At 37.5% G+C, this 60948-nt stretch overlaps 4 protein-coding genes across 5 annotated transcripts; all 4 read left to right on the top strand.

The window, feature by feature from the left end:
• Positions 1–32630: 32630 nt before the first annotated feature.
• On the top strand, positions 32631–35918 carry LOC132285511 (protein SIEVE ELEMENT OCCLUSION B-like). Its single transcript, XM_059787702.1, has 7 exons — positions 32631–32912; positions 33054–33161; positions 33281–33729; positions 33890–33987; positions 34115–34257; positions 34351–34824; positions 35043–35918. Exons 1-7 carry the CDS (start codon positions 32694–32696, stop codon positions 35682–35684), a joined length of 2133 nt encoding a protein of 710 aa, XP_059643685.1. The 5' UTR covers positions 32631–32693; the 3' UTR covers positions 35685–35918.
• Positions 35919–38627: 2709 nt separating this feature from the next.
• On the top strand, positions 38628–45409 carry LOC132282585 (protein SIEVE ELEMENT OCCLUSION B-like). The gene is made up of 7 exons (XM_059784312.1): positions 38628–42348; positions 42561–42668; positions 42845–43293; positions 43505–43602; positions 43710–43852; positions 43970–44443; positions 44606–45409. The coding sequence occupies exons 1-7, from the start codon at positions 41833–41835 to the stop codon at positions 45245–45247; spliced, it is 2430 nt and encodes an 809-aa protein (XP_059640295.1). The 5' UTR covers positions 38628–41832; the 3' UTR covers positions 45248–45409.
• Positions 45410–47761: 2352 nt separating this feature from the next.
• On the top strand, positions 47762–53597 carry LOC132283169 (protein SIEVE ELEMENT OCCLUSION B-like). 2 transcript variants are annotated; one of them, XM_059785093.1, is made up of 8 exons: positions 47762–47921; positions 48033–50395; positions 50623–50730; positions 50900–51348; positions 51583–51680; positions 51788–51930; positions 52048–52521; positions 52734–53597. In XM_059785093.1, the coding sequence occupies exons 2-8, from the start codon at positions 49817–49819 to the stop codon at positions 53373–53375; spliced, it is 2493 nt and encodes an 830-aa protein (XP_059641076.1). In that variant the 5' UTR covers positions 47762–47921; positions 48033–49816; the 3' UTR covers positions 53376–53597. The 2 variants fall into 2 exon arrangements, with proteins under 2 accessions (XP_059641076.1, XP_059641075.1); XM_059785092.1 differs by having other exon boundaries at positions 47762–50395.
• Positions 53598–57756: 4159 nt separating this feature from the next.
• LOC132282259 (uncharacterized) lies at positions 57757–59114 on the top strand. Its single transcript, XM_059783866.1, has 3 exons — positions 57757–57992; positions 58091–58354; positions 58457–59114. The coding sequence occupies exons 1-3, from the start codon at positions 57757–57759 to the stop codon at positions 59112–59114; spliced, it is 1158 nt and encodes a 385-aa protein (XP_059639849.1).
• Positions 59115–60948: the final 1834 nt, after the last annotated feature.

The raw sequence follows: 60948 nt of genomic DNA on the forward strand, positions 1-60948 counted from the left end.
AGTTGTCTAGAGTTGTGTGAAAGATTCTAGATATGTGTAGAATATTCTAGAGTTCTCCAGAATTGTGTGGAGTAGTATGGAGAGTTCTAGAATGTTGTAGATACTAGTAGATAAGTATGGAAGTGTGAAGAAAGTGGGAGAAGATTCTAGAGAATTGATCTCCACTGCTGGATAGAATGCATCCTAGCCATCCATTAGGGATGGGGATGCTTGTAAATAAGAGTAGGACTTCATTTTGTAGCCAACAAGTCCTAGAGTGAGTCTTGAGAGCCTTGTAGAGAGCTTGAGTGCTAGCCTTGTACAAAGCATTCTTTGAAGTAATAGAAGTGTTATTTCCTTGCCAACTTAAGTGCCTTAGTGTGTGTGAGTGTGCAAGCCAAGTGAGGAGAGGGCGAGGGCGAGGGCAACTACAACACTAGTAAGCGCACGAGGGGAGTGTGGTGGCTAAGGTGTGCACGGGAGTTAGGCTGACCAAGTACTTGCGAGAGTGGAAGCAACGTCTTGGTGCCGCACGGGAGCAGCTAGAGTGGTGCTGAAACTCTAAACCCGTGACAGTTGGTATCAGAGCCAGATTCGTCAAGGGAGCTTTGTTGGAGTAGACATGGCTAGTGGAGGAGACCACCAAGTCTACGTCTTGGAGCAGAGCTTGAAGGAGAAGCTTGCCACACACTTGGTCTACATGGAAACCAAGTTTAACAGGCTCGAGAAAAGGATGGCGGAGCTCTACGAGCTAATTGATGGCATCGCCAATAAGGCACAAGAGAAGGAAAGGGACTTGCATGATCTGGTGGATGACTTGCGCATGGAGATTGCTGAGTGCAAGAAGGAGTTCTCCCAGGTGCTCAAGGTCGTGGTGAAGCTAAGGAAGAAGAAGGAGCCGGAGCCCAAGGAGTACGATGGGACAAGGAATGCGCGCCAGATTGACAACTTTTTCTGGCACATAGAGTGGTACTTCGAGTGCATGGAGATCGAGGATGATGAGGAGAAGGTGCAGACAGGCACCATGTACCTCACAGACACTGCCACTCTATGGTGGAGGTGGCGCTTCACCGGTAGAGGCACAAGAGCGATTGACACATGGGAGGAGTTCAAAAGGTAGCTCAAGAGGCAGTTCTACACTGAATGCGTCGAGGACCTTGCCATGATCAACCTAAGGCGCCTGAAGCAGAAGGGCAGCATAAGGGAGTATGTGAAGAAGTACTCCAACTTGATGCTGGAGATCCCAGAGATGCCGAAACGGTAACGCGTGTGTTTGTTCATTGATGGGTTGCAGTCTTGGGTAGCCATAGAGCTGGGAAGGAGGGAGCCTAGAGACTTGGCATCCACAATAGCTATAGTAGAACGCCTTGAAGACTTTAGGGGTGATGACAAGAGGGCCACATCTCTCAGGAGCGACCAAGGCAAAGGTGGGGGCGACCGGCGCTTCAAAAAAGGGGGATCGCCCAAGTCCAGTGATGATGAGCACAGTGATGAGGAGAGACACCCACGCCATGATAAGGGCAAAGACCATGAAGAGAGGTCCAAGGCTAGTGGCAAAGGGGAGCGCCGCGATAAGGACAAGTAGGAGCCAAAGTGCTACTTGTGCGAAAGGCCGCACATATTGCGACACTGCCCCAACAAGAAAGCCATGATCACCCTTGTGAAGGATAAGGGCAAGGGCAAGGTGGAAGATGCGGGCAGCGACGAAGACAGGTGTATAGGGGCTATGCAGATGCTGAGTAGCATGGCGCATGACACCAAGAAGAAGGGCAAGGCGAAGAAAGTAGCCGAGGTGCGCTATGTGGATGCGCAGGTTGGTGGCAAAGCCGTGCAAGTGTTGGTGGACACAGGTGCCACACACAACTTCATTACCCCGAAGGAGGCGCAGCGACTTGGCTTAGAGATGCGCAAAACGGAGGGTTGGATCAAGGCTGTCAACTTCGATGAGGCACGCGTGAGCAAAGTGTGTAAGGAGGTAGAGCTATGCATGCAAGAGTGGAATGGTAAGGCCGACTTCCAGGTTGCGGAAATGGACGACCACGACATGGTACTGGGGCTGGAATTCATAGATAGGAACAACGCTGCGCCACTACCATGCCTTGGTGCATTGATGATACTTGGAGGTGAAGAAGGCAAGGCCGCATGCATGGTGCCGCTCGTGGGTGAGAAGGAGAGTCCAGAGGTGGCAGTCAACACGATGGAGCTAGTGAGGACCTCACATCTCCCGAAGGGCGCTCGTACGTTTGGGCCAAGGACATATGCGCAAGTACTAATGACCTGCGAGAGGCTAGGTCAGCTGAAGAAACCGTGATGAGGACGTCATGGAAATGGGTGGGGGAGAATGTCACGCCCTGCCTATGGAGGTTGTGCCACGCAGGTGACCCGTAGACGCTGAGGAGGATGCTGCATGGCAACTGCATGGCGAGTGGAGTTTCTAGAGTCTTCCGGAGTTGTCTAGAGTTATGTGGAAGATTCTAGATATGTGTAGAATATTCTAGAGTTCTCCAGAATTGTGTGGAGTAGTATGGAGAGTTCTAGAATGTTGTAGATACTAGTAGATAAGTATGGAAGTGTGAAGAAGGTGGGAGAAGATTCTAGAGAATCGATCTCCACCGTTGGTTAGAATGCATCATAGCCATCCATTAGGGATGGGGATGCCTATAAATAGGAGCATGACTTCATTTTGTAGCCAACAAGTCCAAGAGTGAGTCTTGAGAGCCTTGTAGAGAGCTTAAGTGCTAGTCTTGTACAAAGCATTCTTGGAAGTAATAAAAGTGTTCTTTCCTTGCCAACTTAAGTGCCTTAGTGTGTGTGAGTGTGCAAGCCAAGTGAGGAGAGGGCGAGGGCGAGGGCGAGGGCAACTACAACACTAGTAAACGCACGAGGGGAGTGTGTTGGCTAAGGTGTGCACGGGAGTTAGGCTGACCAAGTACTTGCGAGAGTGGAAGCAACGTCTTGGTGCCGCACGGGAGCAGCTAGAGTGGTGCTGAAACTCTAAGCCCGTGACATGGAGCTCTAGCCAACATCACTCCTAGTCGGCCTAGGGCCAACTTCCCTGGGCTCCTCACGCCGTGACATTGTGCTATAAAATGAGAAAACGATTCAATAACAAGACACTAAGGTCCACTGTGGACGACTCAACATGAAATGATGCCGTAACGACACTCAGTATGCACAATTATACAAGAAACATTTTAACATAACATTTAAGCACGTAAGCAGTTAAGCATGCTTCTTCAAGTAATAAGCAAGTAGCAGTTAGTCACATAAACAATGCAATCAACATCCCATATAGTCCTATGTAGGCCTCTACCCGTCGTCCTATAGGCTTTCGAACCATGGCTCTAATACCATCTTTGTAATGACCCAAACCTATGGGTCCGGACCGTTACCCGGGTCCTTGTCCTGACCCGAGGTCAACTGAGTCATACCACCTAGTTCCAATGTCCACGCCGGCCATAGGAATCAATCTGAGTTTCCAAAGTACTGCAGAATGCATCCTTACAAAGGTGATCAAACAATGTAGGTCAAAAGGGATGTTCAGCCGGCTGATGGGCCTTCATCGGCCGGTTGTTAAGACATGATCGGCCAGCTGACCTACATGGTCGGTCGGCCGAAACAAGGATGAAGTTTACAAGCTCTCGGAACTTTCACTATAGGCGTTTCGATCGGCTGATGATGGGGGTTCGGTCGGCCGAACCTAGAGTTTCGGTCGGCCAGCTGACCTACATGGTCGGTCGGCCAAAACAAGGATGAAGTTTACAAGCTCTCGGGACTTTCACTATAGGCGTTTCGATCGGCTGATGATGGGGGTTCGGTCGGCCGAACCTAGAGTTTCGGTCGGCTGATGGTGAGGATCAGCTGGCTGAAACATGGCCTTCAAACCTAGAACTCACTGGAATAAACTTTCCTGGCCGTGCTTAAACATTCCCAACCTATACCAAACCTGTTTGCAATCCATTTTCGAATTCACGGCAACAAAATACGATGATTCAAATTTAAAGGGCATCATTAGACAATTATAATACAACATTCATTTCCCATTCATCAAAGAGTATCCACTTAGTCCCAAATCTACCATATTTGCAATCAAGTGTCACGGTCCAAATACATGTCCTTAGTTAACAAAATAGGTACACTTTACTATAATTTGAGATTTTACAAAAATGGGAAATATACAAAAGGTACAAAATGAACTCATAGTCATCCTCACGCTTGTGGAAGATTGGTATCCACTACTTCTTTACCGGTTCCTGAAAAATGTTAAATAATGGGGAGAGCGTAAAGCTCAATAGATGGTGCCTAAGACACACCTCTCGTGTCCCCGTAAATCCAAACAAGGAATAGGACAATGGGAATTGGGATCATACTTTGTCGGGAAAATACAGCATTAAATCCATCTCAGCATGCACAATATGATGCCATGAAATGCAATGCAAGCTAATGTCGCTCCCCATTTTCAACATTCAAATCCATCACTTCCAAACTGTTAATATAACCCGCCCTTTGGTGACCCTGCAGTGACACGAGAGAAGGATTGGCTAGTGTCCCTGACCCTTGGTACCCCCATGGCGTCATTTTGGGCCTAGCTAGCTCAACCACACTAAGGCAATCTCCCTAGTTCCCTCTAGGCTATATTAACACTCTGGCCCTTTGGTGACTCCGCGGCGACCGGGTTTTCTCAAAACCATTTTAATCAAAACTTCTTCCCAAAATTCCCCTTTTTTTCATTTCAAATCACATTGATCCCGTTTCATGCCCAATGCTACTGCATGGATGCTTCATGCCATGTCCAAGTTCATCATTCCATAACTAACTCAAACTTAATTAATATAGCATAATTCACAAGAATTTTCAAGTAAAACTACAACATGCTTTCATACAATCGAGATCTAGCATGATAGGTATATAAAAATCAACATTTAGGCATGCTCTTCACATGTTTCAATTAATACACATAACTACACATCAACATATATACAACAACCAAGTAATTTGCTAGATTTTACAGAACTTAGTCATGCTAGACAACATATATAAAACATGGTCTCATTGCCTTTTTGTATGTTAATGGTGGGTCCCACCTTTTTCTTTTTATTTTTCCTTTTTCTTTTGTCTTTAATTTACACCACATACATATACATATACACAACTATATAAAATGCACATAAGGCACATCAAATAAAATACATGGAGTGCAAATGGACCCAATCAAAATCCCCAGATGCAACAATACCGGCAGCAGGTCCCACACGGGACCGTCCAGCCCGAAAAAACTGAAAAATGGAAAAAAATAATCACCCTTACATTTCAAAGAGTCCTGGACTCAATAAAATGTCCCAAACAACTCTCAGACATAACCGGCACACCCCGTAGTGTCCGATACGCAAAACGGTATAAGACGAAACTTCGACGAAATTCCAGAAAAATGAAAAATGCTGAAAATTGGAAACATCACAGCCATGGCATGGTTTTTATTGGATGGGATTGTTGATTAATTTGATGGGTTATACTTTATCTTGATGGGTTGTGTTACAAATTAGTTTATTTGTCATTAGGTAGACAATCTATGCTTGAATTGATAATCCACACTTATTATCCTTGATTAATCTATACTTGCCATTATCCTTTTGATTAATGTATGATCTCATTAGATGCAATTGTGGTTAATTTGATGGAGTATGCTTAGGCTTGATGAGTTGTTCTACACCCTAGTTTACATGTCATTAGATAGACAATTCATGCTTGCATTTGATAATTCATGCATACTTGATTGCAAGTTGTTTTAGTGATTGAAGTTACATTTAAATTGCAAAAAAATGTTCTCCCCATTAATGGAATGCAAGTGGTTAATTGCATGAACTTAGTGGTGATTCCAATAAATCCTAAGAATTCTCTTTTATCTCCTAAACCCCTAATTCTAACTTAGTTTATTTTCATTACATTTTAATTTAATTGTTCACTAGCTTAATCAACCAATCATCTCTTTTATTCTCTCTCGCTCTCTTATGATAATCACTTGTTAAAACCAATTGTCGAAGTTTAAATCCAAGCCAAAGGTCTCTTGGGTTCGATCCCTTCTCACTTCATACTACATAGTGTAAGTGTCTAGCGGTTTATAAATGTAAACTATGGTGCCCGCTTTGCACTAAGTATTTTCTAAAATCAAAGAGTGTTGCATTATTTTGTGCACACACCTCAAGGAGCATCACTTGCAAGGTGGATTTATAGTTTTTTTTTTATTATTATTATTGTAAACTTTTAAGCGGGCACTCTGATATATGATGACATCGCGTATGTATAAAGTTAATGCAGATAGTTAGATACATTCTAATTGTTCAATTTATTAAATATTGTAAATTAGGTTGGGGTATGTCAACTTAAATCTGGTGTCATGGTTTCTCTATATTTAACAACTTGATTGGAACTATTTTTAAAATAAGTAAAAAGTCTAAATAAATCATTTAACACATAAGAGTAACATACTCTTGTTGAACCCTTATGCCAAATAGGAGGATAAATCCCACATTTTATCGACACCGAGATTTGCCATTCAAAAAGAAATCTTTCCTCCCCAGCAAAAAAAATGCTAATCTTTTGCTGGTTGAAAAAAAGAAAATGCTTTTGAGTTTCATAAAATTTATTAGTCATTGATGTCATCAACCTTACAAATGAATGCTGGAGCAGAATTCAAGATTTTTTTTTGTTTTTTTTGCTTTATTAATTTTTTATGTAAGTTTGAACGAGAATCTTGCTTATGAGATTTAATTACTCTCAAATTTAATAAAATATAATGATAATTAAGATTAAATTTTCTAAAACGAAACGTATCTCTCATTAAAGCTTTCAAACTCCAAAATAACAGGACATATAATTTTTTTTTTAGTGTAAATGTCTCAATTAAATCAAGCAATCTCATTTGCTATCATTTTTTTTTTTTTTTTTAGTTAATTCATTAGCATTTTCTATTCATTATTTTTAGTTTATTATTTAACGATAATTTTTAGTTTATTCTTTAACGACCCTTTTTTCAAACATTTATCATTATAGTATATTAATTTTTAAACAATTTTAAAGTACTTAAATTAAAATAAAAATAAAAATTTATATGTCAAAGGTGTCGGGAGTTTGAAAGCTCTTATGAGAGATAACTGTATCATCTCCTCCCTTTTTCTTTTATTTCTTTTTTACTTCTTTATAAAAAAATAAAAAAATGGAGTGTTAGATTTTTTTGTGATGTGTGAATATCATTTATTTAAATACTAAAAATATTTCATCTATAGGTTTTTTCAATGTTTTGTTTATCATATATAAATGTCTTATAAATAAATTTTTACTTAAATTATAATTTGTATCAAGTCATTTGATTTTATAATGATAAAGTATTTTCTCCTAGTAGAAAAATAAAAATAAATAAATACGTAACAACAAGAATTTTGAGGTTATAATGATAATGTATTAACTACTCTTGATTGTTCAATTTAGTCATTTGATTTTATAATGATAATGTATTAACAAAAATTTAGTCATTTGATTTTGTAATGATAATGTATTTTGTTCAAGGTTTTTATGTATTTGAGGTTAAAATTTTCATATACATATATAGATATATGTATATATAATTATTGCATCATGTATTTGTTAAATAGTTATATCATTGTTCCAGATCCTTTTTACTTTTCAATGACTTGGTCTCAAAATTTATATATCAAATTGTTTGTTTAGAATTACTTTTACAAGACAATTCTTCTACGATATTAAAGCAAATTGAAAACTATGTATTTATTATAATTCATTTATATATTAATTTTAAAAAATAATATAATTAATGTTAGACCTAAATTAATGAATTAAACCATTGTAATCATCTGTTTGCAACTAAATTAAATTATTATCTCTTTTCCTGTCTGTCTATTTGAAAGATAAAAATGACAAGGACATTACATCCAACTTTAAGTGGTAAAGGCCATCCACAAAAAAGATGGTCATTTAATTTAGAGTCACAACAATTGATGCCTGAGAAAGACAACTAAAGAGGTCAACAGTTGAAAGGTGGAGTTTAGCTGAAAGCACAATATCAGATTAGTATAATTTTTTTAAAAAAAATTTTTGTTGAAGGAGAGGCAATGAGTGTAGTACCCACTAATTTTTTTTTTTTTTTTTTTTTAGCAAATTCAGTGTGGAAGGTAACATAGCTGTTGATTCTTGAACCAGTTCAGTATTCCTTAAAACGGTTCAAGATGACCAGTCTTGAATGTTCATAAATCCTTAGATGTTGAACCTGTTCCCTCATATGTTTGAACCTGTTCCCTTAATTCTTGAACCAGTTCAACTTTGACAGAATTAATTTTCTCCGTTAAAAACTTCCTAAGTGTTCTTACTAACTCACAAAACTTCCTAAAACATTGTTCTCATCTTCCCGAAGTATAGTAAACCATTAATACTTGAACTTCTTCAAATTCACATCCGATCTTCAATCTTGAAATTTTGAAATGAAAAATTACAACTCTGTAAATACAAATTTTGTAGTCTGCAAATAAAGAACAACATAGGGAGCAAAAATCACTACAAGAAAAATGGCTTTTAACAAGGGGCGAAAACCAGTTCTACAATAGGCATGGCTTGTTGTGGATTCCCCTGTCGTTATTGACTCAGGGTCTTCTACGACGGTTCCAGCATGTTGTGGAAAGTGAACTTTCAACAATGGGCAATGGCCATTTTAGAAAGTAGATTTTTCTACAACTGGCCCCTATACATAATTTTCTACGAAGGACATAGCCCTTCTTAGAAATATAACTTTCCACAAGGATTTTTGCCTGTTCTACGAGGGACTTTGCCCCTTGTGAAAAGTGATTTTTTTTTCCCACCCACAAAAATTTGTATACCTGTTTTTCCACGAATATTACACAACCAAAACTCCGCCCAAAGCCATATATTTTCACACCAAGCCTTGTGCAAATCAACAACATCAACATATTGGATGCATGCAAAAAAATAGCTCAAGTCATACAAAAAATAAAAAAGGGTAAATCCCACCAATCACAAATAAATAAATTTCTGAAAGTCTTATATTCATTAAAGATTTCAATGTACAATTCTATCATTGTTGACATATATATATACCAGCAAAAATAAAGTAGCAATACCCACACAAAAAATCAAAATATCAAGGCAATTGCTCACTCTTCTGGGCAACCCAATTGGTTAGTATTACACTACTTGTGTTTTTCTTGTCTTGATATCCTCATTGTAGTGCCCGTCATCATATTCTGATACCCTAAAAAGCACACCCAAGTATCTCAAAAGAAGATGATAATCTTGAACCTGTAAATAGAGAAAATAGAATCGGGTACAATTAATTTGTTAGAGATTGACAAACATGATAGTGAAGATAAAATATGATAGTGAAGATTAAATAAAAAGATATCTTACCAAGCATCTCTTAAGTTATTTTATATTTTATTCTCACTTTCTTAACAAACCAAACACATAAATCATAATTTCCTATCAAGTAGCAATGAAAAAGAAGAATACTCTGACCTTTGTTGTAGACTGGAATCATGGAGATTCAAATTCTTCTGCTCCTAATTTGGTTGCTCAGGGGAAAATAAGAAAATAAATAACAAAAAATAAGTTCTTGAAAATCAAATCCTTTTATCATCCGAGATTATTTGGCAGTAACATGCCAGTGTTAAGACCTCTCTTCCATTTTACAGGAAATTCCATCCACTCTTGTGCATATGACTCATACCTAATTGGTGGATCAGATTTGAACGCTAAGAATAACTACTAAAAATTAAGCAAAAAATGCATAAAATATACAACATAAACATAATGAAGCATGTACATTAGACCAAAGTTTAGGACTAGTCTTGGGCCTGTTAGGATTTATATGCCCTGGCATAGCAAATTCCTGTTTGGATTAATTGACATATGTTCTTGACGTTTCTGAAATATTTATGTTTTATACAATTGGTGAATTCAATGTATTATATTTCGATTCACTATGAAATTGATAGTGTCCATGTAATTACAAGAAATATTTATGTATATGTATGTGATGGCAATCAATGCATGATATATAAATTGTAATTATAAATTGTTCATAGTCGGTAATTATGGATGGACTCATAATTAATTAAGACTTGAACTGGATCCGCATTAGGTTGAGATATATTGCGAGAGCAGTCGTATGCAATTACTCTCTATCACCGTCATGGCATTTGACTCTTAAGCATGAGAAAAGTATAGACTCTTTTATTAATTAATAATTACTTTGATTTGTTCGGCGGATTCTTCGGGATCCTTAGACCGACACTTCGGGTAGTTATGTAATTAATAGTTAGAGGGTTATATTTTCAATATTTGCATCATTACTACTTGTATTTATTTTGTATTGATTATGGTTGATCACAAAGTAAATTCGAAGGCCTTCGTATGATTTTAGACAAAATGATTTATTATATATTTATTTATTAAATTATTATTTTTGTCGAACAAATATTTTATTGTGATCGAGCCAGAAATAATCAAATGTACCAAAATAAATATATTAATTAAGTAGTCGGATTGATGGCATTATTTATCCGATAACTAATTATGCATAGAGGGGTCAAAGTGCAACATTGACTTAGAGGTTATTTATTATTTAATTGGAGTTCAATTAATTTCTTTTAGTAGAGTAGAAATTAATTTATGAATTAATTTAATTGGGTCCATGGACCGAGCCAATCATTAATTCATTGTAGCCAATAAAATAATAGGCCCAATGGATTCTCACTCATAGCCCAACTTGATATTGGAATCATATTAGATTTGAGACATGTGAATTAGAGATTGAGAAGGATTAGTTGTTTCATTTTCTTTACCTTTATGTTGCCTATAAATATACATGGTCTATGTATATTTTAGGGGTGATTTTGATGAAAAGAAAATAGGAATAACTTTTCTCTCTCTAGAAAATTAGGGTTTATGTTCTCATCTAATGGAGGCTCCCACAAGCCTAGTTTTCCAAGGTCATTCATGGAGGCTTATGAGTGATTCCTAAAGGCAAGACCATTACCAAGAAGATGGAGATCCATTGAAAAGATGTCTAGCAAAAGGGATCTACAATAAGTGAGAACATTCACTTTAGAGGAGAGATCTGAGGTTTACTCAAATCTTGATGTAAGTATTCAATCTTTTAGTTGAATGATACATCATATTTTATTTTTGCATAAAACTTGTCTCTATGTGATGAATCAAGATCTATGAATTTAAATCCCTCGAAAAGTTTTTAAAACTAGCACGTTTCCCAACAGTGGTATCAGAGCATGGTTTGATTCATTACTAGAGATCATGATTTTATGAAAATCATCATTCATGGATCCAAAATTATATTCATATATATTTTTATTGATGTATGTTGATGTATGATTTAATATGTTGATATATATTGATACATGATGATGTATGAATAATTGTGAATGAATGATGATGTATGGTTGAGCCATGGATGAAGCTTATAGGAATATTAAATGTAATTTTATCTTTGGATGAATGTAATTAAGGCTTTGATTTAGCCGTTTGAAAGTTCAATGATGTAATTTATTTTTCCCATTGTATTTCAAGTTGTAAATATTTTTAAAGCCATGTAATATTCATCAAAGGATACTATGAAGCTTCAAGAAGGTCCAAAAGGGTTAAATTATGCTTCAGTAATTTTCTGGAATTTTTTGGAATTTTTCTGGAATTTTTTGAGGCTTAATTTAATTTTCTGGGAATTTTTCTGATTTTTCTAAAAATTTTCGGCGTTTTTCTGGTGGTCGGAGCATTGCCGGCGGCGAGAAGAGGCGTCGGAGAAGGCTGGGATCAGATGTGGTGCAAGTGGGGTGAGCCTGGCGCGTGAGGAACACGCGCCAGGAGGAGACATATGCTGGCGCGTGCATTGCACGCGCCAGCCAAGGTGGTATGGCCTCCACGCGCGTGCAGGCGCGTCCCACGCGCCCCACGCGCGTGCCAGCGCGTGGGGGCGCGTCCCAAGCGCCCCAGGTGCGTGCCAGCGCATGGGGGGCGTGCCTTCACCTGCAGCATGCCCCAGGCGCGTGTAAGCGCGTGTGGGGCCCTCCAGGCGCGTTCCAAGCGGTGTTTTGCTTCTCCCGGTGCGTACCAGCCTTATGTGGGTGTTTGCAAGCCGATGCGCGCAATACTTAGAGTGGTTAAATGTTAAAAACTGATTCCATTGGCCATTTTATTTGCTTTATCTGTTATTTGTTTATTTATGCGATGTATGAAATGCATGGAATATATAATTGGTAATTAATTATTATTCATGCATTGGATCCATGATATTTATTTAAATGGCTTGATTTATATTAATTAAGTTATGAAAATTAATTGGATTTGATTACTAATTAATTTGAGGGCACTTATTGAGAAACGCAAAATTATTTTTTTTTGTAAATTATTTTTAAAGTGTGCTTCAAATTAAATATTAGTGAATCGTTTAAAGTCCAAATATTTTCTAAATTTAATTGGATTAAAATCAAGACGTTTTGCATGCATTATATCATGTAAATGAATAAAATAAAAACCCTAATTATGAATGATTAAAAATTGAGTGGGAGCGAGGATTTTTATACATTCCCCCATGGCCTTTGTTATTAACACCATTGTAATTAGATCTTCAAAAATAAGGCCCCACGCATGATTTGAAGAGTCTTAATATTACAAGAATGGTTGTCTCATGAAAATACAAATATTAAATGTTCATTGTAATTAGATCTTTAAAAATAAGGCCCTACGCATGATTTAAAGAGTCTAGATTATAATGACAACATATTTAATGTTTAATTTTTCGTTAGAGTTTTAATAACGTTATACACTCAATCTAAAATCAATAGTGTTAGCTTCCCAACGAAGTGGTCTATACTAGGTGATTTTAGAAAGGCTAAATTAAATCGGGAATCATTTCATATGATAGACAAGGCATTGTCTTAAGAGATATGGAAATGATGGGATTTGCCCGCCAATAGCAATAATGAACTTCGCCAACCGAATAAGTTATTGGCGTATTGGTTATTCGATTTTTCATGCAGTGGTTAAGGGACCCACATATTATTATTTTAATGGAAGTGCTCGCTTAATAGCAAATGAATCTCAATAATAGTAATAATGAACTCCTCCAACAGGATAAGTTATTGACATATTGATTAGTTGATTTATTATGCTACAGAGTTGAGGGACCCGCATTAATTAAAAGGGATTGTTCACCAATAATGATAATGATCTCTTGTTCGATTGAGATTTATTGTATTATGTGGTTAACAAGCTCATTTTAATTTTAAATATGCATGATATTATTAATAGTTCACCTTGCATATTGTATGAATGCATTTATATTCAGATTAATTATGTCTAATCCAGTTTATCTGCTTGCTTACATATTCTATGATATTGGACCTTATTTATAATTACTGGAAAATGAACTTAGATATTTTATTCACAACGTAAGGGTACAAAATGTGTTTATTACTCCTATACCTATCTCTTTTACTTTGAGATACCAAATTTGACATTAATGCTTTTAATTAATTAGATAAGGCAAATGATATGACTTGGTGCAATATTCTAGAGTTTAGCTCGAATATACTCCAAAGCTAACATTTGTATTATTTTATTTTCTTCAAGCATCATATTAAATGTCAATGAGATATTTTGGTGAGATTAGATAGAGCATATGCCTAAGTACTGTGTCAAATTTAAATACCATCAAGATAGCCTCATGAACTCCAGTTTGAAATCAAATTTTGGAAAATGATTGTTTATTATTTAAAATTAGCTGGAGATCAATAGGGCTGACTTGGGTGGTAAGTTTCAAGTTGACATGATTATTGTCTTGTTACCAAACTCGTTCGATTCTGTTATAGTGAACTAAATTAGGAATCAGTTTGAGTTCACACTCGCTGATATTCTTTATGTTCTTTTTGGTAGCCGCGGCTTCAACCCATTTAGACACATAATCCACCGCTACAAGGATGTACTCATAGCCATAAGAAGATGGAAATGGTCCCATGAAGTCAATCCCCCACACATCAAAAATTTCAACAATTAAAATGTTGGTGAGGGGCATCATGTCTCTTCAGGACATGGATCCAAGTTTTTGACATCGTTCACACGATTTGCAAAAATTGTATGCATCCCGGAACAAGGTAGGCCAAAAGAATCCGCTTTGAAGGATTTTGTTAGCGGTCTTTTTGGCACTGAAATGGCCTCCACAAGCAAGAGTATGGCAAAAATTTAAAATGCTTGTGGCCTCGGTTTCAGGAATACATCGCCGGATGATTTGGTCCGGGCAATACTTGAATAATTCCGGATCTTCCCAAAAGAAATGCTTGACTTGGGAGAAAAACCGGTCCCTCTCTTGTTTGGACCAATGAGCTGGAATTTTGCCAACCGCAAGATAATTGACAATATCCGCAAACCACGGAAGAGTAGAATGTGAAACTTGAAGAAGTTGCTCATCCGGAAAGGAATCACGGATGGCTGCAAATTCTGAAGATTTCTCAATAAGTAAGCGAGAGAGATGATCAGCGACAACATTGTCGGTCCCTTTTTTGTCCCGGATGTCAATGTCAAACTCTTGAAGTAAGAGGATCCATCGAATTAAGCGGGGTTTTGTCTCTTTTTTCGCTAACAAATGCCTAAGAGCGGCATGATCTGAAAAGACGATGACCTTGGAGCCAAGAAGATAGGAGCGAAATTTATCCAAGGCGTACACCACAACTAGCAATTCTTTTTCAGTGGTGGTGTAGTTCAATTGGGCATCGCAGAGAGTTTTGCTAGCATAATAAATGACATGCGGAAGTTTATCCACACGTTGGCCCAAAACCGCCCCTAATGCATAGTCGGATGCATCACACATGATCTCAAAGGGAAGAGACCAATTAGGGGGTTTCATGATCGGGGCAGAGGAGAGGAGAATGCGAAGTTTGATGAAAGCTTCCATGCAAGCGTCATCAAAATTGAACGGAACATCCTTGGCTAAGAGATTACACAAGGGCCGTGAGATTTTGCTAAAATCTTTGATGAAGCGACGATAGAATCCGGCATGGCCAAGAAAAGAACGGATTTGACGGACGGAAGTCGGAGGAGGAAGATTAGAGATTAACTCAACTTTTGCCTTGTCTACCTCAATTCCCCGCTTAGAAATGACATGTCCTAAAACAATGCCTTCTTGGACCATAAAGTGGCTTTTCTCCCAACTTAGAATGAGATTCGTCTCTTTGCATCTTTGGAGCACAAGAGATAAATTTTTGAGACACGAGTCAAAGGAGGAGCCAAATACGGAAAAGTCATCCATGAAAACTTCCAAGAACCTTTCAATCATATCGGAGAATATGGACATCATGCACCTTTGGAACGTTGCCGGTGCATTGCATAGACCAAAAGGCATGCGTCGATAAGCAAAAGTACCAAAGGGACATGTGAATGTTGTTTTCTCTTGATCTTGGGGGGCGATGGCCACTTGGTTATAGCCGGAATAACCATCAAGAAAACAATAGAAGCTTTGGCCGGCTAACCTTTCCAGGATTTGATCAATAAATGGGAGTGGGAAATGATCCTTCCTAGTTGATGAGTTGAGTTTACGATAGTCAATGCACACACGCCACCCGGTGGTGGTTCGTTGTGGCACGAGCTCGCCCGCTGAATTTTCAACAACGGTGAGCCCGGATTTCTTGGGGACAACTTATGTGGGGCTCACCCACTTGCTATCAGAGATAGGATAGATGATTCCCGCATCTAGCAATTTGATCACCTCTTTCATGACCACTTCCTTCATGTTTGGATTTAACCGGCGCTGGACCTCTCTAGTAGGCTTTGCGTCATCCTCCATATGAATGCGGTGCATACAAATGGAGGGGTCAATTCCTTTCAAATCTGCCACTGTCCAACCAATAGCTTCTTTATGCTCTTGGAGCACCGCTAAAAGGTTGGTCTCTTGGTCTTTTTGAAGGTCCGAGGCAATAATGACCGGAAGGGTTTGCTTTGGACCAAGGAACACATACTTGAGATGGGCCAGGAGCGGCTTAAGCTCAAGTTGTGGCGGAGATAACAATGATGGGACCGGAGGAGTGGTGGAAAGTTGGGGAAGTGGTTCTTTTAGAATTTTCCAAGGAGGTACATCCATGATAGCATTAATATCAAGCAAGGAATTGACTTCTTGAATGGCTTGATCAACATCAAAGTTTGAGAAGTCAAAATGAGACATGCAAGTTTCAAGGGGATCTTTGCTTAGGATGAAGGGGAGAGATTCTTCGACCACTTCATCAATGACATCTACAAGAAAACAATCATCCTCATTGGAGGGATGTTGAGTTGCATGAAAGATGTGGAGTTTGACTTGCATGTTTCCAAAAGCAATGTCCATCACCCCGGTTCGGCAATTAATTGATGCATTAGCCGTAGCTAAAAATGGCCTACCAAGGATCACGGGAATGTGCTTTTTTGGGTCATGGACTGGTTCCGTATCAAGAACCACAAAATCTACCGAGAAGTAGAATTTGTCCACTTTGATGATGACGTCCTCAAGAATACCTCGTGGATGCTTGACCGATCTATCGGCAAGTTGCAAAACCACGGAAGTCGGCTTAAGATCGCCCAAACCAAGTTGTAGGTAAACCGAGTATGGAATTAAATTCACACTAGCTCCTAAGTCAAGGAGGGCCCTCTCGATTTTGCTGTCACCAATGACGCACGAGATTGTGGGGGCACCCGGATCCTTATACTTCGGGGGAGTGCTGTGCTGAATAATAGCACTAACATTTTCAGTCAACCTCACTTTTTTTGGCAAATGATTTTTAGAAGTGCGCTTTTGAGTGCACAAATCTTTGAGAAATTTTGCATAGGGAGGGATTTGCTTGATAGCATCCAACAGGGGCAAGTTAATCTTCACTTGCTTGAAAACTTCCCACATGTCTTGAATTTTACAATTCTTGTTCCCAAAATGTGTCGACTCTTGAAGACGTTGAGGAAACGGAGTTTTTGGCTCATCAGTAGTTTCCACATTTGGGGAGACATGTGTGGGATATCCGTGAATGGTATTGGGACAAGAATTTGGATTAGAAGAGCTTGAATTTGGATTTTTCAACGGCGAAACTTCCTCACTTTTGTCTCCATCGACCTTGTTGTCCACCACTCTACCACTCCGAAGGGTGGTGATAGCTTGAACTTGTTCATGAGTCGGCCCACTCGGAGGAGGGGTTTCGTCAATCACATGCATTCCTCTAGGATTTTCAAAAGGTTGAGAGGGAAGCTTGCCCTTGTCCTTTTGAAGCAATTGATTCACCGAGTTAGCTATTTGGCCCACTTGATTTTCGAGATTAGCTATGGATTGAGTATGAGAGTGAACCATTTGAAGAGTAGGCTGCAAGGATGTCAAGAGTTGCTTGTTGGCATCCATTATTTGCTTATTTAATGATTCCATCATTTGCTTGTTTGCAGCTACTATCTCGTCAGTTGGACACACAGGAGGTTGATTGGAGACATTTGGATTGTAAGGAGGACGGTAGCTTGAAGAGGCTTGGAAAGGTCTACCTTGATATTGAGAAGAGGGCTGATTTTGCCGCCCTTGGTTTTGGAATTGGGAATTCTGTGGGGCTTGTTGCCGCCACGAGAAATTCGGATGATCTCGCCAACCCGGATTGTAGGTGTTGGAATATGGATTGTTCCTGGGCCGCGAGAACATGGCATTAGCTTGCTCTTGGTTGGGACTAGGAAATTGCTCCGGTGTGGGGCAATCTTCCGAGAGATGGAATGGACTAGTACATGAAACACAAACTGAACTTGCCGAATTTTGAGACAATGAAGGAGGAAGATGTGGTGCCATCAATTGATAGAATTTATGAGCGATGGCATCCACTTGAGATGATTCCTCCCTTATTGACTTTGGTTGACAAGGGTTGGTGTTGTTTGGAGTGGTTGCGGTCGGAGCCCTACGAGAATTATGTTGAAGTGAATTTTCACTCAAATTCTCAAGTAAGGTCCAAGCCTCATCCGCATTCTTGGACATGAACATCCCACCACAAGAAGAATCAACCATGAATCTATGGGTTTCGGTCAAGCCAGCATAGAAAGCTTGCACTAATTGCCATTTTGGGATCAAATGATGAGGACACTTCCGAAGAAGATCTTGTAACCTTTCCCAAGTCTCGTGGAGTTGTTCTCCATCAACTTGAGAAAAGCTTAGAATGGAACGCCTCATTTGGTTGGTTTTACTCACCGGATAATACTTCTTAAGAAATTCTTGTTGCAATTGAGCCCAAGAAGTAATAGAGTTGGGAGCGAGGGAGTTCAACCAATATTTTGCCCTATCCTTTAGGGAGAATGGGAAAAGATGGAGATGAAGTGCATTGTCCGGAAAACCTCTCAACCGGATGGTCGAACAGATTTCAAGGAACTCATCAAGATGCTTATATGGATCTTCATTATCAAAGCCATGAAATGATGGAAGCATTTGAATGGTACTAGACTTGATCTCATATTGAGCTGCATCGATGTTTGGCATCACTATGCAAGATGGAGAAGCATAGGTGGTAGGGATGAAATGATCTCTAAGAGTCATTGGCTCGATATTAGGAATTTCAGCCCTTTCATACCCCGGATTTCCTACGTTATCCCCCATTATATTGAATTCAGTTCCAAGGTCCCTTATAAGAGTGGGTTCCCTAAGGTTCCGTCTAAGAGTTCTTTCAAGAGAGTTAATATCAATGGGAGATTCGATTGTGGGTAAGGAAAGTGACCTACGACCGAACATCAACAACAAAGCATATACTCAACAAAGCAATTCATCAACCACAACTCCACATACGATGTTCCCTTTCTCCTCAATTATCAAGACAGAAAATAAATGGCCACGACAAGGACCGATGCTTGGAATTGAAAATACACAATTGAAATAGCCTCGACAAGGGCTTGCAATTTATCTACTTCTAAGCTTAACACATGCACGATATTCACAATTCGAAACTAGATGGTCAAGAGACTTACCTGGGGGCCTCTAGACTTACAATTTGCTAGCAATCCCACGGCGAGCTTCGAGTCCCTAGAATCTTACAACACGAAGATGATCAAAACATACAAGGAATATTCACAAGACACAATATGCACAATCAGACTAAATTTAACCCTAAACTTTGGTTGCTAAACCGTTTGCAGTCCCCGGCAACGGCGCCAAAAATTGATCGGTTGGTCAATTAACATCAACCTTCGCAATAGCACGAATCATTGTAAAATAGGGCTATTGGTCGGGTAAGTCGAACCACAGGGACTGCACTAGTCTAATACAATCTAAATGTCTAGAATCATTCTTAGAATGATGAAGGGTGTATAGAGGTTTTGTTGGATGTCACTTAAGCTAGGAAATTAAAAGTGCATAAAACAATAAATTGCAAGAATTCAAGGGAGTGAAGTACAAGTAAAGAAGGCTAGGGAAATGAATCCACCTCCATCCCTATACACATGCTAGGTTAAGATTAATTTAAGGGGAAAACAACATATATGATAGTCATGATACATAACAATACTAGGTTGCTATAATATCCTTAAGAAGTTCATTTAAATAGAAAGGCAAGAATAAACCATCAAAGGTTCACATGATCAACTACCTAAACTAAAATGTAGCTTAGAACATGCTTACTAAGCCAAGGATTATCAAGCCCTAATATAAATGGTGAATGCACATAAAGCTAAGAATCAAGTATAGCCCATCAAAGGGAAACCCTAAGCCATGAACTATCTAGGTTCTCCAACTCCATGCCATTAAAACCATTCCATGATCTAACTTCCATTGTCACCATGGAAGTGCAAGCAATATGATTAAGAAAAGCAACCATCCAAGACAAGATGAATAACTCACAATAATCATTTAAAACATTCAACATTCATTACAACAAAAATGAGGCTCTTGATCATGGAAAGACTATCAAAAATACATTGTAATCCCCAAAAATAAACTATACTAACACATGCTTACAAGGGAGGGGTTTCATCACCCCCCTAGATGAGGTTTAGTTGCCCATTGGTGAGCTAGAAGAAGGAAGAAGCATCATCCTCATCTCCATTTTCGAGCTCCTACTGTAGCACTCAAGAACACCCTTCTCCTTGCTCTCTTCTCTCTCCTCTATCTTGCTAAAGATCAAGCCCCCTATATGTGGCCTTTGGGTAGCCTTTTATGCTCCAACAATACCCTCTCTCCTCCAAGGAACACCTCCAACCACTTCATAAAGAAGGAAGATGGCATTGAGGAAACCAATGTGCAAGTGGGCTGAAATGAGCCATTTCCGAAGGGCATTCTGCCTGATTTTCGAGCACACGCTTGGTGACCTCGAGCACTCTAACTTAGTGCAATGTGCAACATGCTCCTCTTGCTCAGCGCTGACCTATTTTGGGAAAACGGCTATAACTTTGTGCCCCGAACTCCGAATGACGATCTGTTTGAAGATTTGGAGAGCTGATTCAGTGCTTTAAAAACTTCATGTTTTGATGAAGACCCAATTCTCAAGTCTGGTTGGTCGAAAATGGGGAGAAAGGCAGTACATTAGTGCTGCTAGGCAGTTCTGCGCACCTCTGTTGTGAAGATCATAACTCTCTGCTCCGAACTCCGAATGATGAACCACTTGAAGATTTGGAAAGCTGATTCAGAGCTCTAAATCTTTCATGTTATGAGGAAAGTCCAGTTCTCGAGTTTGGAAGGTCAAAATGGCAAGCAAAGTCTAGGTTCTACTGCTGCCAGAATTCAGCATTGGCACCTTTTGTTGCTCAAGATTCCACAAGGCCTTATTCTTGTTCCATTTTGGCCAATGAACCTGAAAATGCATAAAAACATAGAAATGAAGATAATCTACATAAATTAACATACAACGGACTTTACTAATGCAATTTAGGGCGCTTGAATATATAATATTCGGCGCTTATCATAACTCTAAGGGCTTAATCAGCCAAATGAAATAGACATAAAGAACAATTGGAGTCGGTACACACGTACACGTGTAGTCTTATGAACATCCAATCAAGATTACTCACGTTTTGGATAAATTTACCTGTTGCGACACAAGTCTTATACTTTTGGTATATTCCGAGAGGGTCAAGACTGATATGGAGCACAGATTAGGTAAACTTATCAAGACACTTCGATCTGATCGAGTATTTGAGTATTTCTTGGGATAGTGCAAAGACTATATGGTCAATGAGGGTGTTGTGTACCAGTTTTCCGCAATTGACGCTAAATTAATTTAGGTGTCAAATAGGAATAACAGAATTCCACTTAACATGGTTAGATCTATGATCAGTAATGCCACATTATCTCTTTCATTTAAGAGTTTAGCGTTAATAACATCGATGCGCATTATGAACTGCATTCCATCTTAGTCTGTCTCAAGGATACCGTTGAGTTATGTTTTTGACTAAATATTAGTTTGAATCATATGCACATATGGGGTAGTCTTGCACATGTGCGTTTGATATGGACAAGTAAGTTGGAATCAGATCATAGGCATGCTAGATTTGATAGCTACTCTAAATGTCACTAGGATGGATTATTTTATGATCTCAAAGATAAAAGTTGATTATTTTCACTCACTGTTTATCTATAGGAGAATCATATTATGAATCACATACTTAGTAGCATAATGTTAGAGAATTTGGTATGAGTACCAGATGTACCAAATGTGAACACACTTATTATAGAGATTGAGAATAATATATGAATTCCCTATTGATGTGTTAGCATCATCTACTACACAGATTCTTGCATCGGTACATTGATGTAGTGGGAGGATTATCATCCAATTCGACAGAATCATGTTTTTAGGTGAGACCATTATGGACATCCCTGTTAAACATGAGTTGGACCCAGTAAGCTACACGGAAGCGTGAACCGATGTGGATACAGATCGTTTTGGTGAGTTACTATGAAATCAGAGTTGGAATCTATGTATTCTAATAAATTCTGGGATCTTGTAGAACTTTCTAGTAGGGTGATTCCTATGGAAGGCAAGTTAATCTACAAAAAGATACCAGAAGATTTCTTAGTGAATAAATCATGAGTGTACAAGGGAATGTCATTATTTTTCTTAATTCTATATATTGATGACATCCTACTCATTTATAATGACGTGGAAGTTTTGTCATCAATTAAAAGGTAGTTGTTCAATTACTTGTAAATGAAGAATTTTCAAGATGTAAGCTATATTCCTAGGATCAAGCTTTTGCAAGATCAGGTTAAAAGGAAAATAGGCTTATCTTAATAATCCTACATTGATAAAGTTTTGACCAGGTTTGGTATGCATAACTCAAAGAATGAGTTCTTGCTTTATTGATATGGATCGCTCTCTCTAGTAAGTAGTTTTTTCAAGACTAGCAGAGGAGATTGAGCAAATGAGACTGGAACAATATGTTTCGGCATATGAGAGTCTCATATATGCCATGGTCTATACCAAACAGGACATCCGCTACATAGTAGGGATAGTCAGTAGAGATCAGTCCAATACTGGACTTGACAACTGGTTTATTGTGAAAAATATCATTAAGTACCTAAGGAGAATCAATGATATCATACTCATTTATGGATGTGATGATATGGTTCTAGTCAGGTATGCTAGTTCTGATTTTCAATCAGAAGTAGATATTATGAGGTTCATGACTTAGTGTATGTTCACTTAATGGAAGGGAAATCAGTTGGTAGATTGTCAAGCAGATTTCAACTGTTGACTCAAACCTGCAGGTGGAATATATTGCAACCTTAAAGGTGGCAATATAAGCCTATTGGTTTGATCTCACTGATTTAGAGGTTGTGGAGCATACTAGCCTGCCTATCGAGCTATATTGCGACAATAGTGCAGAAGTAGTCCAAACCAATGACCCAAGGTTCCATAGATGAACAACATACACTGATAGGAAGTATCATGTTCTACATGATATTATCCGGCAAGAAAATGTACTTGTAGCTAGAACATTGCATTGGAACACAACTTTGTTGATCCATTATCAAAGGTGTCATTGATCAATAATTTTGATCATCATCTGGATAACATTGGAGTTAGGTGCAATTTGAATTGGCTATGAGGGCAAGTGGGAGCTGTTGGGATTTATATGCCCTGGCATAGCAAATTCCTGTTTGGATTAATTGACATATGTTCTTGACGTTTCTGAAATATTTATGTTTTATACAATTGGTGAATTCAATGTATTATATTTCGATTCACTATGAAATTGATAGTGTCCATGTAATTACAAGAAATATTTATGTATATGTATGTGATGGCAATCAATGCATGATATATAAATAGTAATTATAAATTGTTCATAGTCGGTAATTATGGATGGACTCATAATTAATTAAGACTTGAACTGGATCCGCGTTAGGTTGAGATATATTGCGAGAGCCGTCGTATGCAATTACTCCCTATCACCGTCATGGCATTTGACTCTTAAGCATGAGAAAAGTATAGACTCTTTTATTAATTAATAATTACTTTGATTTGTTCAGCGGATTCTTCGGGATCCTTAGACCGACACTTCGGGTAGTTATGTAATTAATAGTTAGAGGGTTATATTTTCAATATTTGCATCATTGCTACTTGTATTTATTTTGTATTGATTATGGTTGATCACAAAGTAAATTCGAAGGCCTTCGTATGATTTTAGACAAAATGATTTATTATATATTTATTTATTAAATTATTATTTTTGTCGAACAAATGTTTTATTGTGATCGAGCCAGAAATAATCAAAGGTACCAAAATAAATATATTAATTAAGTAGTCGGATTGATGGCATTATTTATCCGATAACTAATTATGCATAGAGGGGTCAAAGTGTAACATTGACTTAGAGGTTATTTATTATTTAATTGGAGTTCAATAAATTTCTTTTAGTGGAGTAGAAATTAATTTATGAATTAATTTAATTGGGTCCATGGATCGGGCCAATCATTAATTCATTGTAACCAATAAAATAATAGGCCCAATGGATTCTCACTCATAGCCCAACTTGATATTGGAATCATATTAGATTTGAGACATGTGAATTAGAGATTGATAAGGATTAGTTGTTTCATTTTCTTTATCTTTATGTTGCCTATAAATATACATGGTCTATGTATATTTTAGGGGTGATTTTGATGAGAAGAAAATAGGAATAACTTTTCTCTCTCTAGAAAATTAGGGTTTATGTTCTCATCTAATGGAGGCTCCCACAAGCCTAGTTTTCCAAGGTCATTCATGGAGGCTTATGAGTGATTCCTAAAGGCAAGACCATTACCAAGAAGATGGAGATCCATAGAAAAGATGTCTAGCAAAAGGGATCTACAATAAGTGAGAACATTCACTTTAGAGGAGAGATCTGAGGTTTACTCAAACCTTGATGTAAGTATTCAATCTTTTAGTTGAATGATATATCATATTTTATTTTTGCATAAAACTTGTCTCTATGTGATGAATCAAGATCTATGAATTTAAATCCCTCGAAAAGTTTTTAAAACTAGCAAGTTTCCCAACAGGGCCACATGCCAAAATTTTGAACCCAACTGTATTGACCAACATGGAATGCCCAGGCCTAATAACCCATTTACAAAACTTCATCCTAGGTTCCTCAAAATAACAATGCCAACATTGCTAAAATTTAATTTTTTTTGGCATTTTGAAACCAAAACGGAGAAGAGAGAGAGAAAGTAACAACGATGGTTTCTTTATCATCATTCCAGACATATCTCCAATTTATTGTGATTGAACTCAATCACTAGCATCATCAGATGACTCGATCTTACTGATTCCGATATGTTTCACGGCGGCATTCATAAACCTATCAGCAACAGCCTGCTGTATACACGTTCCACTCTGTTGCTGTTCAAGCCCAGCCATGTAGTTCCTTATATCTTAATCAATTCAACAAATTACATCTTAATCAATACAACCCTTTTTTTTTCACTCACCCACCCACTTAGCCCTAGACATGCAGGCTTTCTAACCCTTGCTGAATACACACACGCAGATATATATATATATATATATATATACATATATATCACATAGAAACACATTTTGAAATTAATTAAGATTAATTTCACTTACACTCTCTCGGATTTGACAAAAATATCACATAGAAATACATTTTGAAAATTATTATCACTTATGTTCAATTTACACCGTTAAAATTGTGTGAAAATACTATTTTACCCCTTAATTTTAATACTTTGACTTTAAAATATCAACAATCTAAAATGTCAATTTTGCCCTCATTAGTTACTCTCACCTATACCCACCTCTCTCTCTCTCTCTCTCTCTCTCTCTCTCTCTCTAATGTGGGAACTTCCAATTTGAAGACCTGCAAAATCTTCAATAATTTTGTGTACTTTTTATTTTTGAAAATTTGGAGGAACCAAAGTGGATTTTAAGCATAGATTTTTGACCGATCCAGAGGTACTTTCTTGAAAGCTGACATGCTTTTATATATATATATATATATATATATATATATATATATATTCTCCTAATTTTTCTTGGTGTGACCAATTAGTTGTAATCTAGAATTGCATGAATCAGGAGTGATTCTGGAAAAATTGATATTTATATTCCAAAATCTAAGCATCCCACTCCAAACATCTTTAAAAAATGAACAAAAATCACATGCGTGTCCATGTGTTCGTTCATATATGTATCTGTGTATATATGTATGGATGTATGTATATGTATATGTATATGTATGGTTGCAGAGGTGATGCAAAAGCTATATTGGGTTAGTGTATTGAAAACAAGAATATTTTTAATTTGGGAACTTGGTTTCTTTAATTTCAGAGAAAGAAGACAATAATCAAACTATTTGGTCAGCTTGATTAAAAAATAAATAAATAAATAATTAAATAAAAAACCTATTGGGTGAGTCAAAATTTGCTCTATCAACTGCTCATGGAGTCATGCCTTAATTGGCCTTATTTATGTGCTTTTGTCCGTTGAGCTCGCGAAGTGCCTTGTTGATTTCGAGATAATGAATAAAAAACGCTTGATTGATTGATGCTACATGCTCTCTTTGAACCCTGTAGTGGCCATTCATCCGAAAGGGATTAAGAAAGATACTTTTGGTTGCAACAATCCTCTTTGCTAGATTTAAGCAATCCAGATGTTAATGTCACAGGCTCTTTGCAATAATTGAGAGGGATGAAGAAAAATTCTTTGTTAACACACAATTTGAGCAATATTACAAGCTCTTTGCAGCATATAAGGCAGGGTTGGTGTTAACTATGGTTGTAAATTGGGGCTAGATGGTGATCGCTAATGTGGGTCTCTAGTTCGCCGGGCGGCACTAGTGGTGGCAAGTGAGAGGAGAGGGATATATACATATATAGATATATAAAATTGTAAATTTATAAAATATTTAGAGATATTTTGGTCTTTTAATCTAATTCTTTATAGTTAACGAGTTCTTAATTTTGACAAAGTTAAAGGGTATTTATGTTATTTTACATAGTGTCATAGCCTTAACGCCTTGGAGTGTGAGTGAAAGATGGAACAAATAATTGTAGCTTAACTCATATTAATTTTCGAAAGATATTTCAATGTGATATTAGGCTAAACCTAAGGGGTGTCAATAAAATTAACCATAAAAAATAATAGGTTTTAGTACAGCAACACCCTGAGGTATTCAGAGGAAATTTTGTCTATTTTGGAACAATGACATCCCCTCAAGTTTGATACATCTACCAAAGACACCCCAATAGTAATAAATTGACATTTTTACCCTTTGACTTTTATATTGACCAATTTAAATATTGAAATGACCTTTCTAATCTCGTACCCATAACTTATTCCCTTCTCTCCTCTCTGTTCTGTCTTCCACCGCCCCCACACTAGCACACATATACTGTGTAATTTACAGTATGCCAACCATCAATAGATAGCAGTGTCTCGGCAGATCATAGGGCACACAAAATTAGTGGCCATATGTAAGTAAACTAGTGAAACACAATTTATACACACACATATATTTACACACACACACGCACACACACCCACACACATATATTTATGTATATAAAGATACATATATATACACACACACACACCTACACACATATATTTATGTATATACAGATACATATATATATACACACACACAAGGCAGCGACGATGGAGTTCATCATCACCGCCCACGTGCCCGACACGCTCCGCTGCGAGTAGATCTAACTCGCGCCGAACATGCCCACGCGCTCCTTCTTCAGCCTCCCATGAGCTTCACCGTTCTACCTTGCGAGCTTCAGAAACCCAAAACAGAGAGCAGAACTTCATCTCTATTCAAGACCCAGAAGTTTCAACGTCAAACCCAAACGGCGGCGAATAACGAACAACTAAAAGGCTTCATCAATCGGTTAAGATAGCTAACTTGAGTGCTGGTCAGTGAGCATGAAAAAGATACAGTGATCTTAAGTGTCTCCATCGATGCAAACACAAGGCCGGAACTCCATTGATTCCGACGAACTCCGAGCAGCTAAGCTCCATTGATTCCAGCCAAGCTTCATTCACATCATATACATCCGGCGAGCTTCCCGTTTCAGACTGCAAATAGTTCTTGTGTGCTACGTTCCGATGACAAACAGTTTCGGCACTACAGCCCGCAAACGACAACGAGACCGTCACTTCCACGGTTCCGGCGAGCTTCCCGTTTCAGACTTGTGTGCTATAGTTCAGTTCGATTTGCTATAATCTGCAAGCTTCATCTCTGGTGTACTCTGTCCATGTAAACAAGCTTTATCTCGGCAAGAGGAGGAAGAGAGAGAACGGAGAGAGAGAGAGAGCAGTGGTTTGGGGGTCGGGATGGTGGTGGTTGTGGGGGTGGCGAGTATGTGTGTTGCTGGTTGTGGATTTTGGTGCTGAGGGTAACTTGGTCATTTAAGTATTTTAATATTTTATAATTAAAATTAATAAAATAGTGAAGGGTAAAATGGACTTTTTACATGTTTTAAGGCTCTGTTTGGATGACAAATTTTCTAAGGGGGTGTGGTTGTCCAAAAATGGACAAACTTTCATCTACATGTCCTTATCCCAAACCTCAGGGGATGTCCCTGTACTTTACCCAAAATAATAATTAATGGGTCCACGGGCCAACCCTATACATTTTTGACTCCTTTATTTTTAAGGGAAAATTACATATAAATGGAGTCAAAGTTCCATATTTACTTAGAAGCTGAGTCAAAGATCCATATTTCTCTAAAATGGATTGCTGAGGTGGCACATGGTTTTTTACTGTTTAGAAATTGTGATGCCTAAAATACCCTTCCGCGAAGGTACTACTTTTTCTTCGAAGGTACTACTTTTTGGCGTCCAGGTACCATGTTTTTTAAACACCCGCGAAGGTACTACTTTTTCTCCAAAGGTACTACTTTTTTGAACTGAAGGTACTACTTTTTTGCACTGAAGGTGCTACTTTTTTGTTAGGGAAGGGCATTTTAGGCACCACAATTTTCTAAACAGTAAAAAACCATGTGCCACCTCAGCAATCCATTTTAGAGAAATATGGAACTTTGACTCAGTCTCTAAGTAAATATGGAACTTTGACTCCATTTATATGTAATTTTCCCTATTTTTAACTCATTCTGAATAAGTTGAATATGGGTCTTGATCCATGTTTGACCAGCCCATTTTCAACCCTGTTCAAACCCGGCCCAATCCGCCCATTTGCTACCCCTAAATGCACCAAATCTAAACTTGAATGACGGAATGGGGGCTCAAGTCCCACGCTTGGACTCACACACCTCATTAGTAGATATTCCATATATTTAGTGGTTGACAAAATGAATGTTTAGATTGATCTTAATTTTGTGCGTACCATAATCGTTTCAACCCATTTAATTAATTTAATTAATCACAAGAAGTAGGAACTTGCTACCTCTGGCCCGTTGGTAACATCTTTAATCTTTACCTCAATTAGGACTGCAAATGAACAGAGCCGAGTCGAGCTTTAGGTTACTCGGGCTCGGCTCGCCTTAGTCAAAGGGCTGTTTGGGCTCTGCCAAACTTGGCTTAGGCTCGGTAATTTTTTAACGAGCACGAACTCGGCTCGGGCAAATTTGTGGGTGTATATATATATATATATATATATATATATATATATACAGTTATACACTATATATCAAATAGATCCAGAATTTTGGGGGGAGAGATTGACCTAACCTTAATGTTGTCTTAGGACCTAGGAATAGAAGATACTTGATGAAGAGTAGAAAAGATGATGCACACATGATTTTCGTTGCCGATACGACAGTGGGATTGGAGAAGTTGTTGTAGATAGTGGGATTGGAGAAGCCAAGTTGCAAAACTATTTTTTAGGGTTTTTTTTTTTTATTTTTTTTTTTATCAGATCCTTTTAAGTTCAATCCAATGGTTGAGAGTTGAGAGGAATCTAATAGTCAGTGAGCTATTTAATTAAATGGGCTTCTAAATGCCCAAATACTAATTGGGCTAATAAAGAAATACATGTGAATTTGGACTTGATTTGTACATAAGGGCTAGTTTTAAAATATATTGATTTATATTTTTTATATTTAAATATATATTTATGTAAACGAATCTATTAACGAGTCGAGAGTAACATTATTCAAGTTCGGCTCGTTTATTAAACGAGTCTGAAAAATTGAGTTCGGGCTCAACTCGTTTATTAAACGAACGAGTCCGAGCCGAGCCGAGCCGAGCCCGAACTATTCATGAACGACTCGGTTCATTTGCAGTCCTAACCTCGATGCCTTTTTAATTTTGTTCTCAACACCTCTAATCTTTACCTAAACACCTTTTAATATTGTTCTCAACACATTTTATTCTTTTCCTCAACAACTTTAATCTTTACCTCAACATCTTTTAATCTTTTTATCAAGAACTTTTAATCTTTTTATCAACAACTTTAATCTTGTTATCAATGCATTTTAATCATTACCTCAATACCATTTGATCTTTGTTTTCAACACTATTAATCTTTACCTCAACACATTTAATCTTGTTATCAACACTATAAATCTTTACTTCAACACCTATAATCTTTTTTTTCACACCTTTTTGAAATAAAACTAAAATAAAACATTTAAAAACGTTATTAAAATAAAAATTAAAATAGAAGGTATTGGTCCAATCGGTTTAATTGTGTTGAATTTTAGTTATTTATCATCGGGAGTTAAAAGTGATTGATATCTTCTAATCTTAAAATTTGTTAATGATTTGAACTCTTTTACTGGATTTGTTATTGTTACCTGTTGTTCATAAATTTCTTTTTCATCTTCTTTTCGTGGATTGCATCACCCAAGATCAATATCTGGGATGAGCATTGGTAATGGATATCCTAACAAATTATATGCCAGTACGGGAATGGTTTTCAAAGGTCTAGCCTTTGGATCTAATAGATTCCATGATTCACTGAACAAATGGATGTGGGTGGTTGACAGTTGATAGCATGTACAAGCTCACAATCGGTTTATTTGCTTATGGTAATGAGAACATGGAAGGTTTGAACGAGATGAAGTGGGGACCAAGAGCCAAGAGCTCTCTAATATATAATATATATAAATTTCTAAAAAAAATTATTTTAAAAATCAACCCGTCAATCTGTTCCTCCTCGCACAAAATATTCAGGCAAGGTTATGATCATAACCTATATTAAATACAATTTGAGTTGACCTAATTCAATTCGATTCGAGTTGAGGTTGGGTTGGAACTGAACTGAATTGAGTCAGCCCAACTTACAACTCGAAGTCAAGGGGCAGAACATGCATCCCGTTAAATGGAACCAATGATAATGAGAAGGATAAGACTATTGTGACTCTTCATAGAAAACAATACAATATAACTGATGTCTCTGAAAACTAAACCGATGCTAAGCGATGCTAAGTTTTTCAGCATTAAGTCCAATAAGCAAGGATGATGAGCACAAGAGCATCAAGAGGACGTGTACAATATGTGGGCTAGCAGTCTGGCACACCAAATGGCAATAAAAAAATTGCTGCAGTACCAAGAAGGTCAGCAGAAGTCTTGTGGCTGCCCTGCTTTTCTTTTATTATCCGAAAGCATTCTAATACAGTTAGATTTCAGTGATCGCCGAGCGCTCAAAGCGAAGGAGCGAAGAAAGTGATCGACAGAGGGAGATCGTTGGGAGACCGCATAGGGAGCTTATATATTTTGACTTTAATTTTTTTAATAATTTATAATTAACATAGTTGGTTGCTCCATTTCATTCTTAAATTATCTTTTTAAAAAATATTGTGTTATTTATACTATAACATGGATACATCAGTTCCTGTTCCTTCAAGTATAACTATGGGACGAGTATCGGATTGTAAGCCGATTGATCAAATTCACCCTCTAAAATAGAATTATATTTCCATATGTTATTGAAAGTATGATAAGCTCGTGAATGGAACACTTGCCCATAAACAAATACAATAAAAGCATATAATCAAAAAGTGAATTTCGATGTATAATTACTGTTATAAATGTTTATTAAGAAGTGTAAGGATTATTATTCTTAATGGATAAAATACCTTATAATTACTCTATTCCAATACTCACAACTACCTTAATCCATGTGCAGAACCTTAATTAAAAAATTATCAAGTAAACATAAGAGGTTAGGTTCTACTTCAATTTAAATAGGATAAAGTGCAAAAAAATCCTTGAACTTTGTTTGAATATTTAAATAACCCCCCAAAACTATATTTTGTGCATAATTATCTCTGAACTATCACATTTTGTTGCAAAATATCTCAATTTGATGAAAAAGAAGGAATTTTCATTTAAGTAATATATTAATTTTTTATTAATACATTGTATGAAAAAGAATGTATTTTTGTGTGCTAAAAAAGTTTAACCTGGGTATAATAAATTTTATTATAAATAATAATTTTTAACAATAAGTTAATCATTTTAAAAAATGGTAGTTACAAAATTTATTTATTTTTCATTTTTATGATAAATTGATATTAATATGAAAATAAAGGTAAATAGTATAATTAATATTTAAATAAGAAAAAAAATAATAAAAATAAATTAATAAGAAATGACAAAGGAAATGAAAAAGGGTAAAATAGTCTTTTGCTATAAATTTGTTGTTAATTGCAACAAACCAATAATTCAGGAAGCAATTCTGATTCATGTGAGTTATTTGCAAAAGAATAATAGTTTAAGGTTATTTTTTACACTCTACCAATTTATATATTAAATTTTTTAAATTATATTTTAAGACAATATGTCAACTGAGGTGTGACATATATGGTTCCTTTGGATTAATCTCATCCCTCTTTAATTAAAGACGAGATCTTTCAAATCATGGTGTAAGGGTTTATGTCTATGCCAACGCTGCTGCGATCTGATTCCTTAGATCAAAAGTACGGGATCACTATTTAAAAATCAAAACGATGTTTTAGATTCACTGCTGAAGATTCTTGGACGCCTACAATTAATTTTAAAAAGTAAAGAAGTGGGGTAGAGAGACAAGAAAAAGAAAAAGCCTTAGCTTCAACTTAATTAAAGTTGGAAAGATATTGATTTCAATGGAAGCAAGAAGCTGATTCAACAGGCTTTATTCCATTTGGGATTAGTATATAAGGCCAGGCAGATTGCAAGAAGAGCACAAGCCCTCCTAACTACTCTCGTCTGTCCTGAAATCTAGCTAGCTTGCTTGAGTTTTGCTAATTTCCGTAGCCCAACATGGCCGGCAAGTTGGCTCCTGATGGTTCTGCCCTCCAACTGATGATGAAAACCCCTGACCGCGGGAGCATTTTCATGTCTTCCGATGACAGCTTCATGATGCAGCAAATTCTGGCAACTCACGCTCCTGATGGCCGCGAGGTTAATATTAAACCTCTTCTCCGTCTTGTTGAGGACATCCTCCGCCGTTCCACGCTCAATGTTGATGGCCTTTTACTGGTATAAACCTATATAGTATATCTCTCTTTTGTCCTTCAACAAATATTTAAAGAATTCTGCACCTGTATCAAATTCAAGTGGTGCATATAAGTTTTTTTTTTTTTTGCTCATTTTTTATTTTAACTTCTGATTTTACTGAAGGATGGTACCGACGCACAAAAGGAAAACATGGAAGACAAAACCAATCAAGCTGGCGTCGTTCTCTTGCTTGACTCACTGTTATATACAATTGAACGGATATCCTCCGAGGTTCTTATATATATATAGCATATATATACAGAATTCATATTAATTTTGTGGATTAATTAATTATTTCTTCTATATATGCGCAGATATAATTAATTATTCTATCTTGTGGATTATATCAGATGGAAAGCAATTGTTTGAGCGGAGCGGGAGGACATGCAACAACACTCCCTGTGTTTAATGTGGTATCGAGCTTTTCATGGGATGCTAAGCTGGTGCTAACATTAGCTGCTTTTGCTTTAAAATATGGGGAATTCTGGCTCCTTTGCCAGATTTACTCATCAAACCAACTTGCAAAATCAATGGGCGCCCTTAAGCAATTACCTGTCATCATGGAGCACTCTGGCTCATTGAAATCGCGATTTGATGCAATTAATAATCTCATCAGGACCACTTTGGATCAGACAAGGTGTATCGTGGAGTTCACGGATCTACCATCTACCTACATCACACAGGATGTACCGGCGCTGTCCACTGCCTCAGCCACTATCCCAACTGCTGTCTATTGGGCCATCAGAGGTCTCATCGTTTGCACTGCTCAGATTATCAATCTTAGTACCACTGGCCACGAGTATGTTTATTGTCATGTTCAAAATTGATGGTTATACATACATACACACACAAACAGATATATATTCACTCATTAAGACTTATGTCTGTTAAAAGACCATGCGTACGTGGTTCTTCATGACATAAAATAAATTAAAGCTCGATCTTGCAACCGTTTTCAGCTTTCAAGATTCATGGGATCTATCTACCTTGACTCACAAGAACAACAACATACTCGACCATCTTAAGAAGCAACTGGCCACTTGCTACCAATACATAGGTAAGTATATAGTGACCAACCATTTGAATTCACACAAGTTAGCACTGTTAATATTGCACACACAGTACTACAATGCCTGGAAAATGATTTGTCTAACTGTTGAAAATAACATTGCCGTTTCATGCAGAGGATAAGAAGAATATAGAAGCATACGACGCACTGCAGCGTATACTTGAAACGATCCAAATTGACAACATGAAAGTTCTCAAAGCAATAATTTGCCCCAGGGATGATCAGGCACCGCTACTTGATGGTGCTTCAAAGAATAGGGTTCGAAATTTTTATGATATATGATCAATGTTGATTAACTCGATTCTACTGCAATTTAATATCTTTTAATTAATTGTATGCCAAATTAAACAGGTGAGCCTTGAAGTTCTGAGGAGGAAGAATGTGTTATTGCTGATATCGGGCCTAAACTTCTTCCAAGAAGAGCTTTCGGTTCTGGAGCAAATTTACAATGACTCAAGGAACCATGCATACGAGGTGGTGTGGATTCCAATAGTGGAACATTGGGTCAAGTGGACTGACCTGATGCAAAAGCAGTTTGAGACCCTGCAGGCCACAATGCGATGGTTCTTAGTGCACCACCCTTCATTGATCCAGAAACCAGTCATCAGGTTCATCAAGGAGAAATGGCATTTCAGAAACAAGCCTATCCTTGTGGTGCTCGACCCACAAGGAAAGGTGTTGAGCCCTAATGCAATCCACATGATGTTGATATGGGGAAGTGGTGCCTTCCCTTTCACCAGCTTGAGAGAGGAAGCTCTTTGGAATGAAGAGATTTTGAGGCTTGAATTGCTGGTCAATGGCATTGACCAAACAATTCTGAATTGGGTAAGTTTTTTAATTGCATCATACATACATACATATATATATATATATATATATATATATATATATATATTATTTCCTAAAAAAAAACACAAATATAATTGATTAGCATATGATAAAATAAATTAAAATGGCATCAAAGTAAGAATATATGATGATGATCTTAGGGTAGAATGTATTTTTGATAACCTAGTGTTGAATATATGTGTTGTTTATTTTAGATAAGAGACGGCAAATACATATTCTTGTATGGAGGGGATGACATTGAGTGGATTCGAAAATTTACAACCTCAGCACGCTCTGTTGCATTGGCTTCTCGCATCCCATTAGAGATGGTGTATGTGGGAAAGAGCACCAAAAGGGAGCAAGTCCGGCGTGTCATCTCGACCATCAAGACAGAGAAACTCGGCTACTGCTGGCAAGATATGGCCATGATATGGTTTTTCTGGACCCGTCTAGAGAGCATGTTGTTCTCCAAGATTCAACTGGGCAGAGGCGATGACAATGACCCCATGATGCTGATGATCAAGAAAATCCTCAGCTATGACAAGAGCGGTAGTTGGGCCGTGCTGAGCAACGGAAGTTCCGTGGTGATCAACGGACACAGCAGCACTGTGTTGCCTGCATTGAATGAGTACGATATGTGGAAGGAAAATATACCTGTCAAAGGCTTCGACCTTTCATTTAAAGATTACCATGACATGCTTCATGGCGCGGCTGTGCCGTGCTGTCGCTTCGAGTTTCCGAGCACTATCGGGAGGATTCCGGAGAATATGAAATGCCCAGAGTGCCTCCGTATTATGGGGAAAAACTTTGCTTTCGTCTGCTGCCACGACGAAAGTGATGTTAGTGCACTTTATTGAGTCACTACTGTGTGTGCTTCCATTAAGTATTACTACGCTGCTTTGGTGATTGAACTACAATAATCATACATATATGTCAAATATGTATGTCGTGTACGAGCTTACTTTTATCTACTATTTATTAAGATTTTGAGAGTGAGATACTAAAGCTCTTTGTGCTGGTAAATAAGATTCTGCGATGTACGGTACAATATATAAATTATAATGATAAGTTAAAGGGTGTTTTGGCTAAAATTCAAAGAATTATATTAAAATATAGAATATTGCATAAGTTGGGTGATACACTTAAAAAGATGAGATAACTAACAAACACTTATCTGTTTATTTAAAAACTTAAATTATTAGATAGTGATGCATTTTTACACCTCACTATTCATCTACATTCGGACAAATATCCCTTGTAATATTAATAGGGAAGATGGAATTTTTTACCTTTCTCTTTTGCCATTATATTAAAACAGAGAAGCTGATAACCAATGAAAAGTCTAAATGCCAAACTTTAATGAGTGACTAGATATGGGCTCAACTCTCAAGGCCCTCACCTGGGTCCACACCCCTCGCTCTAGAATACGAGAGATTATTGAATACCCCGGGAATATGGTACCCCGGGATACTGAGGGCCATTGAATTATGGATGTGGTGGGGCCCCCCACCACATCCAAGGGTTGGTATGTCCCGGGGTATGTACCCCGGGGTATTCAATAATTTTCCCCCGAATACGCATAACAAATTTTTCGCACCGTTTGTGTTTTTCTCATCGTTTGTGTTTTTCTCAAGCTTGTTTTTCAATTGTATCGTTTGTGTTTTTCTCAAGGGATGAACATTCCAATTTTCACAAATTTTTATTCTAAATGATTTTTTTTTTTTTTTTAGTTGGAACTCCCTTGAACATTCCAATTTTCACAAATTTTTATTCTAAATGATTTTTTTTTTTTTTTAGTTGGAACTCACACACACTGCCTTCAGTGAGGTTCGAATCATTGACCTCCCTTTGGAAAGTAGGAACCTTATACAGCTAGACTACAGGTCTGTTGATATATTTTAAATAAATTATTAGCATATTGACAATAAAATATTAGCATATTGTCAATGTTTTACTTCTAATATTATTTGGATAAAATGCAAAATAAAAAATCAAATCATGACTAAACCGATATATAACTTTTGAACAATATTTTTTTATACAAAATTTTCAAACTATCACATTTTGTTGTAAAAGTTCTTATTTTGTGAATTTCTCCACGAGAAGTAAGCCCTTTAGTGTCTCATGTCTGTCTGTGACATGTGAGGATAAATTTCATTAAATGAGAATAGTGCTTTTATAAATGAAAATGTCGTCGTCATGACTGATATACATAACCAAATATCATCTTTCCTAATTTTTCAGAGAGATGCTATCAAATAAGCTCGTCTCCAAGAGCTCTCCTCTCACGCTCCCCATAATAGAAATAAGAAACCATTATTCTATACTTAAATCTGGCGTCGTGATTTCTCTATATATAACAACTTGATTGGAACTGTTTTTAAAATAAGTAAAAAATTAAATGAATCATTTAATACATTTTTCAATTCAATAATTAAAAGTAACGTACTCTTATTGAACCCTTATGCCAAATAGGAGTCTAAACCCCACATTTTATCTACACCTGGATTTGCCATTCAAAAAGAAACTTTCGTCCCCACAAAAAAAAAAATGCTAATCTTTTGCTGCGTGAAAAAAATAATAATAAAAAATATATGAGTTTCATAAAATTTATTAGTTATTGATGTCATCAACCTTACAAATGAATGCTGGAGCATAATTCAAGATTTTTGTTTGTTTTTTTTTTTATTAATTTTTTATGTAAGTTTGAACGTGAATCTTACTTATGAGATTTAATTACTCTCAAAATTAATAAAATATAATGATAATTAAGATTAAATTTTCTAAAACAAAACGTATCTCTCATAAAACTTTCAAACTTCAAAATAACTGGACATATAAATTTTTTTTTTTTTTTTTTTTAAGTATAAATGTCTCAATTGTATCAAGCCATCTCATTTGCTATCATTTTTTTTTTTTAGTTAATTCATTAGCATTTTCTATTCATCATTTTTAGTTTATTATTTAACTATCATTTTTAGTTTATTATTTAACTATCATTTTTAGTTTATTATTTAACGACCTTTTTTTCAAAAATTTATCAGTATAGTATATTAATATTTAACAATTTTAAAGTACTCACATTAAAAAAAAAAAATTTATATGTCAAAGGTGTGTGAAGTTTGAAAGCTCTTGTGAGAGATAATTGTATTATCTCCTCCCTTTTTCTTTTATTTCTTTTTTACTTCTTTATAAAAAATAAAAAAATGAAGTGTTAGATTTTTTTGTGATGTGTGAATATCATTTATTTAAATACTAAAAATATTTCTTCTTCTTTTTTTTTCTTAATACTAAAAATATTTCATCTATAGGTTTTTTCAATGTTTTGTTTATCAAAAATGTCTTATAAATAAATTTTTACTTAAATTATAATTTGTATCAAGTCATTTGATTTTATAATGAAAAGTATTTTCTCCTGATAGAAAAATAAAAATAAATAAATACGTAACAACAAGAATTCGAAGCATTACTTTGTAACATTATTTTGTGAAATTTAAAGACTTTTTCTTAACGACGAGCGTTTATGACCGGGAAAATATATATAAATCTATATATGTATATATATTCTTTTTAAATAATCATTTTAAATATGAGCGTTTATGTGGTTCGCCATCTGGTCGGCACCAAGGGTTCAGCTAGGGTTTGACAAGTACGTACATACGCTACGTTAGTATACAGCGTTTATTAGAAAAGCCAGGAGTACTTTTGGACCCCACGGCGGTGGCTATCGCTAAGTTGGGTATTATTTTATCTGGAATTTGTTCTCTCATCATTTCGATTTCTCCTTGGCGCAGGTAAATTTTATAGGGTTCAATTTGATGATTGATATCGTATTGAGTTCTACAATTGCTGACTTATATGATTTTGTTTTAAAACTATCTGCTATATTTCACTTTTGTTTAAGAATGTTGTATGGAAATTGTCAGTTTCGATTATGATTCCTCCAGATATGTTCTATTCCCAGTTTGGTTGGAAAGAAATGGGAGGCAAAAAAAAAAAAAAAAAAAAAAAGGAAGGAAATGGAGGATATGATTTTTTTTTTTTTGTGTTTGGTATAAAATTTTAGAAGGAAAAAAAGATGAAACGGAAGGATTTGTAGGGATACGGTTAAAGCTTGATAAGTTATTTTGTTATCCTTATGGGAGGAAACAGAAGGAAAGGGATTAAAGACTTTAATTATTAATATAACTTTGTTAATATTAAATTTGTCCTTATTTTTATTTTTATGAAGGATAAAATATATGAACAAGGTATGATGATAAATTTATTAAAATAGTTTTATTTCCTTTCTTTCTCCAATTACTCTCACTTCCTTTCTTTTCTTTTATTAGTAAACTAAACACGATAAGTAGCTTACATTATACTCTCATTTCTTATCTTTCTTTTATTCCATTACTAATGTTATTCTTTCTTTTCTTTTTTGCCCCACCGAGGATTATTGAGAAAGTATACAATATCGCTTAATATTTACAACGTGGTATTTCGACCAATGAGCACTCATTATTGATATCGAGAACTCCCTATTTCATTATTATTAATGAGAATGGAGAGTTTTCACAACTGTCCATCGACGGGGGAGGTGGTAGACCCCACACACTCTTCTCTCCCTTTGTGGTAATATTGGCAATTGTAGCTTTGCTTACTCTATAATTTTGTGTCATAATTTTTTCTAAAATTTGTTTAGGGTTTCATGATTGGATGAAAAACAATGTGTTTTTCATTTCCATTGCTTTAGTGTAATTTTAGCTTCTAATTTAATGGTAAATGCTACTCAATTATTTGATTTAATCATCCACTTATGTTGAATGCTTGAATAAGTTGTCGATTTATGATTGGTGGTTGAGATTTTTAGCTTCCACGGCATCTGCTTAACTGGACGTGGTTTTGATATTAATAGCAGCCGAGAGTTATGTCCTTTTAATTGTGTATTTTGCCTAGTTTAGAGTGTAAGTAGGTTGTAATTCAAGGGATTATTTGCTAATCACTGATTTTTCAGGGATTTTATTGCAATTAACCCTATTTTTCTTAAGTAGTCTAGGGTTATTCCTAAGTTGAATAGAACACTTGCCCAGTTGCCCATTAAAAAGTACAAGAAAACATATAATAAATAGTGAATTTCGTACGATGACTTTTATAAAAGGATATTAAGAAGTGTAAGGATTATTATTCTTATCCCATTGTTCAACCCAACCATTTAACTGGAAATAAATATGTATATATATATATATATATATATATATATATATATATATAATCCTTTCAATTAATCTTTGTAGGGGTTCGTTTTCGTAACACAATAAAATACATATAAATGGTGATATCATACACAAATTTGAGTGATCCAGACAATATAATAGAATCCGAGGTGGACTGAGAGAGGTGGAAGCACAAGCAAACTCGAGAAAGAGGATGAAGATGGCAATATCATAGTACACCATTGACTCCCTTAATAAAGGTGTATGGGGAAAGTATGAGAGGTTATTTACTGTTCCCCTTTTTTGCTCTACCTCTGCTTAGTCTTGGAGCACATCCTTATATAGGCCAAGTGAGAGGTTGGGTGATGTCATATGACATCATATGTGGGGCCCATTAACATTATAAAATAATGTTAATGAAGATGGGTCTAAAATATATGGGAGTCGAAATAGTATCTCTCTCTACGAGTCAGGTCGAGTGTCAACTCGACGAATCCTGAACTTCATCCACCAAACCAAGAACCTCCTCGGATCCCAAGTAATCTTGAGTCCTGCTCCCAACTCAGGTCTTCAAGTCTTCGATCTTCTATTCGTGGTATATTAACGTGGTAAGTGTCACGTAACTTAGACCGTTTGACCGTTTGACTAGTGGGCCATCAATTCTGATGTGGCGTCGCTTGTTAACCATTTGACCAAGCTTTTGTTGATGATGTGGCATAGTTCGTTGACCGTTTGACCAAGAAATGTAGGCCATGTGAAGTGAGATAAATTCAATACCTACAATCTTTTTAATGGATTATATACCTTGAGATTACTCTAGTCCAATACTTGCAACTACCTTAAATCATGAATATCAATCAATCATGTTAGCGAGTTTTGGAGGGTGACCCCCTTTGTGTTTGGTGGAGCCTTTGGAAAGAGCAGATTAGAAAATCTTTTGATGGGGAGAAATCTTCCATTGGGGCGTTGAAGTTTTCTATTATTTGTTCTCTCTTTTGTTGGGGTTGGTGGAGAAATTATTCATTGTTAGATGAAATTGTGGACTTTTTGGGTTCTTTGAGTCCATTGGTCTTTCCCCTCTTTTTTATTTCTGGTTTTTCTACAGCTCTTGAGACGTGTTCCCCCTTTGAACGCTTTCTAATACATTTTTACTTATCCAATATATATATATATATGAAATCTTTGGAATTATGTTCAAGACTATCTTGCTCCTCTTTAATCAATGACGAGATCTTTCAAATTATGTGTAATATTGTGTCTCTATGCCAATGCTGCTGCGACCTGGTTTCTTTCGTTCTCATTTTGGATGAAATTTGAAAAGCCACTGATACATCTGCTGAACTAGAAATCAATTGAACAATTGACCAATATTGGTTCTGTATGTTTTATATAAACTTAACCAACAAAAAATAAAATTGTAAATAAAGGTATGGGTCGCTATTTTCTAGTCAAAAGAGTACTTTAGATTAATATAGTTACATGCAATTCAGGAGGGGAAAAAAAAAAAAAAAAGGAATATAGTTACATATACTACATACATTGTTGGATTCACTGCTCAAGATTCTTGGACACCTACAATTAATATTGCAAAGTAAAGAAGTGGGGTAGAGTGTCAAGAAAAAGAAAAAAGCAGAAGCTTCAACTTAATTAAAGTTGAGGGATATTGATTTCATTGGAAGCAAGAAGCAGATTCAGGTAGCTTTATTCCATTTGTATGAGTATATAGGGCTAGGCAGATCGCAAGCACAACATAAGCCCTCTTTACTACTCTCATCAATCGGCCTCTTCCTACTACTTTCCATACCCCAACATGGCCACCCAGTTAACTCCTGCAGGTTCATACCTCCAACCCCAAACTCCTTCAGGTTCATACCTCCAACCGAAAACTCCTGAAGGTTCATACATCCAACCCCAAACTCCTGCAGGTTCTGCCCTCCAAACCCAAACTCCTGCAGGTTCTGCCCTCCAACCCCAAACTCTTGCAGGTTCTGCCCTCCAACCCCAAACTCCTGCAGGTTCTGCCCTCCAACCCCAAACTCCTGCAGGCTCATACCTCCAACCCCAAACTCCTGCAGGCTCATACCACCATCGCCAAACTCCTGCAGGTTCATACCTGCATTCCCAAACTCCTGCAGGTTCTGCCCTCCAACTGATGAAAACTCCTGACCGCGGGAGCATGTTCATGTCTTCCGATGACAGCATCTTGATGAAGCAAATTCTGGCAACTCATACTCCTGATGGCCTCGAGATTAATGTTAATCCTCTTCTCCGTGTCGTTGAGGACATCCTCCGCCGTTCCACCCTCAATGCTGATGGCCTTTTACTGGTATAAACCTATAATATATCTCCTTCTCCTTAAAATAAATATTTAAAGTATTCTGCATCTGTATCAAATTCAAGTGGGGTGTAATTAGCTCACTTTTATTTATGAAAAAAATAAAATAAAAAAGCTCCCTTTTTACTCTCTTATTTTTTATTGATTCATGCATATAGAGTAAATTCTTTTTTAGCTAATTTTTACTTGTGATTTCACTGAAGGATGGTACCCAATCGCAAAAGGAAAACATGGAAGACAAATCCCAACAAGCTGGTGCCGATCTCATGCTTGACTCACTGTTATATACAATTGAACGGATCTCCTGCGAGGTTCTTATATATAGCATTTATACAGAATTCATGTTTCATATATTATATGACTTAAAAAAATAAAAATAAAAATAAAATAATTTCTTGTATGTATAGATATAATTAATTTTTGTATCTTGTGGATTAATATTGTAACCTACTTACATCAACTTCTTTTTATATAAATGTACTATCAGATGGAAAGCAGGTGTTTGAGTGGAGGGGAAGGACACGGAACAACACTCCCTCTGTTTAACGCTCTATCAAACTTTTCATGGGAGGCTAAGCTGGTGCTAACCCTAGCAGCTTTTGCTTTAAAATATGGCGAATTCTGGCTCCTTTGCCAGATTTACTCATCAAACCAACTTGCAAAATCAATGGCAATCCTTAGGCAATTACCTGTCATCATGGAGCACTCGGGCTCGTTGAAATCACGGTTTGATGCAATTAACAATCTCATCAGGGCCATTTTGGATCTGACAAGGTGTATCATGGAGTTGAAAGGGCTACCATCTAACTATATCACACAGGATGTACCGGCATTGTCCACTGCCACAGCCACCATCCCAAGTGCTGTCTATTGGTCCATCAGAGGTGTCGTTGCTTGCGCAGCTCAGATTATCAATCTCGGTGCCGTTGGCCACGAGTATGTTTACTGTCATGCTCAAAATTGATGGTTATACACACACACATATCTTCAATCATAACAGCAATTATAATTGTGTTTTTGAACATTTATATATATATATATATATAACATAATGATCATGAGGTAATACGTATGTTACAATAATTCTATTAAAAGGCCATGGTTCTTGATCTTGACATGTAAGAAAAGCTATTGCAACTGGTTTCAGATTACAAGAGTCCTGGGAAATATCTACCTTAGTGTACAAGATCAACAACATACTTGAGCATCTTAAGAAGCAACTGGCTAATTGCTACAAACACATAGGTAAGTATTGACCAAGCATTTAAATGCACACAAGTACTTCTTGCAGAAACTCTGTAATGACCAAAAAGTGGTTAGTCAAACTGTCTAAACATTGCTGTTTCATGCAGAGGATAAGAGGGACGTTGAAGCTTATGACGCACTGCAGCATATATTTGAAATGATACACATTGACAACATGAAAGTTCTCAAATCCCTAATTTACGCCAAGGATGATCAGCCACCACTCCTTGACGGTGCTTCAAAGAGAAGGGTTTGAACGAATTCACTTCTAGTACCCCTGGAATTTTGTGATTACCAATGTTGATTAACTCAATTATACTGCAATTCAATATCGTGATATCTTTCAATTGTATGGCAAATTAAACAGGTGAATCTTGAAGTTTTGAGGAGAAAGAATGTCTTATTGCTGATATCAGGCCTAGACATCTCCCAGGATGAGCTTTCGGTTCTTGAGCAGATTAACAATGACTCGAAGATTCATGCATACGAGGTGTTGTGGATTCCAATTGTGGAACATTGGGCCCAGTGGACTGACCGCATGCAGAAGCAGTTTGAGAGCCTGCAGGCCACAATGCCATGGTTCTCAGTTAACCACCCTTCATTGATCGAGAAGCCGGTCATCAGGTTCATCAAAGAGAAATGGCACTTCAGGAACAAGCCTATCCTTGTGGTGCTCGACCCACAAGGAAAGGTGTTGAGCCCTAATGCAATCCACATGATGTTGATTTGGGGAAGTGGTGCCTTCCCTTTCACTAGCTTGAGAGAGGAAACTCTTTGGAATGAAGAGATTTGGAGGCTTGAATTGCTGGTCAATGGCATTGATCAAACAATTCTGAATTGGGTAAGTCAATTCCATCATATATACATTACTTCCTACCAAAAACAATATAATTAATTAGCATATTATAAAATATATTAAAATGGTATCAAAGTAAGGCTGATGATGATCTTCGAGCAGAATGTATTTTTGATAACCTAGAGTTGAATGTGGTGTTTATTTTAGATAAGAGATGGCAAATACATATTCTTGTATGGAGGGGATGACATTGAGTGGATTCGAAAATTTACAACCTCAGCACGCTCTGTTGCATTGGCTTCTCGCATCCCATTAGAGATGGTGTATGTGGGAAAGAGCAGCAAAAGGGACCAAGTCCGGCGTGTCATCTCGACCATCATGACAGAGAAACTCAGCTACTGTTGGCAAGATATGGCCATGATATGGTTTTTCTGGACCCGTTTAGAGAGCATGTTGTTCTCCAAGATTCAACTAGGCAGAGGCGATGACAACGACCCCATGATGCTGGCGATCAAGAAAATCCTCAGCTATGACAAGAGCGGTGGATGGGCCGTGCTGAGTAACGGAAGTTCCGTTGTGATCAATGGACACAGCAGCACTGTGTTGCCTGCATTGAGCGAGTACGATCTGTGGAAGGAAAATATACCTGTCAAAGGCTTCGACCCATCAATTAAAGATTACCATGACATGCTTCATGGTGCAGCTCTGCCGTGCTGTCGTTTCGAGTTTCCGAGCACTGTCGGGAGGATTCCGGAGAAAATGAAATGCCCAGAGTGCCTTCGCAATATGGGGAAAAACTTTGCTTTCGTCTGCTGCCACGACGGAAGTGATTTCAGCGCACTATATTGAGTCACTACTGTGTGGTTCCATTAAGCCCGTATACTGCTATAGTGATTGAACTACAATAATCATACATTTATGTGAAATATGTATGTGGTGTACCTGTGAACTTAATTTTATCTATTTAGTAAGATTTTGAGTGTGAGATACTAAATCTCTTATGCTGTTAAATATGAGTCTCGTTGCCATAATGATAAGCTAAAGGGTGTTTTATTAATAATTAATATTACTCGTATTAATTAACTTTTCCCACCGAAATTCAAACAATTATATTAATATAGGAATCTGTACAAGTTCGGTGGTACGCCTAAAGATAGGCAAGACCCAGTTACAATGAGAGCTGAACCCAAGACCAAACAAAAAAAAAACATCAGCCCTAGCTAGAAGCCTAAGCCCTGCAGACTTCAAATGAATTGCCAGTGCTGACAAGTCAGAGTAACTCTGTTAGCAGGTGCAATTCAAATCTCCGGCAAAGCAGCAAAGGCTCTCAGCTCAGAGAGCTCAGGCGTTAACATCCGGTGAGGCGGAGATAAGTTCCCTATTCATCAAGGTGAAGGAGTGAGACACAATCTTTGAGGACCCCTGAGAGGTGATTGAATCAAGGATTCCCCGTTGAGTACTGTAGGGAGCATCAGAGTACATTCTTGCATTCCGCTCATGCCAAAATAACCCAATTTACAGATGACAAATTTTGGCTTCTTCAATGTTCAGTGATGACTAGCCGAGGCAATTAAGTAACGTTGTCCACGTAGATGGATAAGAGATTAACATGCATTTCTGCTCTATAAAGTACTGCAAGCAAATACTTTATAAAGTATTGCACTTTACAATGGGAAATTTGTCTCACATTGGATCTGAAAGAGAGAGTGATTAAGTATGAATGAGTAAGTATGTAATACTACCCAACAACTTAAGTTTTTCAATAAATGAGCAAACGTCCACCCGTTTCACTTAGCCATAACAAATTGTCGATATGTCCATTTAATGATGAAAACACACCATATTAACTTTTTGTCCACATTTTTTACGGCTTATTTTTTAATTGTCCCACTTATGTGATGATGTGTTTTTCCTTGTTAACCTATGCAATTTGTCCCTTTTACGTGAAAAAAATATTGACAAGGAAGTGATGTGATTTTTGACCGGAAGAATATCTTAATTCACTCGCCGCGTTCATATGGACATGTCTTACCTCTAAGATTATTTTAGATAAAATGCAAAATAAAAAATATTGAAACTATGACTAACCCAACATATAACTTTTGAAGTACATTTTTTACACAAATTACTTAAGCTATCATATTTTGTTATGAAAGGAACTTGATTGTGAATGAATTAATGAGAAGTCAACTCTTAAATATCTCCTGCCTTGTCACCTGAGAGATAAATTTTATTAAATGAGGATAATGCCCTTAAAAACATTAAAAGGCATAATGTCATTTGTTATAAGGGTCATTCATAACCAAACACCATCTTTCCTAATTTTTCAAAGAGTAAGGCTATCAAGAAGCTTCCTTCAACAAGAGCTCTACTATCACGCTCGCATATTAAAAACAGAAACCTTTACTCTAGTGTGTGACTTCTTTATGTTTAATCACTTGATTGAAATTGTTTTTTAAGATAGTAATCATTTAATACATTTTTAATTTAGTGATTAAAAGTAACAATACTCTTGTGCGGAATAGGTGGTTGAACCCCTTATTTATCTACACAGTGATTTGCTATTCAAAAAGAAATATTTCTTTCCTTACAAAAAAATTGTTAATCTTTTGCTGGTTTAAAAAAAAAAAAAAAGGATCGAAGGTTTACAAAATTTACTATTGATGTCATTAACCTTACAAATGAATGTTGTAGCATAACTCAAGTTTTTATTTTTTATGTAAATTTTCACGTGAACTTTACTAATTGGATTTAATTACTCTAAAAATTAATAAAATATTAAAAAAATTATAAAGATTAAAATTTTCTAAAACGAAACTGTTACTCTCATAAAAACTTTCAAACTTCACATATTTGACAAATTTTTTTTTTTCTCATATTTTTTTTTTAGTAGAAATGTCTCGTTAATAATTTCAGCTTAAATGATTGCTTGTATCAAGCCATCTCATTTGGTAGATCTCGTTAACTAATTCTTTTGTATTTTCTATTCTTTACTTTTAATTTATTATATAATGACCCTTTTTTCAAAAAATTATCATTATATTATATTAATTTTTAATAATTTTAAATTACATGAAATCTGACTCTAAAATTATTTTGTAAGATTTATGGTATTGTAAAGAGTAATAATTTAGGAATAAAATTTCAAATTTAATTTATATAAAAAGAGTTGTGGATATCACCTTATAACGTGTAATCATATGATGTGTCCATTATTCACTCACATAAATTGAATTAGATAATTTAAATTATTATTTCATTGTAAATTTTGTGAAATTAAAAACTTTTTTTTTTAGTAAACAACAAAAGGTGCTCGTTTATGACCCAAAAACAGAAAAAAATTATTTTTAAATAATCATTTCACGTGTAAACAAATGAAGGGTTTCGCCGTCGGAACCAAGGGTTCAGCAAGGGTTTGACAAGTACGTCCATACGTTGGGGTCGGTGAATGGCGATCTCTAAGGTTGGGTATTATTTTATCTGGAATTTGTTCTCTCGTCATTTCGATTTCTCCTTGGCGCAGGTAAAATTTATCTGGTTCAGTTTGATAATTGATATCGCATTGAGTTCTACAATTGCGGATTTGTATGATTTTGTTCTAAAACTATCTGCTATATTTCACTTTTGTTTTCAGATATTTGTATGGAAATTGTCAATTTTGCTTTTGTTTTTGTTCCTCCACATATGTTCCATTACACCAACTAAGGGATAGGGAGGATTGTGGAGAATGTATACAATATGGAGGGATACTTTCAATGTGGTATTCCGGCCAATGAACACTCATTATTGATCTCGAGGACTCTCCATTTCACTTTTATCCAGGAAAATGGAGAATTTTTAGGACTCTCCGTTGACCGGAGTACCATATGTAAGTACCCTAGGTGGTGGTGGAGTCCACACACTCTTCTAGTATTGCTTACTTTATATATATATATATATATATATATATATATATATATATATATATTATTTTTTGTCTTAATTTTATCTCAAATTTGTTTAGGGTTTCATGATGGGATGAAAAACGATGCATTTACATTGTATGCTCAGTTTCATTTCCATTTCTTTAGTGTAATTTAAGCTTCTAATTGAATGGTAAATGCTACTCAACTCATGAATAGAACACTTGCCCAAGTGCCCATTAACAAATACAAGAAAGCATATAATAAATAGTGAATTGTGTACAATGTCTTTTATAAAAGGTTATTAAGTAGTGTAAGGATTATTATTCTTATCTCATTGTTCAACCCTACCATTCAACTGGAAATATATACATACATTCATATATATATATACATACATACATATATATATATACTCCTTCGATCCCATATTAACATTCCATCTTTTCATTTTTGGCTGGCCCATAATAGTTGTCTCATTTCAAAAATCAAAGCACTATTTTTATAGCAATTCCCAATTTACCCCTAAAAAATGAAGCAAATTAAAGTCTCAAAATGGATGGACCCCATCAAAGAATAACTTTTAAAAGGGGCAAATTTGAAAATATATGATGTGCCAATGTAATAAAATATAATAAAAGCTAGTGTCTTACTGTCTTAAAATGTGTGAAATTTATTACCGGACATTTATAATCGGACGGAGGTAGTATATAAAATCCTTTTAGTTAATATTTTAAATGGATTATCTACCTTGAGATTACTCCAGTGCAATACTTGCAACTACCTTAAATCAAGTACAGAGAGCCTTAAATCAAGAATATCAACTTACTTATGAAACCTTTGAAATTATTTTAAGACCATCTCGTTCCTCTTTAATAAAAGACGAGATCTTTCAAATTATTTGTAAGACTATGTGTCTATGCCAATGCTGCTGCGACCTGGTTTCTTTGGATCTATCTCTTTCTCATTTTGGGTGAAATTTGAGACAGCCACTGATACGCCTGCTGAACCAGAAATCAATTGAACAATGAACCTATATTGGTTCTGTATGTTTTAAATAAACTTACCCAACAAAAAAAAAAAAATGTAAATAAAAGTATGTAGTCACTATTTTCTAATCAACACAGTTCTTTAGATTAATATAGTTACATGCCATTCAGGAGGATATATATATATATATATATATATATATATATATATATATATATATATAGTTACATGCATATATATCTTATACTACATACATTGTTGGATTCACTGCTTAAGATTCTTGGACACCTACAATTAATATTGCAAAGTAAAGAAGTGGGGTAGAGTGTCAACAAAAAGAAAAAGCTCAAGCTTCAACTTAATTAAAGTTGAGGGATATTGATTTCATTGGAAGCAAGAAGCAGATTCAGCTAGCTTTATTCCATTTGGGATGAGTATATAAGGCTAGGCAGATTGCAAGCATAAGACAAGCCCTCTTAACTACTCTCATCAATCTGCCTCTTGCTGCTACTTTCCATACCCCAACATGGCCAACAAGGTAACTCCCGCAGGTTCATACCTCCAACCCCAAACTCCTTCAGGTTCATACATCCAACCAAAAACTCCTGAAGGTTCATACCTCCAACCCCAAACTCCTGCAGGTTCTGCCCTCCAACCCCAAACTCCTGCAGGTTCTGCCCTCCAAACCCAAACTCCTGCAGGTTCTGCCCTCCAACCCCAAACTCCTGCAGGTTCAGCCCTCCAACCCCAAACTCCTGCAGGTTCATACCTCCAACCCCAAACTCCTCCTGCAGGTTCATACCTCCAACCCCAAACTCCTGCAGGTTCATACCTCCAGCCCCAAACTCCTGCAGGTTCATACCTCCAACCCCAAACTCCTGCAGGTTCATACCTCCATTCCCAAACTCCTGCAGGTTCTGCCCTCCAACTGATGAAAACTCCTAACCGCGGGAGCATGTTCATGTCTTCCGATGACAGCATATTGATGAAGCAAATTCTGGCAACTCATGCTCCTGATGGCTTTGAGGTTAATGTTAAACCTCTTCTCCGTGTCGTTGAGGACATCCTCCGCCGTTCCACCCTCAACGTTGATGGCCTTTTACTGGTATAGACCTATAATATATCTCCTTTTCCTTAAAATAAATATTTAAAGTATTCTGCATCTGTATCAAATTCAAGTGGGGTGTAAATAAGGTCACTTTTATTTATGAAAAAAAAAAAAAAAAAAAAAAAAAAAAAAGGTGCTTCCTTTTTATTCTCTTATTTTTTATTGATTCATGCATATAGAGTAAATTCTTTTTATGCTAATTTTTACTTGTGTTTTCACTGAAGGATGGTACCCAATCGCAAAAGGAAAACATGGAAGACAAAACCCAACAAGCTGGTGCCGTTCTCATGCTTGACTCACTGTTATATACAATTGAACGGATCTCCTGCGAGGTTCTTATATATAGCATTTATACAGAATTCATGTTTCATATTATATATGACTTAAAAAATAAAAATAAAATAATTTCTTGTATGTATAGATATAATTAATTTTTGTATCTTGTGGATTAATATTGTAACCTACTTACATCAACTTCTTTTTATATAAATGTACTATCAGATGGAAAGCAAGTGTTTGAGTGGAGGGGAAGGACACGCAACAACACTCCCTCTGTTTAATGCACTATCAAACTTTTCATGGGAGACTAAACTGGTGCTAACCTTAGCAGCTTTTGCTTTAAAATATGGAGAATTCTGGCTCCTTTGCCAGATTTACTCATCAAACCAACTTGCAAAATCAATGGCTATCCTTAGGCAATTACCTGTCATCATGGAGCACTCGGGCTCATTAAAATCACGGTTTGATGCAATTAACAATCTCATCAGGGCCATTTTGGATCTGACAAGGTGTATCGTGGAGTTGAAGGAGCTACCATCTATCTATATCACACAGGATGTACCAGCGTTGTCCACTGCCACAGCCACTATCCCAAGTGCTGTCTATTGGTCCATCAGAGGTGTCGTTGCTTGCGCAGCTCAGATTATCAATCTCGGTGCCGTTGGCCACGAGTATGTTTACTGTCATGCTCAAAATTGATGGTTACACACACACATATCTTCAATCATAACAGCAATTATAATTGTGTTTTGAATATTTATATATATATGTGTGTGTGTGTGTGTGTGTGTGTGTGTGTGTATTACATAATAATCTTGAGGTAATACGTATGTTACAATAGTTTTGTTAAAAGACCATGGTTCTTGATCTTGACACGTAAGAAAAGCTATTGCAACTGGTTTCAGGTTACAAGAGTCATGGGAAATATCTACCTTGGCGTACAAGATCAACAACATACTCGAGCATCTCAAGAAGCAACTGACTAATTGCTACAAACACATAGGTAAGTATTGACCAACCATTTAAATGCACACAAGTACTTCTTGCAGAAACACTATAATGACCAAAAAATGGTTTGTCAAACTGTCTAAACAATGCTGTTTCATGCAGAGGATAAGAGGGACGTTGAAGCTTATGAGGCACTGCAGCATATATTTGATATGATCCACATTGACAACATGAAAGTTCTTAAATCCCTAATTTATGCCAAGGATGATCAGCTACCACTCCTTGATGGTGCTTCAAAGAGAAGGGTTTGAACGAATTCACTTCTAGTACCCCTGGAATTTTGTGATTACCAATGTTGATTAACTCAATTATACTGCATTTTAATATCGTGATATCTTTCAATTGTATGGCAAATTAAACAGGTGAGCCTTGAAGTTCTCAGGAGGAAGAATGTCTTATTGCTGATATCAGGCCTAGACATCTCCCAGGATGAGCTTTCGGTTCTTGAGCAGATTAACAATGACTCGAGGATTCACGCATACGAGGTGTTGTGGATTCCAATTGTGGAACATTGGGCCCGGTGGACTGACCCCATGCAGAAGCAGTTTGAAAGCCTGCAGGCCACAATGCCGTGGTTCTCGGTGAACCACCCTTCATTCATCGAGAAGCCGGTCATCAGGTTCATCAAGGAGAAATGGCACTTCAGGAACAAGCCTATCCTTGTGGTGCTCGACCCACAAGGAAAGGTGTTGAGCCCTAATGCAATCCACATGATGTTGATATGGGGAAGTGGTGCCTTCCCTTTCACTAGCTTGAGAGAGGAAACTCTTTGGAATGAAGAGATTTGGAGGCTTGAGTTGCTGGTCAATGGCATTGACCAAACAATTTTGAATTGGGTAAGTCAATTCCATCATATATATCACTTCCTGCAAAAAATAATAATAATAATATATATATATATATATATATATATATTTATATATATATATATATATATAGTATATGATAAAATAAATTAAAATGGAATCAAAAAGTAAGGATGATGATTTTGATCTTATAGTAAAGTGTATTTTTGATAACATAGTGTTGAATGTCTTGTTTATTTTAGATAAGAGACGGCAAATACATATTCTTGTATGGAGGGGATGACATTGAGTGGATTCGAAAATTTACCACCTCAGCACGCTCTGTCGCATTGGCTTCTCGCATCCCATTAGAGATGGTGTATGTGGGAAAGAGCACCAAAAGGGAGCAAGTCCGGCGTGTCATCTCGACCATCATGATGGAGAAACTCAGCTACTGCTGGCAAGATATGGCCATGATATGGTTTTTCTGGACCCGTCTAGAGAGCATGTTGTTCTCCAAGATTCAACTAGGCAGGGGCGATGACAATGACCCCATGATGCTGGCGATCAAGAAAATCCTCAGCTATGACAAGAGCGGTGGATGGGCCGTGCTGAGCAACGGAAGTTCCGTCGTGATCAATGGACACAGCAGCACTGTGTTGCCTGCATTGAACGAGTACGATATGTGGAAGGAAAATATAACTGTCAAAGGCTTCGACCCATCAATTAAAGATTACCATGACATGCTTCATGGTGCAGCTCTGCCGTGCTGTCGTTTCGAGTTTCCGAGCACTGTCGGGAGGATTCCAGAGAATATGAAATGCCCAGAGTGCCTTCGCAATATGGGGAAAAACTTAGCTTTCGTCTGCTGCCACGACGATAGTGCTGTTAGCGCACTATATTGAGTCACTACTGTGTGGTTCCATTAATCCCGTATCCTGCTATAGTGATTGAACTACAATAATCATACATATATGTGAAATATGAATGTCGTGTGAGCTTAATTTTATCTACTATTTTGTAAGATTTGAGTGTGAGATACTAAAGCTCTGATGCTGTTAAATAAGACTTGGAGTGATGTGATGGCACAATATGTAATGATAACGCTAAAGGTGGTTTTGTATGTATGGTTTTTGGCTATTCCATTCCTAAACAACTTTTTTTTTTCTTCCTAATGTTCAAAGTCAAAAAATTACCATCACTGTCATTGCCTTCCACTATCATAACCACTGTCACCTTTTACTATCACTACCTCTATTGCCTTTCACCACCGTCACTGCCACCGTAATCATTGTTGCTTCCTTCAGCCACCACACCGTCGCCGTTGCCGCCGCCACCACCACCACCGCCACCACCACCACCACCAACTTCCACCACTGCAACCACTACCACTTTCGACCACCGCAACCTCTATTGCCTTCCACCACCGTCATTGCCACCGCACCACTTTCGTCATCCATTACCGCCACCACCACCTATACCACTATCACCTTTGCACCACCACCACCATACCGTCGCCTTTCACCAGCACCACTGCGTTCCACCACCGCCACCGTCGTCACCTCCACTGCCTTCTACTTACACCACTGCTACATTCCAACACAACTACACCATTGCCACCGCCATTGCCTTCCACCATCATCACCTACTTCATTGACGCCTTCCACCACCATCGTCGCCTTCTTCCAACACTACTACCACTTTCCACCTCCATCACCAACTTCACCGCCATCCAACACCACTACCATTTCTTTTTAAAAAATTATAGAAAAATGTTATTTTGTTAATTTAATATATTTGTGACTAAGATGAGTGATCGGTTATCAATTATACATCAACCTTTGCAATAGCACAAATCATTGTAAAATAGGGCTATTGGTCGGGTAAGTCGAACCATAGGGATTGCTAATTTATGGCAACCAAGGTCTTTAAAATCACTTTTAGTTTGATGAAAGAGGTATAGAGTTTTGATTGGTTTGTCACTTGAAATTAAAATGTGTTTAAAATGTTAAATGCAAGGAATGTAAAGAAGAGAGATTTATGTAAAGAAAGTTAGGGAAATGAATCCACTACCTTCCACATAAATATGCTAGATTGCAATTAACTTGGGAAACAATGTCAATGTATGGCAATGATATGTAGCAATACTAGATTGCTACATTATCTTCAAGAAATTCATAGGATTAAGACTTAAGTATAACCCCTCAAAGTTCCACATGCTTAAACTACCTAAACTATGGTGTAGCCATAACATACTCACTAAGCTAGGGATTATCAAACCCTCAATCAAATAATAATAGCACATGAAGTCAAAAATCAAGAGTAATCCATCAAAGGAAGGCCCTAAGTTATGGAATATCAAGTTTCTCATACAACATGCCATTAAACCCATTTCACAATTTTCATTTCCATTCTCACTATGAAGATGCAAGTTATATAATCATGAGAGGATAAAATCTAAGACAAGATAATGAACTCAACATGATCATTTATAGGCATTAAATTCAATTACAACAAATGTAAGTGCTCTAAATCATGAAACTACCATATACATGAATCATTCCCCAAATTAAATGAAACTAAGGCATGCTTACAAAGAAGGGCTTCATCACCTCCCTAAAAAGGGAGTTAGTTACCCATAGGAGCAATGGAGGAAGGAGAAGAGATGGCTAACCCTTCCATTTTCGCACCTAGGAGCCACCTACAAGCCAAGCTCTCAAGAACACTCCTTTCTTTCTCTAGAACCTTACAAAAATGAGAGATATCTTTTTACATGATACAAGCCACCAAATATACCCTAAAAATCTTATCTATCTCCCCCAATCCGTGGCTTAGAAATCCCCAGAAAGAAACCTAGCCATTCATTTAGTCAAAGGGGACAAATTTGAGCAAAAATCATGGAGTGGTTGAGCAGATCTCTGCAAATCGGCGGGCGCCCACGGGCGCACGAGCTCGCTGCCCATTTTGGCGGGCGCCCGCAGGTTTCTCGCGGGCGCCCACGGATGTTCCTTAGCTCTGCGCACCTTTGGTAACACGGTCATAACTCCCTGCTCCGAACTCCAAATGACAAACCGTTTGATGATTTGGAAAGCTAACTCAAAGATCTAAGTATGTTATGTTAATCGAAGTCCAATTCTCAAGTTTGGTGGGTCGAAAATGAAGAACAAAGTCGGGCTTCACTGCTGCCAGGCTGTAAATTTCAGCATTGCACACCTGGGGTAAAAATGACATAATTATTTGCTCCAAAATCCAAATGATGAACTGTTTGATGATTTGGAAAGCTAACTTAAAGATCTAAGTATGTCATGTTTTAATGGGAGTCCAATTCTCAAGTGTGGTGGGTCAAAAATGAAGAACAAAGTTGAAATTCACTGCTGCCAGGTTGCTTTTGGCTCGGTCCGCTTTGGTAGGCATCCTCCTTAGCGCTTTTTGCAGGGAAAACATGAGATTAATGGGTCACTAGCTTGGCCAAAGTGAAGGTCCCCGGCAACAGCATGCTTTGATTCTTCAAAAACTCAACAAAGCAGCGCTCTTAACTATCTTTGGGGCACCAACCTGAAAATGATCAAAAACACACAAATGAAGCTAATATGTATAATATGATCAACGAATGGATTTAACTAATGCAAATAAGGGCGCTTGAATATGCAATATTCGGTACTTATCAATGAGTATTTTGGAGAATTTAATTTAAATTCATTCCACTTTAAATTTTAAATGGAAAATGATTATTGCACCGAATAGTTGCAGTGAATTGCTAGACGTACTATTTTAATTGGTCAATTATGCAACAAATAAATATGTGGAGCCCTTCACTTTATTGTATTTAGTATAAGGGTCATGACAGATGGGCCGATGATTTTGGCCGATTAGCTTGGCAGAATACGCATGGTAGGTAAGCTGAGGATACCAAAGACGGCATGGGCCGGGTCTAACCCACATGATGAAAATGGGCAGGCAAATGGCCTGGGCCCAAATCAAGCTGTCATGAGACAAGCCCAATGCCGAAGAGTGAAGCTGAAGGCCTGAAAGACGAATGGATCGATGGATACAAAGGCCTTGATGATAGGTCTAATGGAGGAAGTTAGTTAGGGATCTTCTAGAACATTGTAAACAATCTATAAATAGAGGAAAATGAAAGAAAAAAGGGGATAGAAATTTTTGAAGTGTAATGAAACTCTGTCAATTTAGAGAGAGAAAAGTTCTTGCATCTTCAATGGCGCCGTCTGTGGGAAACGATGAGAATTCATTGATGATTCACTCCGATTGATTTGATCTAGTAGTATAGCGCTTGAAGACGAAGCCTGATTGTTGAAGGCGAAATTAAGATCGGTGAAATTGTGACCGGAGAAATTGGCGTTTGATCTACGCAGTTCTGATTTGTGATTGTTTTGGAGAGCTGTGTGGTCGAGAATCGCTGAACTTGCTGAATTTGGCAAGTTCGTCGCCGGAGCAATTTAGATCTGGTTAATCACGATCAGAATTCAGCTGCGTTAGAATCCAGATCTAGAGCGTCAGCATTGGCAAAATTCAGATCTGATCAGAAATTTACGGTTGATGACTTTACTACGATCCGGAATGATGATCGGAGAAGAGAGTTCGAATCCAATGGAGAATAACTAGCAGATGAAGCTTGATGAACTGATGAACATGATCGAGGCACTGAGAAAAGAAAATACAGAGTTGAGAGCTGGAATGGAACGCCGAGAGGTTCTGATTGCGCCACGACCACCTCTGGTAGGTGAAAGAGGCGTGCGACCTGATGACGCATATCAAGGTGAACAAAAAGGAGATAACCACGTCAATCTCCACCGCGAAGAGATTAGGATGGAGAATTTACCGCCAAACGCTCGTCGAGCTGAGGATCGAGAAGGATCTGTACATCTCGATCCTCTTCGTGAGCATATCAGGCAAGACGAAAATACAGCTTTCAATCCGCATCAGGAAAGGCACAACCGCGAACAGGATATCGAGTTTGATTGTCACAAGATTAACTCGTCGTGGCAGAAAGAGTTCACTGAAGAAAAGTCGTTCGATCTACCTTATCGGCCTTCAATGGCCACATATGATTATAGGAGTTCGGAAAGAAGATCTACAGATCAAAGAGTTGTCACAAGGTTTGAAAGAGAGAATGAGGCCCTCCGTTCGGCAGCACGAATGGTTGATTCACCGTTTACTGACAAGATCCTGAATGTTCCAAGCCCGAGGAAGTTTTCCATGCCTGTTTTCATTCTGTTCGACGGAACGACCGATCCGATCAATCATGTATATCACATTTAGTTGAAGATGGCACTGAACACAGAGAATGATCCTTTGATGTGCAAATGTTTTCCTACAAGCTTAGCTGGACCAGCGCTTAACTGGTTTAAGAACCTGCCGAGGGGCTCAGTGGACAGCTTCCGTAGCTTGTGTGATTGGTTCATAAGCCAATACTATGGGAATAAACGATCGGCAAAAGATATCTCTAGCTTGTTCACTAGGAAGCAGCATGACGATGAGCGTCTCCAAGCTTTTCTTACCAGGTTTAACCTAACCAAGAGCATAGTGATAGAGTGCCATCCTTCCATAGCAGTTCAGGCGTTCAAGTTAGCTATACCCGAGGGACACCGTTCCATACCAGTCTGGTGGTGAACACGCCGAAGACACTAGACGAGTTGAATGAAAGAGCAGATGGTTTCGTACGCCTGGAAAAGAAAGAAGCAGCTAATGCTAGGAAAACATCTATCATCTCCACGGAAGAGAAGTCCAAAGCGAAGACACGGCAGAAGCAAGTTCCTACGCCGCGTCAGACTTCCTGGAAGGCAGAGAAGAGACCTAGGGAGGATGACTTGATTACTCCACTCAAAGTTACACTGGCAAGGCTATACCAAGAGAACAAAGATAAGTTTTGCCCTCCCTTGCCAATTAGACAACCTCTTAAGCAGAGGGATCAGTCTAAACATTGTGCTTTTTATAGTGATTTTGGTCATCAAACTAATGAATGCAGGAACTTAAGGAGACAAGTAGAGATGCTGATCGCTAGGGGAGAGTTTGTAGGGTATGTTCATGGACCAGCCCAAGAGCAGAATCGACCAATTGAGCAAGTCAAAAGAAATCAAAAGCCGAATCACCATAACATTCAGCCCGTTCGAATTATAAATGTCATTCATAGTCGACCTGAACGAGCTGAAAAGTCCGAAGAATTGACTCAAACGCGTCTTCGACAAGCACAGATGAAGAGACGAATAGGCAGTGTCAACACTCTACATCAACAAAGCTCAACAACGCCAATAAAGTTTGATAAGACAGACCTGATGCGAGTTCAGATTCCTCATGAGGACCCTTTTGTTGTCAGTTTGACAATGGTTGAGTGTTTAGTACGGAGAGTGCTAATTGATCCGGGAAGTAGTGCAAATATTATGCCAAGGGTCACTTTTGATCGCCTAGAAATCAATCCAAAGGAGCTAAAGTCTACTAGAAACCCACTGTTGGGGTTTAATGGCAAACGGGTAGAACCAATCGACACAGTGGAGTTGATGGTCCGCGCAGCTGAAAGAAAACTTGTCGAAAGTTTCATGGTGGTAGAGATCCATCCCTCCTACAATCTGCTGATGGGGAGGGGATGGATCCATAGGGTACAAGGAGTCCCATCGACCCTACATTAGGTGATGAGATGCACAAGTCCAGACGGGAGCAAGATGATAGATATCCATGGAGATTAGGTCGCAGCAGAGGAGTGTTACTTGGTGACTCTGAAAGCTGCAGGGAAAGGAAAAGCTCCTTGATCTGCTGATGAGCAATAGCAATTACAGAAGCCTCCCCTCAATATGAACGGAGAGGAAGATCTTCCGGTGCTGACCGAGGAACCACTAGTTGAAGTTCAAATTGATCATTTAAGCCCAGATCGGACCACGAAGGTAGGTTCCGGGCTTACTGAGGAAGAAAAACGTCAATTGGTTGATTTCCTCTCCCAGAACGTCGATGTATTCGCTTGGAGCCATCTCGACATGCCAGGGATCGACCCATTAGTCTCTTGCCATTCTCTTAATGTAGATCCGAACGTCAAACCAGTGAGGCAGAAGCAGAGAAGGTTTGCCCCGGAGCGCAACTAGATCATTGCAGATGAAGTTAATCGATTGCTGAAGGCTGGGTTCATTAGAGAAGTACAGAACCCAGACTGGTTGTCCAATGTGGTTGAAGTGCAAAAGAAGAATGGAAAAAGGAGAGTTTGCATTGATTTCACTAATCTGAACAAAGCCTGCCCAAAGGATAGTTTTCCAATTCCAAAGATTGATCAAATGGTGGATGCAATAACCGTGTATAAGCGACTGACCTTTCTAGATGCATATTCAGGCTACAATCAAATCCCAATGGACCCAGACGATGAGGAAAAGACCTCTTTTGTCACTGAACGAGGGATCTATTGTTACAAGATTATGTCGTTCAGACTGAAGAATGCCGAAGCCACATATCAGAGGTTGGTTAGCAAGGTTTTTAAGGATCAAATGGGTAGGACAGTAAAGGCTTACATCGACAACATGGTGGTCAAAAGCAAACAGAAGGACCATCACTTAAAACATTTACAGGAGGTGTTCGGCATGCTAAAAAAGTATGGAATGAGGCTGAATCCAACTAAATGCTCGTTTGGCGTGGGATCCGGGCAATTCCTTGGCCACGTGGTCAACAAAAGAGGGATTGAGGTTAGTCCTGCCTAAGCGGAAGCTTTGCTAAAAAATGCTGAACTAAGTTCTATTAAAGAGATCCAAGCTCTCACCAGACGCATAGCGGCACTCAGTCGATTCATTTCTAAATTATCCGACCGATGCAAACCATTCTTCGATACAATCAGGGGTCATGGAAAACAGTCCTAGGGGGATGAGCAAAGGCAAGCGCTAATCAAGCTGAAAGAATATATACGGAACCCACCAGTCCTGAACACCCCAGTGCCAGGTGAAAAGTTTTTCCTGTACCTTGGAGTTTCTGACATTGCGACCAGCGATGTACTGATACGATGTGCCGAGGGTAAGCAATTCCCGGTTTTCTATGTAAGCAAAACATTGACTAAGCCAGAGAGAAGGTATTCGAAGGCCAAACGTGTAATCCTATCTTTGGTAAACGCAAAAAGGAAGCTTAGGCATTATTTTGAGTCTCATCCTATAGTGGTCCTGACCACATTTCCTATAAGGGTGATCCTGCATAAGCCCGATTTGTCCAGACGAATGACAAAGTGGGCAGTAGAGCTTAGTTCTTTCGACATAGCTTATGAACCCCCGAACGGCCATTAAAGGGCAAGCTGTGGCTGATTTCTTACTGGAATGTGATGTAGATGAGCCGGATGAATGCCTTGAAGAATTTTCATGGAAGCTTTTCACTGATGGCTCTTCAAATCAGATGGGGGCAAAAATCGGGATCAAGTTACAAACACCAGAAGACACTACGCTGAGCCAAGCGATCGGGCTTAAATTCAAAGCAAGCAACAATGAAGCAGAATATGACGCG

Source organism: Cornus florida, unplaced genomic scaffold (genome assembly GCF_030987335.1).
Source record: "Cornus florida cultivar Cherokee Brave unplaced genomic scaffold, ASM3098733v1 CherokeeBrave_3.0.0_Hap2_Chr11, whole genome shotgun sequence".
In the NCBI taxonomy this organism is placed as follows: domain Eukaryota; kingdom Viridiplantae; phylum Streptophyta; class Magnoliopsida; order Cornales; family Cornaceae; genus Cornus; species Cornus florida.

What these genes read in the sequence shown, in the direction of transcription:
- LOC132285511 (XM_059787702.1), top strand. Translation starts at nt 32,694, where the DNA reads ATGGCCGGCAAGTTGGCTCCTGATGGTTCTGCCCTCCAACTGATGATG. An exon ending in CTTAGTACCACTGGCCACGA is followed by an intron (nt 33,730 to 33,889) that starts GTATGTTTATTG and finishes AACCGTTTTCAG; the next exon opens with CTTTCAAGATTCATGGGATC. An exon ending in ACCAAACAATTCTGAATTGG is followed by an intron (nt 34,825 to 35,042) that starts GTAAGTTTTTTA and finishes TGTTTATTTTAG; the next exon opens with ATAAGAGACGGCAAATACAT.
- LOC132282585 (XM_059784312.1), top strand. Translation starts at nt 41,833, where the DNA reads ATGGCCACCCAGTTAACTCCTGCAGGTTCATACCTCCAACCCCAAACT. An exon ending in ATGCTGATGGCCTTTTACTG is followed by an intron (nt 42,349 to 42,560) that starts GTATAAACCTAT and finishes ATTTCACTGAAG; the next exon opens with GATGGTACCCAATCGCAAAA. An exon ending in TAATTGCTACAAACACATAG is followed by an intron (nt 43,603 to 43,709) that starts GTAAGTATTGAC and finishes TGTTTCATGCAG; the next exon opens with AGGATAAGAGGGACGTTGAA.
- LOC132283169 (XM_059785092.1), top strand. Translation starts at nt 49,817, where the DNA reads ATGGCCAACAAGGTAACTCCCGCAGGTTCATACCTCCAACCCCAAACT. An exon ending in ACGTTGATGGCCTTTTACTG is followed by an intron (nt 50,396 to 50,622) that starts GTATAGACCTAT and finishes TTTTCACTGAAG; the next exon opens with GATGGTACCCAATCGCAAAA. An exon ending in ATGGTGCTTCAAAGAGAAGG is followed by an intron (nt 51,931 to 52,047) that starts GTTTGAACGAAT and finishes CAAATTAAACAG; the next exon opens with GTGAGCCTTGAAGTTCTCAG.
- LOC132282259 (XM_059783866.1), top strand. Translation starts at nt 57,757, where the DNA reads ATGGCACTGAACACAGAGAATGATCCTTTGATGTGCAAATGTTTTCCT. An exon ending in CTCCAAGCTTTTCTTACCAG is followed by an intron (nt 57,993 to 58,090) that starts GTTTAACCTAAC and finishes GTTCCATACCAG; the next exon opens with TCTGGTGGTGAACACGCCGA. An exon ending in TACCAAGAGAACAAAGATAA is followed by an intron (nt 58,355 to 58,456) that starts GTTTTGCCCTCC and finishes TAATGAATGCAG; the next exon opens with GAACTTAAGGAGACAAGTAG.